The 65,078-nt window shown below is 42.4% G+C and overlaps 1 protein-coding gene, 1 non-coding gene and 4 pseudogenes across 2 annotated transcripts; 3 read left to right on the forward strand and 3 right to left on the reverse strand.

The window, feature by feature from the left end:
- The first annotated feature begins 24,859 nt into the window (after positions 1 to 24,859).
- Positions 24,860 to 51,401, forward strand: znf518b (zinc finger protein 518B). The gene is made up of 2 exons (XM_078214897.1): positions 24,860 to 24,995; positions 45,114 to 51,401. Exon 2 carries the CDS (start codon positions 45,445 to 45,447, stop codon positions 50,737 to 50,739), a length of 5,295 nt encoding a protein of 1,764 aa, XP_078071023.1. The 5' UTR covers positions 24,860 to 24,995; positions 45,114 to 45,444; the 3' UTR covers positions 50,740 to 51,401.
- On the forward strand, positions 28,975 to 30,369 carry LOC144508576 (large ribosomal subunit protein eL33 pseudogene; annotated as a pseudogene).
- LOC144501883 (U2 spliceosomal RNA) lies at positions 36,593 to 36,714 on the forward strand (annotated as a pseudogene).
- On the reverse strand, positions 42,192 to 42,357 carry LOC144501869 (U2 spliceosomal RNA; annotated as a pseudogene).
- Positions 43,860 to 44,058, reverse strand: LOC144501498 (U2 spliceosomal RNA). Its single transcript, XR_013499121.1, has one exon. It is a non-coding gene; the product is annotated as a U2 spliceosomal RNA (small nuclear RNA).
- On the reverse strand, positions 44,837 to 45,042 carry LOC144501505 (U2 spliceosomal RNA; annotated as a pseudogene).
- Positions 51,402 to 65,078: the final 13,677 nt, after the last annotated feature.

A 65,078-nucleotide genomic window follows, 5' to 3' on the forward strand; every position in this document is an offset into this window, starting at 1 on the left:
GGCCAAATTCCCCTTCAATTTGATTTTCAAGTTTGCTGATGACACCACCATAGTGGGTTGGATCTCAAACAATGACGAGACGGAGTACAGGAACGAAATAGAGAATCTGGTGAACTGGTGTGACGACAATAATCTCTCCCTCAATGTCAACAAAATGAAGGAGATAGTCATCGACTTCAGGAAGCGTAGTGGAGGACATGCCCCTGTCTACATCAATGGGGATGAAGTAGAAATGGTCAGGCTTGCAGATGACACCAAGATTGGTGGCATAGTGGACAGTGAAGAAGGTTATCTCAGATTGCAATGGGATCTTGATCAATTGTGCCAGTGGGCTGACGAATGGCAGATGGAGTTTAATTTAGATAAATGCGAGGTGTTAATGGTAGGGCATTGGGGAGAGTTACAGAACAAAGACATCTAGGGGTACAGATTCATAGCTCCTTGAAAGTGGAGTCACAGGTGGACAGAGTGGTGAAGAAGGCACTCAGCATGCTTGGTTTCATTGGTCAGAACACTAAATACAGGAGTTGGGATGTCTTGTTGAAGTCGTACAAGACATTTGTAAGCCCACACTTGGAATACTGTGTATAGTTCTGGTCACCCCATTATCGAAAGAATATTATTAAACTGGAAAGAGTGCAGAAAAGATTTACTAGGATGCTATCAGGACTTGATGGTTTGAGTTACTAGGCCTTATCAGGACTTGATAAGGAGAGGCTGGATAGACTGGGACTTTTTTCTCTGGAGCGTAGGAGGCTGAGGGGTGATCTTATAGAGGTCTATAAAATAACGAGGGACATAGATCAGCTAGATAGTCAATATATTTTCCCAAAGGTAGGGGAGTCTAAAACTAGAGGGCATAGGTTTCAGGTGAGAGGGGAGAAATACAGAAGAGTCCAGAGGGGCAATTTTTTCACACAGAGGGTGGTGAGTGTCTGGAAAAACCTGCCAGAGGTAGTAGTAGAGGCGGGTACAATTTTGTCTTTTAAAAAGCATTTAGACAGTTACATGGGTAAGATGGGTATAGAGGAATATAGGCCATATGCGGGCAATTGGGACCAGCTTAGGGGTTTAAAAAGAAAAGGGCGGCATGGACAAGTTGGGCCGAAGAGCCTGTTTCCATGCTGCAAACCTCTATGACTCTATGACTCTGTCAAAGACCTTCAGGTTTTTAGGTTTCAGATCATCAACAACCTGTCCCGATCCCTCCATGCTGATGGTATAGTTAAGAAAGTCTCTACTTTCTCAGGCGACTAAGAAAATTTGGCACGTCCACTACGACTCTCACCAATGTTTACAGATGCACTATAGAAAGCATTCTTTCTGGTTGTATCACAGCTTGGTATGGCTCCTGCTCTATCCAAGACCGCAATATACCACAAAGGGTCATGAACGAAGCCCAGTCCATCACACAAACAAACCTCCCATCCATTGACACTGTCTATACTTCCCGCTGCCTCGGAAAAGCAGACAACATAATCAAGGACCCCACGCACCCTAGACATACTCTTTTCCATCTTCTTCCGTTAGGAAGAAGATACAAAAGTCTGAGGACACATACCAACCGACTCAAGAACAGCTTCTTCCCTGCTGCCATCAGACTTTTGAATGGATCTACCTCGCATTAAGTTGATCTTTCTCTACACCCTAGCTATGACTGTAACACTACATTCTGCACTCTCTCCTTTCCTTCTCTATGTACGGTATGCTTTGTCTGTCTAGCGCGTAAGAAACAACACTTTTCTCTGTATACTAATACATGTGGCATAAATCAAATCAAATCCAAAACTTACCAATCCTACCCCCCCACAAAGTCATCTATGTTGTTTGTCCAAATGATGAATAACTGGGGTCCCAACAAAGATCCCTGGGGTACACCTTGTAGTATACCATCTCTCGGGAGAGCGAAAAAATAAAGAAAAAAACCATGGAGCCAATAAAGAAAAAAAAACTGGAAATTTCCTCTCCGAGCCTTTCAAAATTCAAAGCAGTCCTGAGGACCAAATGGATCATATCTTATTGCTAAAGCCACTGTATGATACAATCCCCATCTCAGCATTCTGAGGTTAAGCACTTCGCCAAATTAAAAAAAATGCCATCCAGAAATTTCTCTGTAAAATTAAAATAAATCTAGAAAAATGCCTAATTAAACAACACTGCACCAGAAAAATACAGCAAACATAGCAACAAAAAACCCACACACAAAATTCTGTGGTAAAGTAAAAGCTGTTTCTTCTATGTATGGTTTCTTGCTATCATTTTAAACACAAGAAAAAATATTAACCCTGGGCAAAGCCTGCAAAATTGTACTAGGTGTTCATTTAATCAAATCTGGCACCTTAATGAGGCATAAAATAGAAATAATTTGGTATATCAAAGACAGCAAACTTCACTGAAAACAGATCTCAATTCTGTGATCTATCCATGTCGATGCACAATACTCACTCTCCCACAGGACAGTATTGTCGGATATATCTAACCTGTTGATTGGCAACCTTCTAAGCCAAATTGAAGCAGTTGTGACAATTTGGACTCGTAGTTCTGTGCAGAGTCACAGGGACCTCTGTTTCTTGGAGGCTAGCCATAACTATGTCCGTTTGAGATGACATGCATGATATTACCAAGAACAACTAGCAAAAAAAAAAATTCTAATGTTTCCAGCATGTAGAGCATGGAAAAGTGATGTATTTTGCTCATTCTTGTAAGATACCCTGGTTGTGTATTCATATGTACCCAGGGATGGCCTTGGTTTAATCTCTTAAGATTAAGTTGTTTTCTTTCTTTTTACATATAAATGGCTTGTGGGTTTTGCAATGCAGTTAGAAATAATCAAATGGTTGAAGTTGGGCATGTAACATTCTGTCGTAAGATTCACTGGGCAGTTTAGGAGGCTGAACACAGGGAGATCAAACAGGGAATTAAAATAACAGATTACCAGAAGCAAGTGGTCATTCATGCAATTGGTTTGAGATTGTGGAGGTTTAGAAAACCTACCACCTAAAATAATCATTGTATCCTTTTTTGCTACTGCATCATTTCAATGTGGAAAACAATAAAGGGTTTTCTCCTCGTAAGCTGGGATTCTGTCACTTCTTTGATGCATCAGCACAGACAACTCAACATAGGGCCTCAGGAACCAGAATAGATCATATCCCCTTGAGCATGTTCTGCCATTCAAGGGCAACATGACTGACCTGCAACCAAATTCTATATAGCCAACTTTGCTACATCACCTTAACACCTTTACTTAACAAACAGCTTTCAATCTCAAATTTAAAATTAACAAGTGATCCAGCATTAATAACAGCTTGCAGAAGTGTACTCCAAAAACCTACCACCCCTTTGTGCAAAAGAGATTTTAGAATTTTAGACTATGCCCCTTGAATACTAGACTCCTCATTCAGCAAAAAATGTTTCTCAATATTTACCCTATTTGTTTCCCTTCATACCTTAAAATCTTCAATCAAATCACTGTCGCCCTTTTGTGGTCAGTGATGTCTAGCAGCTTTTAAATATGGCACCTAGATATGATTGTGGGTCGTGCACCATCAAGCCTGCCCCACCAGAGAGGGTAGCGCAAAAACCCCGAATGCAATAGTAATTACACCGGGGATGGAAGATATGGTCTGGATTCCCATCATCCTCTGCAGCAGTAAACATTCCCTGTCCCTGCGCCTACTATGGGTCTTGGTCCCAGATGGGAGAATTCTGCCCACTGTTTCTAAACACTCGTACTCTTGTCCTCTAAATGTAAGCTGGCATTCCATTAGTTTTTGGATTATTTTATGTACCTTACCATGGCATTTTAACTACCTATGTGCTTGGAACCCCAGGTCATTTTGGACCTCCACTATTTCAAACTTTTAAATATTTAGAAGATACCTGTTTTATCCTTTTTAAGTCCAAGTGGAGAATCTCAATTTGCCTTCATTGAAATCTACTTGCCACAATTTTGTCCATTCACTTAAACTATCAATATTTCTTTGTAAAGTATACTTCCATTTACACTGCTTACAATGCTACCTATCTTTGTGTCATCTGCAAAATTGGGTATGAGGCTTTCTGCCCCATTCTCTAAGTTGTTAATAAATTCAACTAATAATTGGTGCCCCAATACTGATCCTTGTGGGACACCAACTGCCCATTATCGCTACTCCCTGTCTCCTGCTGCTCAGCCAGGTTCCTAACTAGGTCAATAATTTGCCTTCAGTTTTATGAGCTTTGACTTCACCAAACAGTCTCTTATGAGGTGACTTCTGGAAAACTTCTTTTGTATAGTAGTTAAACTGTGAAGTCGGTCGAATTGGAGCTTCTGTTTGCTTTTTACTGAGATGGACAGAGGTGACATTCCTGAAATATGTAATTATTGCTCTTCTTATGAATGAGCTCAGATGCCATGTGTTCGGGTTTTGACTTGGGGATTGGGTTTTACCGATGGGATTCTTCCAAAGAGTATTTCTGACACTGAATTACTTTAAAGATATCGCAGGACTTGTTGCAGCCTGGGATTTAAAAAAAATATAGCTTACCCTTGCAGGTTCTATCAACTCTGCCTCTGAAGCTGGATTTCCTAAGAAGATTCAGTGAAGCTTTCAGTTGCAGTATGGAAGTTCAAGAATCTGGCTTCAGCTTCCAAGCCTTTCTTTGGAACTTTGCCTGGCAATTTTCCTCTGAGCCTTCACTTCTTCTATCAGCTCAGGATACTTTGTTGTATTTTTTTTTGTCTTCCAGTTCAGTTTGTGTCTGCATTTTAGAGAGGTTCTTGGTTTTTATCCCACTTCTGACATCATGTTGTGGGATGTTGATTTCAGATTTGTTTATCTTAAAGGAGTCTCCATAGTCTTCCATAGGTTAACAGAAAGTCTTTATTAACTGCTAGAACTATTTACACATGTACAGTAAAGGCCACAACTGCACAAGCTGGGCGTTGTCTCTATGCTTGGGTCTACACACGTCTCTGCTCAACAGCACACTGATCTCTGTGGTCTTCTGATCTTATGTGTCTTCTTACCGTGCTGTGTGGGTGGCAATGTACTCAGTCCAACATTAACCTTATATATGCCAAACATTTATAATACACAAAAAACATCCATGGATAATCCCCTATTCACAATCAAATTCATCAAGCATGACTTTTTTGCAAATCCATATGTCTCTTTCAGGTCAGGTGAAATTTTTTTCAGCATGTTTAGTCACTCTTTCCTTAACTATAGATTCCAACAATTTCCTGAAACAGATATTAAGCCAACTGGTCTATAATTTCTTGGTTTTCCTCTCTCATTTTCTTAGATAGTGCATGTATTCATTTTAACCACTTCATGTGGCGCCATGTCACACATTCTTACACTCTTGGGTAAATATCCTGTTGGATTTCTTGGTGACTATCTTATATTGATGGACTCCAGTTATGCTGTTCTGCACATGAGAAAACTTTTTCTCTGTATATAGTCGGTCAAGACCTTTCATAATTTTAAAGACCACTATTAAGACACCTTTTTTCAAGAGAGAAGAGAACCAGCCTGTCAATCCTTTCCCGATATATATAACCACACACTTCTGTGATCATCCTTGTAAATCTTTTCTGCACTCTCTCTGGTGACTCCATATCCTTTTTATAATATGGCAACCAGAAGTGACTGCAGTACTCTAAGTGTAGTCTAACCAAGATTGGATACAAATTTAACATAACTTCCCTATTTTTCAATTCTAACTGTGTTGATATAAAACCTAGAGCTTGGTTTACTTTTTTATGACCATGCTAATCTGGAGCACAACTTTTAGTGATGGACATATTTGTACTCAAAGATTCCCTTTTTCCTCTACTTCATCTAACCTTGCACCTTTTTATTTTTGTTTATTTTATTTATTAGTGTCACAAGTAGGCTTACATTAACACTGCAATAAAGTTACTGTGGAAATCCCCTAGTCGCCACACTCTGGTGTCTCCTTGGGTACACTGAGGGCGAATTTAGTATGGCCAACGCACCTAACCAAATGACATTTGGACTGTGGGAGAAAACCAAAGCACCCGCAGGAAACCCACACAGGCATGGGGACAACGTGCAAACTCCACACTGACAGTGATCCAAGCCGAGAATCCTGGTCCCTGGCGTTGTGAGGCAACAATGCTAACCACTGTGCAACTGTGCCATCTATCTTCAAATAATAGGAGATCCCTATTCTTCCTATGAAAGTGTACCACCTCACATTTATCTGTGTTGACTTCATTTGCCAATTATTTGCCCATTCTACAAGTTTATTAATGTTTTGTAATTTGTTACAGTTGACCTCAGTTTGCCATTTCCCCCATTTGGTGTTATTTCCAAATTTAGAAATTGTGTTAATTTTAATGTCCAATTTGTTAATGTAAATTGTGTACAGCAGTGGTCCCAAGAGTGATCCTTGTGGAACACTGCTTCCCACCTTCTGCCACTCTTACTAATTCCATTTTGTTACCACTCGCTGCTTTCTGTCTTGAATCCAGCTAGCAATCCATTCAACCATTTCTCCTTGACTCCACATTCTCTGACCTTATTCATTTGTCTATAAAAGCTATATTATCAAATGCCTTTTAAAAATCCAAATAAATTTCATCTACTGCATTACCTTGTCTATTCTTTCTGTTATCTACTCAACAAAAATTGAATAAACTTGGTTAAACAAGATTTCTATTTTTGAAATCCATGCTGACTATTTGCTATTATGTTTCTCATTTTTAGATGTTCTTCTATTTCTCCTTTAGTCAGGATTCCATCATTTTCCCGACCATTGATGTTAACCTGACTAATCCTTAATTCCCTGGACGTGTTCTGCCTCTTTTCTTAAAGAAAGGAACCTGACATTACACCTTTTTCTAATTAATTATTAAATATGAATAGTAATGTCTCTGCTATCTCTTCCTTAGTTTCTTTCAAAATACATGCATATAATCATGTGGACCAGGAGCTTTATCCTCTTGGAGTTTGTTTAGTTTATTCAATACGTCCCTTTTTAAAATTTCAATGCATTTATTTCATTTCTCATCTCATCATTCAATGTCATGTCTACTTGTTGTATCTTCTTCATAAATACCAAAGTGAAATAATTATTTCATAATTCTCTCTATTATCACCTGTAGTATTATCCTGCCTATCGTTTAATGATTCTATTCCCACCTCTGACTTTCATTTTTGTGATATGCCTGTAAAATATTTTACTTTTTTGTTTTATTTTCCATGTTAAATTAATTTCATGGTTCTGCTTTGTTTTCCCAATTGTTTGTTGACTTTTCACCTAAGGTCTTTGTATTTTCCTTTATCATACACTTACCTGCTGTCTACATATTTAATATATGCTTCTTTCCTGACTGTCAATTGTTCCTTTATTCAGCAATGGAGTCCTAATAGTGTTTAGGTTGTTCTTTCCTTTCAGCAGAATATAGTTTCCTGTGATGTGTTGAAACCTGTTTAAATGTTTCTCCTGTTGTTCACCAATATAATGGCCCATTTTATTTTCCCAAGTTCTATTCTTAACTTCTTTAAATCAGTTTTTGTCCAATCTGATCATTCAGTATTCATCATATTTATATCCTTCTCTATCATCATCTTTTCTATGAGAATTAATGTCAGTTAAAAATTAAGGGGGTTGTTCTAATAGCCATTAATTTGGTTGCAAGGAATGGAATTAAATATTCCAGGAAAATTGACTTTTAGGAGGGATAGAAATTTTTTTAAAAAGGGATTGCTTTGATAATAGTGGATGGGGTAAAGACAGTAAAGGGAAAGGATCTTAGCTTGGAAAATCAAGATGCAGAATCAGCTTGCATAATGCTAAGCAACAACAAAGAGCAGAAAATACCGTGGGAGTAGTTAATAGGCCTCTTGACTACTTGCAGTGTTGGGCAGAATATAAATGAGAAAATTATCGATGCAAGTAACAAGAATATTATGATATTGATGTGAGGAGCTTTAATCTTCATATGGGCAAACCATATTTGCTGTAACAGTGTTGAGATTGAGTTCATGGAATGCATACAAGCTCATTTTCTAGATCAGTACATCATGGAGCCAATTAAGGAACAGGCTGTTTTGGATCTCATACTGTGCAATAAAGCAGGGGTAATTAATAACCTTGTGATAAAAGAGCTTCTGGAAAGTAGGGACCATAACCTAATAGAATTTTATATGGAATTTGTGAATGATTTAGTTAGATCTGATGCTAGAATCTTAAATCTGCACAAAGCAAACTATTTAGGCATGAGGTGTAAGTTGGTGATAGTAGATTGAGAAAATGGGCTAACAGATAAGATGGTAGATATAATAATTTATAATTTATATGCATCCCCTTATGAAATAAAAATCCCATGAGAAGGGTAGTCCAGGCATGGCTAATAAAATAAGTTAAAGATAATATTAGATTAAAGGAACAGGCTTATAATTCAGAAGGTGAGAACATAAAATTCAGCAAAGGAAGGCAAATAAATCATAGAATAGAAGTATCATCGAATCCCAGCAGTGCAGAAGGAGGCCATTTGGCCCATCAAGTCTGCACCAACAATGATCCCAACCAGTCCCTATCCCCCTAACCCCATATATTTATCCTGACACTAAGGACAATGTAGCATGGCCAATCAACCTAACCTGCACATCTTTGGAGTGTGGGAGGAAACCAGAGCACCCAGAGGAAATCCATGCAGACACAGGGAGAACATTAAAATTCCACACAGTCACCCGAGGATGGAATTGAACCCGGGTCCACAATTTCAAACAAACAAATGAACTTTATTGTGCAAATTCAGAGAAGTAAAAGACTCTACAATATATACCATATACACTAACATTCAGAATTAAATTGAGGTAAATATGAATTAACAAACAAACTATAGTTAAACACACCACACTGTACATTAATAGCAGATGCAATCAAGATTGATTCCATGGATCTCTTAGCAACCCAGCTAGACATCAGTGACCACCATGAGTCACAAACTGTCATTAACTTTCTATCTTCCTCAAAAGGGATTCAAACACTTCACTTTTGAAGATCTAGGCTGCGATTCTCCCATCCCACTGCGTTAATGTTTTGGCGCAGTGGGCCAGGAGATTCTCACATCAGCTGATTTGTGGGGTTTGTGTGCGCGTTTGTGCCCCTTCAGCATCTCCCAGTGCCAGATTTCCAGCGGCATCAGATCTGCGCCGGAAATTGGCGGGGAGGTGCAAAGATCAATTAAATGGTTATTTGCAAAGAATATAAATGTGATTAGCAGGCCCAGGACTGAAGTCTCTGGGCCTGCTAGCATCTCCCTACCACCAGAGTGGTTCACTCCAGCAGGGTTTAGAGTAGCTCCATACTTTTGGGGAACTACCGGCCTGACCCCGCTGGAGTGAAGGGGGAGCAATTGGGGCCCCCCAGAGAGGGGGCAGGGGGTACCCTAGGCATTGGCACCCTGGCAGTGCCAGCCTGTGTCCCCTGGCATGGGGAATTGCCAAGGGGGCAGGGCATATGGGGATGGGGCTTTATGGGAGCAGGGCCTAGGGGGTGATCGGTGGGGAAAGGGAGGAGGGCAGCGATTGGGGTGGGCTGGGGAGTGGTCAGCCAGGGAGGGCGATCAGTCTGCTGGGCGGGTCAGCAATGTGGGGCGGGTCGGGACTGTGGGAGGGGGGTCAGGACTGTGGGTGTGGGGAATTTGGGGGGGCTGGAGGTCAGGGTGGGCCAGGAAGGGGGGGTTCGGGGCTAGCCTGGGAATGGTCGGGGGGGCCAGTAATTGGGCTGGGGGGGATGGTCGGAGGGCCAGCAATGCTGGGGTCGAGGAGCTGGCCAATGATCAAGCTGGCCAGCAATTGGGAGGCCATCAGTGCGGGGCCACAGCGCATGCGCTGATCTCGGCACTGACAGGTCGACGCATGCACAGTAGCACGCTCAACGTGCTGATTTCAGCCTCTCCCCCGGGGATAGGCCCCGCCCCGTAGTTTTTAAAGAAATTCACACTGGTGACCTCTGCAGTGCACAGCGTATGGGAGATTCTTCTGTGAACTCCCACTGAAAAAATCAGCATGAATTACTCCAGTTTTCCCGCAAATTCGACACTTAGAATCTTTTTGGGAGAATTCCCTAGCCCTAGCCTCTGTTTTCTTTCAAAAGATGCTCTGACCTGGACTGCTTCTTCTGACACTGTGTTCCAAAAGATTCACAAAGTTTCACTCTCACCTCTAATTACTGGCACAATTCAAACTCTTCATCCCAGGAAGCAGTGTTGTGAACATCCATTGCACTCCATCTAGGACAATGATGGGGATAGATGCAGTGGACGTTCAGAGACTATTTCCTCGGGTGGATGTAGTAAGGGGCATAACTGTAAGGTTCATGGAAGGAGATATAGGAGGGATGTCCGAGGTAGGTTCTTTACTCAGAGAGTGGTTGGGGTGTGGAATGGACTGCCTGCTGTGATAGTGCAGTTGGACACTTTAGGAACTTTCAAGCGGTTATTGGATAGGCACATGGAGCACACCAGAATGATAGAGAGTGGGATAGCTTGATCTTGGTTTCGGACAAAGCTTGGCACAACATCGAGGGCCGAAGGGCCTGGACTGTGCTGTACTGTTCTATGTTCTATGACAAGTGTATTCTTCCAGGTAAGGAGACCAAAACTATACAAGTACTTCAGCTGTGGTTTCATTAAGGCCTTATACAATTGCAATGAAGATCCTTTGCCCTTATACTTCAATACCCTGTGTAATAAAGGCTAACATACTGTTTGATTTTCTAATTTTCGTACCTACATGTTAACTTTCTGTTATTTGTCTACCAGTATACCCAGGTCCCATTGAATACCAATATTTCCCATTCATGCACCATTTATAAATATGTTGCTTTTCTATTTATTCTACCAAAGTGAATAGTTCCATATTTCTCACAATTAGCTTTACTCAGCTGGCACTGTGCCTGTGTTTCTCTGAACTCCTGTCTTCTGGCTTCACAGAGCTATAAATAGCTCCAAGGGTTTCCTCTTGGAATGCCAGTGCAGCCACAATGGGCCAAATGGCCTCCTTCTACACTGTGATTCTGAGTTTAAATGCCTGGCACAGAGCTGGTGATCTTCCACCACCTTCTCTGGACTCTCACTGCCTGAAGCCTGCTAACAGTTCCCAGACCTTCTTTGTGCAATGCCTACCATACAAGTTCCAAATTGCAACCAACTCCCTCTCCCGCAAACACACAAGTAGACTGAAACCAGAGAACCGTATTGAGCTCCACCCATCTCCATGACAATGCAGCATTTATGAGTTCACTGAATGCATTCAAACTAATTTCACTTTAACTCTCAAAACAAAACATCTCTCTGGACTGCACTTCTTTGCAAATAGTATTGAAATTATATCTCCAGTTCTCCAGCAAAATAAGCCCATCTGCTGTTTTATGGCTCTACCTCGTCTGATCTTACTCAATTAAGCACAAGGCTAACATTCTGAACTGTCATTTCTTGAGGTGTTTTGGCAATCTCTAAAGCCCAGCATTTAAGTTACCTTAACCTTTACAACTTTAAGCTTTCCAGAGCTAAAACATTACCTCTACTATATTAACATAAACTATGAACTAGATACTTGTCACACCTCCCCTCCAAAAGAAAATGAAATGTGTCATCGATGTTCATTAGCTGCAGCCATAATTCATTTTTAAGTCAATTTTCTAGGCTCAAACATTTTAAATTATCTTTTTGAAATTACGAGCGGGATTTTACGGCCTTGCTCGTCCCGAAACTGTAAAATCCTGCCCAAGATCAACAGACCTTCCCATTGTCCGTCCCTTGCCCGCTCCAATTCCGTGGTGGGTGGGACGGTAAAATTCCGGCCAACAAGTTCAAAATGGCTTCTGTTTGTACAACAACTCATTCGTCCTTAGTCACTTTAAGAATATCATTCAAATGTTTTTTTAAGATCGAGCAGGAAGATTTGAAATTCTTGTTTGGTCTGATCTTTAAACAATTTGTAATCTTTTGGCCTGATCAAATCAGATTTTATTAAATACTTTTCAAGCAAAATCAACAGCCTCTTCATTTCAGATCTTGAATTTTCTTACACTTCTGTACAATTCAAAAACTACTTTATTCCAATTATTTTGAGGATGTAACTGGTCTTTTTAACTCAGTTCAATTGCCTGGATTTGTTCTGCTGTATTCGGTATTGTGCTGACAGGCATGGTTAATTCTCGTGCTGCCTCATCACTGACAGGAACATGTATTTCAGTGTTAACTGTCATTAACCCTTTATGATCATTTTGAGTTCTCAGTCCTTTCTGTGACCAAGTTTGATTTGCAAATTCTTCAGATACCTTTACTGCCTGTGTACTGTCCATTACTAGAATTATTCCATCAATATATTTTTTGCATCGGTTTGTTTCTTAACTGGACCACAGATAAGTGAGGAGTTTTTACTCAAATGAACCAGATCTGAACTGTGGCACATTGTCCCAGATTGTGGTTAAAAAAAACTTTGTCATTTCTCAATATAAAATCAATATTTTAATAGATAATTTAGGAACAATTCCAACCACACAAGGCCCCTTCATTAGAGTACAATAAATTGACTTTATGTAATAGGAAAGGCACATCACATCTCATCAATATCCTGTATTAATACATTTGGATCCAGCAACTTTCTGAAGAAAGATCTAAATCTTTTGTTAACAATAGGCTCTGAGCGATCCAAATTCTCTCAGGATGACAATCTTTCTGCGTTCTTTCTTGGACAAAAGTGGAGCGACTTCCCCTTCAAATATAAACCCATCAGAATTATTTGCATCTGAATCTATTTCCAAGGTAAAAACATTAGATGCAATGGGTTTCTCACAATCTTCACTTTCTGGTACAACTTTATCTGAGGACATTCCTGTCACTTGTACCAGTACCACTGATTTAGCACCCATTTTCTTTTCTGGTATAATATTTTCTGAAGACTCCTTAAGTGTTCCTATTACTGCCACTAGTTTGCCATTCAGCATCCAACAACTGGTTTTTACAAGCACTGTCTTATGACAATAAAAGTCTACTGGTTCCTTTACATTATGTTTATTCTCTATACTATCATTTTTATTAGCTAGAACAACTTCTGACTTCTCCCCAAAGCTAGACTCTTTTCTATTCCTCAAGCTTCCCTTTGGGTTTACAAATGGCAATCTACTGCCCCCAGCTGTCTTTGTAATACATTATACTCAGCAGCGACATTGCTGGTTCCCTTAAATTAGAAACTTGCAACTTTCCAGGTGTGAACTGAAAGACATTGAGATGCTATGTTGATCACGTCCCATACTTTGCCCGCCACCTCTTTCAAAATGTCACCATCAATGAGGAGATCCAACATTGGACCAGCTGCAAGAGTTCAGCCTTCTCCAAACTATGACAGTGAGGGTTTGACAGCTAAAACCTCTGAAAGTCAACAAAAGTTCCTGTGTACAAAGTGGTATTTGTCACACACTGCAGTGAAACCTGGATTATGTATCAGTGTTACATAAGAATGCTAGAGAAATTCTATCAGCAATATCTCTGCTGCATCCTCTGGATTAGATGGGAGGATCTTTGAACAAATGTTAGAGTCCTTCTTGAAGCCAGCTCCACAAACATTCAGGCAAAACACCTGCATAATTAACTTTGATGGACTGAACACTGTGTCTGAATGGCTGAAAAGCATCTCCCTTTCCAAATTGTTTTCTCAACACTTAAATGGCCTACATTTCAGGAAAAGACATAAAAACACTATAGCTATCCTTGAAACGTGTCTGCATTGACTTGAATGACTGGGAGGAGCTTGCTACCAATTGATCAAAATGGCAACAGTTTGTCCATCAAGTTGCATCATGCTTTGAGTCACAATGTCCTAATGATAAAAGAGACAGACAACAAAGGAAGCAAATCCTGCACTGTGGGTCCCACTACCTCATGGGACATTCTACTCCATGTGCCCAAGAATCTGATCAGGAATGGGCTGGTTCGCTCACATGAAGACCCATGGCAGAAACTCATGACCCTGCATAGACATTCTCCTTGAATTGAGGGACAGACGCTGCTGTCTCAACATTGTGTCACTGGCAGGCTTGGATATACAACTCTCTATTGTGTTATCTGAGCCACTAATAAAGTGAATGGCAGCACAGGTCCTTGTGGGACTGCACAAGTCTCTTCCACCAATATGTGCATACAAACCCAGTATCCCTAATCTTTCTGTTTGCAACCTAACTAATTTACTAACCAAGTCAATAATTCACCTTCAATTTTTTAAAATGTAATTTTAACTTGCACTGAAACATTATTGGATGTCTTCTGGAAGTCCATATAAATAAATTACATTCATGGAGAATCCCCTGTCTACTACTTTTGTGACTTCCAGGAAAAATATCAATTTGGTTCATGAGACTTGATCTTCCCTTTATAAATCCATGCTAACTCTGTCTATTCAACTATAATTTCAAGTGTTCAGACATTTCCCTTAATTATGGATGTCAATAACTTCTGAATGGATGTGCAAATAACAAGTCCACAATTCAGTTGTTTCCCTCACAGATTTCTTAAGTAACAATATACAATGTTACAATCTAAAGAGATATATCATGAATCCATAGAGTTTTGGAATATTACAGATAAGTACATTCAGGTAGGAGCTGCATTTTTGACGCATATGAAATCTATCCACAGTTAATACAAATATATTATCCAGGTTTTAATGCGTTCAGAATACACCTTCTGGAAAACAAAATAAAATCTCAAGCTTACATATGGTATATGATACATCAAAAGTTTTCGCATAATAATTAGGCAGAGAACAAAAATAGTTACGAACTGTAAGATGCAGTGTTTACAATATTATATTTTTAGTAAAAATGCCTATATATCTAATCCATGTTGCAGTATTTATAGATTAAAAGAGAAAATGCTGGAAATATTCAGCAGGTCTCGGCATTAGTGGAGAAAGAAACTGGGTTCATTCAGGCCCATGAGCTTTCGTTCGGGATGTTTATGTATAGTTCTCAAAGAACAGGTGGCTGTAAAATGTTGCGGGAAGTCTGAACACCTGTCGCTTGAAAGTATTTTAATAAAGGGTTGATTTCATCTTGATTCAACATTTAACAGCAGGGGATGTAAAATTAACAATATTTCGGCCAAATTGAATATAACCCAAAATCAAAAAGAACGGTGAAATAAACTTGTTTCTATTTGGGGAAAGTCCAGAATTCTTCAGTGAGAGTTTTTAAATAAAGCCTAAACTTTTGACGGACAAACGAGATGTTCTTTCCTACTCAGGTATAAATTTAAGAGCAAGTCGGCTATCAATTTAACCATTTGATGTGAATAAAGGTTAAATTTCTTTGTCAAAAATCTTCCGATTTCGCGATTATAATTGTTAAATTTAACTCGCAGCAGATAAAAATACGGGGTATACTGAAAAACTAAATATTGCATTGCATATTTTCAAAGAACAAACTGATTGTATTGCCTACATTAATCCGAGATATAAAAACATCATAATAACTGGATGAAATTAAAGCAGTCTCTCAGTTTGAATGTTGTGATATATAAGGTATATATATTAAATAAAATGATTGCTTTCAATTATGGAATAGTGCCCCAGCGGAAGAAATCTGTTTCTCAATGATCGGGTAGTATTTGTTTAAATTACTAGCTGATAGTCGTGAGGGTTTTGCGGAATCAGCAAAATTTGCACATTCATCAAGTGTGCAATTGGTAAGACAACAGACACTGTGCTGACTGAATTCAATTCCATTTTATGTATAAACATCAGAGTTGGGTTACTTTCTACCAGCAACCCAAGAAACAAAACTACTTTCCGAAAATATGTGACAAAGTGTAAGTCGGATACTTTTAAAGATTTAAAATCTATTTTCCTTATACGTGGAGGCTAATTTTATTCAGATAAACAGGTTTTGAACTTAGGAGACTGTAATTGAAGCGGACCAGGCCTCTCTGGAAACATTAATTCCCGAAGTTCATACCTTAATAAACAAAGAACAATAAAACACATAATGAAATCAAAGCTGTGAGAATCTTAGATTGTCCCGCACGGCTCTTGGTGCTACTGTTGCTTCTATTAACCTTAATCTTTAGGCATACATCTGCGTTGCTGGACATTACATTCATGTCAATGAATCAGATCCGGAGCCCACGGTGCAGGGAAAAGTAACTATTCTCAATGTAATCAGTTGTTTTGGTAAATAAAACATTGCCATTTTGTGAGTCTTATGGCATTAGCATCAGGTATAACCCTCTGAACGTTTCCACAGCTCGCGTGTGGGCGCAGAATATGTCAAAGCTTTCCTTTTGTTTGCGTCAAGTTTTTTTTTCAATAGCTGGTGATATGTTTTGTTTTATTTCTGCAGGAGTAGCAACTGCTCAATTTATAATCATTTGCGTTGATTTGGGTTTATCCCCCAATTGATTTTTCTATATTTAAGCAGCACTATAGCAAAATATAATGAAATCTTTACGTCTTATATAAAAGATGAACAAGAGTAAATAACAAAAGTAAGAGTAGAGTCTGACAAGTTTCTTGTCAAATTTCCGGAGCTATGAAGCAGATAATTAGTAAGGAGTTTTCCAAACAGGGAAATAAGAGAGTGTATCCATCATTCATTAAAATATGAGATAAAAATAAATTACTGCAGATGCTGGAATCTGAAACAAAAACAGAAAACGCTGGAAAATCTCAGCAGATCTGACAGCATCTGTGGGGAGAGAATAGAGCTAACGTTGACCATTGCTCATTAAACTCTAACCGATTGTGCTACCTCTATTCAACTAGTGTACAATCCCGAATTTGGGGGCTAATTTGTTGGAGAGAAACTCAACACACCCTTACTGCGTCTGTTCAATAGTCTTTATGTTCTTGCTTTCTAAATTTCAATTCAGTATTTAAATATTTGAAATCTCATTGAAATGTCAACATAATAATCCTGATATCTTTTGAATTCAAATCTTGGTTTATTCAACCAACGGTTTTTATAATTCAGCGTAAACTGTTGAACATATCACCAATTTATTTGATTCAACTGCAAAAATATTATTGGCAATTATTTATAAATAGCAACAGATACCACATTGACTTTTGTGAATTGATTAGATAAGTAACTGAACAAAAATGGGAAACAAAGGGATGTGGGAAAAGGGCGTACAGAAGGCATTATCACTCATGCTATGAGGAGAATGAACAACACCTCCTAATTAGGCCCAACAACGTATTTGTGTGTTGTAATTCCTAGATAAAGGAAGGTAAGGAAGACTTATATTTATATATTACTTCGACAAGCTTAAGGTATTCTGAAGACACAACATGATACAAAGATAGGTAGGAGAACATTTGTGAGGAGGACACACAAGAGTCTGTAAAGAGATATGGGTAAAGTGAGTGGACAAAAGTGCAGCAGATGGAGCGTACGTGGGAAAATGTGAGGCTGTCCACTATGGCAGGAAGAACTGAGAAGCAAAATGTTATTTAAAGGGAGAAAGACTGCAAAATGCTGTGGTACAGAAGGATCTGGATGTTTCCCTTCCATAAATCACAAAATGTTAGCATGCAGGTACAGCAAGTAATTAGGAAGACAAATGGAATGTTGGACTTTACTGCAAGAAGGATGGAATATAAAAGAACAGGTCAACTGTATGTGGCATTGATGAGATTGCATTGATGAGATTGAACTGGAACACTTTATGCAGTTTTGGTCCCATTACTTAAGGAGAGATATACATGCATTGAAGGCTCCTCTGGGAAGGTTCACCAGGCTGATTCCTGGAATGAATATGTTGTCCTATGGGGATGGGTTCAGCGGGTTGGGCCTGTATTCTTTGGAATTTAGAAGAATGGAAGATGATCTTATTAAAAAATAAGACTCTGAGGTGGTTTGAAAAGATGGATATTGAAAATATTTCACCTCATGGAGGAATCGAGAACTTGGAAACATAGTTTTGAAATTAGAGTCTCCCATTTAAGACAGAAACCAGGAAAAATTTCTTCCCTCAGAGGTTCATTAATCATTGGAATTCACTACCCAATCAGCAGTGGGGACTTGATTATTGAACATATTCAAGGATGAATTAGAAATATAGAAATTAGAAGCAGGAGCAAGCCATTCGGTCGTTCAAGCTTGCTCTGCCATTCATTTTGATCATGACTGGTCATCGAATTCAATATCTTGATCCCCCCTTCCCCCTCCCCCATATCCCTTGAGCCCTTTAGCCCCAAAAGCTATATCTCATTTCTTCTTGAAATCAGACAATGTTTTGGCCTCAACTACTTTCTGTGATATTGAATTCCACACATTCACCACCCTCTGGGTGAAGAAATTTCTTCTCACCTCAGTTCCAAAAGGTTTACCCCTTATCCTCAAACTATGATCCCTAATTCTGGATAATGGTTCCCCACCATTGGGGACATTCTTTCTGAATCTACCCTGTCTAACCATGTTAGAATTTTATAAGTTTCTATGAGCTCCCCTCTTACTCTTCTAAACTCCAATGAATATAATTCTAACCGACTTAGTCCCCCCTCATATGACAGACCTTCCATCCCAGGAATCAGCCAGGTAAAGCTTTGCTGTAGTCCCTCTATAGCAAGGTCATCCTTCCTCAGATAAGGACACCAAAATTGCACACAATACACCAGATGTGGCCTCACCAATGCTCTATACAATTGCAGAAAAACATTCCTATCCCTATATTCAAGTCCTCTTGCTATGAAGGCCAACATACCATTTGCCTCCTTTACTGCCTGCTGTACCTGCACGCTTACTTTCAGCAACTGATGCACGAGAACTCCAAGGTCTCGTTGAGTCTCCACCTCTCTCAATTTACACCCATTCAACTAATAATCTGCCTTCCTATTATTGCTACCAAAGTGGATAGCCTCACATTTATCCACATTATACTGCATCTGCCATGCATATGCTCACACACTCAGCCTGTCTAAATCACGCTGAAGCATCGCTGCATCCTCCTCAATGCTTACCCTCCCACCCAACTTTGTATCTCTGCAAATTTGCAAATCATTAATACATAATGTGAACAGTTGGGGTCCTATCACAGTCACTGACTGTCACTCAGAAAAAGATCCATTTTTGCCAACTCCTTGCTTCCTATCTGCTAACCAGCTTTCTATCCATCTCAAGACATTACCTGCAATCCCATGTGCTTTAAATCATCATAGAAACCCTACAGTGCAGAAGGAGGCCATTCGGCCCATCGAGTCTGCACCGACCACAATCCCACCCAGGCCCTACCCCCACATATTTACCCGCTAATCCCTCTAACCTACACAGGACTCGAAGGTGCAATTTTTTTTTAACCTGGCCAATCAACCTAACCCGCACATCTTTGGACTATGGGAGGAAACCGGAGCATTTACATAGTAGTCTGTTATGTGAGACCTTGTTGGAAGCCTTCTGAAAATCTAAATAAGCCACATCCACTGGTTCTCCTCGGTCAACTCTACTAGTTACATCCTCAAAAAATTCCAATAGATTTGTCAAGCGTGATTTCCCTTTTGTAAATCCATGCCAACTTTGTCTGATTATACTACTGCCTTCCAAATGCCAAGATATGAAATCCTTGATAATAGACTCAAGCAACTTCTCCAGTACTGACATTAGGCTCACTGGTCTATAGTTCCCTGTTTTCTCTCTACCTCCCTTTTTGAATAGTGGGCTTACATTAGCTACCCTCCAATCTGTAGGAACTATTCCAGAGTCCAAAGAATTTAGGAAAATAACCGCCAATGGATCTACTACTTTCAGGACCACTCCCTTAAGTACTCTGGGATGAAGATTATCAGGATCTGGAGATTTATCCACCTTCTATCCCATCAATTTCCCCAAAACCATTTCTCAACTAATGCTGATTTCCTTCAGCTCCTCACAGAAACATATTTCTCTCAGTACCTCTGGCACATTATTCATGTTTTCTTTTGTGAAGATTGAAGCAAAGTACAAATTTAATTCCTCAGCCATTTTTTTATTCCCTGTTATGAATTCTCCCTTTTCTGACTGTAAGAGGCCTACATTCATTTTTGTCAATTTTTTTCTCTTTACATATCCATAGAAACTTTTACAGTCAGTTTTTATGTTCCCCACTAGCTTACTTTCATACTCTATTTTTCCCTTCTTAATCAATCCCTTGGTCCTCTTTGCTGAATTTTAAACTTTTCTCAATCCACAGGCCTATTGCTTTTTCTTGCCAATTTGTATGCTTCTTCCTTGAATCTGATACTATCTCTAATTTCCCTTGTAAGCCATGGTTTGGCCATAATTCCCTTACCACTCGTGCTAAACAGGAATAAATAACTTCTGGAGTTCATCTATTTGTTCTTTAAATGCCTGCCATTGCCTGTCTTTCCTTACAGTAATGTTTCCCAGTCCATCATGGCTAATTCATGCCTCATACCATCATTGTTACCTTTATTGAAATTCATGACCCTGGTCTCAGAATCAACTACATCATTATCCACCTTGACAAAGAATTCTACCATATTATGGTCACTTGTTGCAAAGTGTTCTCTCACAGCTAGATTGCCAACTAATCCTTTTTCATTGCACAACACCCAGTCCAAGATGGCCTGTTCCCTTGTTGCTTCCTCAATGTATTGCTCCAGAAAACCATCCTGCATGCACTCCAGAAATTCCTTCTCTATTGTACTGTGACTGATTTGACTCTCCCAATCTATATGCAGATAAAAGTCGCCCATAATCACAGACTTTCCTTTAACACATGCATCTATCATTTCCTGTCTAATGCATTTCCCAACATTACCACAACAGTTTTGTGGTCTGTATATCACCTCCACCAATGTTTTTTGCCCCTTGTTGCTTCTTAACTCGACCCATACAGATTCCACATCGACTATGCTAATATCTTTCCCCAATATCGTATCAGTATCATTTTTAATCAACAATGCAACTCCACCACCTTTTCCTTTCTTTCTGTCCTTCCTAAACACTGAGTAGCCCTCAATGTTTAGTTCCCATCCTTGCTCACCTTGGAGCCACGTCTCCGTAATACTAACTATATCATACCCCTTTACATTTATCTTTGCAACTAATACATCCATTTTGTTTCAAATGCTCCGAGCGTTCAGGTACAAAACCTTAAGGTGGGCATTTTTAACATTTCTTTTCCCTTTTTTACTCGGTCGTTATCTGACTTGGACCCTTGATTTTTCTGCCTATCACTTTTCTTATTTTCCTTACTGTCTTTTCCTCTTGTTCTTAATTCCCCCTGCTCTAAATCTTTGCAAAGGTTCCCATCCCCCTGCTATACTAGTTTAAACCCTCCCCAACCACTCTAGCACGTATCCCCCCAGGACATCAGTCTTGGTCCTGCCCAGCTGTAATCCGTCCAGTTTGTACAGATCCCACCTCCTCCAGAACCAGTCCCAATGCCCCAGAAAGCTTACTCCATCTTTTCAGCCACATATTCATCTTATGTATCCTGCTGCTTCTACTCTGCATGTGGCACAGGTAGTAATCCTGGGATCACTACCTTTGAGGTCCTATTTTTCAGCTTGCTTCCTAACTCCCTATATTCTGCTTTTAGGAGCTCATCCTTTTTTTAACCTATTCATTTGTACCAATGTGTACTATGATCACTGCCTGTTCACCCTCCCCCTTCAGAATGTCCTGGAGCTGCTCCAAGACATCCTTGACCCTAGCACCAGGGAGGAAACATATCATCCTGGAGTCTCATTTGCGGCCACAGAAATGCTTATCTATTCTCCCAAAAACGGAATCATAGAAACATAGAAAAGCTACAGCACAAACAGGCCCTTTGGCCCACAAGTTGTGCCAAACAATTTCCTTAACTTCTAGGCTCATCTATAACCCTCTATCTTACTAACCTCCATGAACCTATCCAAAAGTCTCTTAAAAGACTCAATCGAATCCGCTTCCACCACCACTACCGGCAGCCGATTCCACGCACCCACCATCCTCTGAGTGAAAAACTTACCCCTAACATCTCCTCTATACCTACTCCCCAGCACCCTAAACCTGTGGCCTCTCGTGACAACCATTTCAGCCCTGGGTAAAAGCCTCTGAGAATCCACTCTATCAATACCTCTTAACATCTTATACACCTCTATCAGGTCACCTCTCATCCTTTGCCTCTCCAAGGAGAATAGACCTAGCTCTCTCAACCTATCCTCATAAGGCATACCACTTAATCCTGGCAACATCCTCGTAAATCTCCTCTGCACCCATTCTATGGCTTCCACATCCTTTCTGTAATGAGGCGACCAGAACTGGGCACAGTACTGCAGGTGGGGTCTGACCAGGGTCCTATACAGCTGCAGCATTGTCTCCCGATTTCTAAACTCAATTCCTCTATTGATGAAGGCCAGTATTCCATACACCTTCTTAACCACAGCCTCTACCTGCGACGCCACTTTGAGCGTCCTATGAACCCAGACCCCAAGATCCCTCTGTTCTTCCACACTGCCAAGCGTCTTACCCGCTCCTCCAGAGACTAAGTCCCACTGGTTAATCCCCTATAATTATTGCATTGCCACACTTTTAATTCCTCCCCTCTGCAGCAGGACCAACCGAGGTGTAACGGATTTGGCTGTTGCTGTTTTCCCTTGAAAGGCCATTCCTCTCAATTGTATCCAAAACGGTATATCTGTTTTGCAAGGGAACAGCCACAGGAGATTCCTGCACTGCCTGCCTAACTCTCTTGATCTGTCTGGTGGTCGCCCATAAGAGAAGTTAGAGAGGTTTTAGTCTTCCAGTGAATTGACAGTTATGGGCATAGGCAGGAAAGTGGAGTTAAGGTCATAGTAATTTCAGCCAAGATCTTACTGCATGGCAGAATAGGCTTGATGGGGGCAAATGGTCTATTTCTGCTCCTATTTCTTACATTTTTAAGTGCTTTGCAGCTGATAAATATGTTTGAAGTGTAATCACATTGTACTCAATGATATGTTTTTAAAATTCATTCTTGGGATGTGAATATCACTGGCTGGGCCGGCATTTGTTGTCCAATCTCTGATAGCCCTTGAGTGAGTTGACTTTGTGAACTTTGGTAGTCCATACAGTGTAGGTACATCCAAGGTGCAATTGGAAAGGAATTCCATGATTTTTACTCAGCGATTAAAAATTAATTAGCCATGATAATAAAAGAACAACAATATGGTTCTAAATCAGCATGTTGTGTTGCTTGGAGGGGAACTTGGAGGGGTGGTGTTCCTATGGGTCTGCTGCTTTTGTCTTACTAGGTAGTAGAAATCTTGGGTTTGAAATGTGCTGTCAAAGGAGGCTTGCTGAATTGCTGCAGTGCATCTTGTAAATGGTACACCAATGTGCACTAGTGGTAAAAGGATTAAATATTTAATGTGGTGGATGAGTTGCTTTGTCCTGGATACTGTTGATCTTCTTGAGCATTGTCAGAACTGCACTCATCCAGGCAAGTGTTCCATCACACTCCCGACTTCTGTTTTGTACATGGTGGACAGACTCTGGGGAGTCAGGAGGTAAGTTGCTCACCACAGAATTCCCAGACTTTGACCTGCTTTTGTAGCCAACATATTTATATGGTTGGTGCAGTTAAGCTTTTGATTAATGGTGATGGTCAGGATTTTCATGTGAGATTCAGTGGTGGTAATGTGATCAAACATCAAGTAGAGATGGTTACATGCTCTCTTGTTGGAGATGGTCACTGTCTGGAATTTATGTAGCATGAATTATTCTTGTCACATATCCAGGCATGCCTGAATATTTTCCAGGTTTTTCTGCAAATGGACATGGATTGCTTCAGTACCCGAGGAGTTATGAATGGTACTGGACACTCTGCAATCACCAGTGGAAATCTCCACTTCTGACCTTATGACCAAGAAAATGACATTGATAAAGCAACTGAAGGTGGTTGAGATAAGGGCAACACCTTAGCTACAATAACGTTAAGCAAAGTGTATCTTGCATGATCTAATTTGTCTCAGTCATGAAAGGACGAGGCAGAGTATTGGAACTGAAGCCTCAAAACCACAATGCTCGGGTGTTGCTGCACCGAAAAGAATAATGGGCTGCCAATCTAAAATCTATGTAATATGGAACATTTTAACTTTATTTCTTCATTGGCGTAAAAATCCTGTAAATAATAAAGAATGTAGAGCAAAACAGGATTGGAAGTAGACACTGGTTCATATTTAGCAGCGCAGCGAGAACAAGCCACTATTCGTGTCTGGATCAACATAAGCTAAAATAATATCCGAACTCAAGTTACTTTGCTGGTATTAAAAAGACTGTTTTATGACATTGTTTTGTGAAACGTCATTAGATTTCACATTGGAATTCATCATCTAAAATAAGGCAGGATAGGTTGGAAATGGAACGACTCAGTAATCTGCTCACGACGAATAGAAGTGATAGACTCAATCCACAAACTCTGTTTCAGACAGCCTTTATTTGGAGATCAACCAGTTGATCTAGAACATGGAGTACAGTTCCTTTCTATAGTACACAAAAAAGTGATTGAGCCAGATTAAATCATGGAGGATACACTTTGTTTAAATTGCTTGTAGCTAAAGTGTTTTGTACGCATTGATTACTGACATAGCCTGGCCTACAAGTTTATACTGTATAGAAAATAAACATACACAGGAAAATGACAGCTGAGTTACGGAAAGAATGCAGAATGGTATCCCTGCGCCCATCAAATAGTGCAACTAGTTGTTGCATTCCTCGCAAGGATGATTTCCTGAGATAGTGCATATTTTGTATTGCACTGCTGCATGTCTGTTTCCAGTTTAGGCGAGTTTTTATTGCGTTGCCCGAGTCAACGCACTCTGCTAGCGGGGGCTGAACTGACCAGCCGCCGCCAGGGACCAGAGGGAGTTGGGGGTTAAAATCCTTCCCGTTACCGTGCCAGGGGAAACGGGAGTTAAAATGGCGCGAGAGGCGGACTGCTTTCTTTGGTTTCTGCTTGAATTGAAGGGAGAGTGATGCGGTGTGTTTTTGCCGGCTGTCTACGGGACGGGGTGAGTAATTTGTGAGGGTCTGGGTAAGGGGCTGGCTGTTCAAAGTAGCAGCAGCTTTATTTCTGCTGCTTCGGCCACCTTCAAGTGACAAGAAGGCTAGTTCTTGGAGAAAGGCTCGTTATTGGAGAAGGCGTTGCTGATTGCTGCTTAAAGTTGTGTTGGCGCCACCACACTGCGCTCTCTCTCTCTCTGTTTCTAAGCCTCAGCAGTAGAAATCTACTTGTTTTTGCAACCGTCACGAAGCAGCCAATCGGATCATCGTGTCCCAGCGCAAAGTTTTGGGTAATTTGAGGAAGCAGCGACCGGAGTGTCTGAATGTGTCAGTGCCCAGTGATCCAAACAACTGATCAATAATTCATCCTCATTTCGCGCCAGTTTGTTATCAATGGTCTATCTCTAAGGCAAATATTCCATGTGGCAGAGCTTCAAGGTCAATGGTCGAGCAAATGCAGTACTGGAAATAAATATCAGAAGATAGTTTTGCAAACTCTGTGTGATTTCAATCGCAGTTGTCCATTGAATGCCCTAAGTTTCCCTCACCTTATTGTTCCTTAGGATTATCAATTATTTTGTACATTTGAAACGAGCTTGAAGATTTGGAACGGAAAGCTATGAGATTGCAGTTCGGCCTCCGGTGTTACCAATCGAGGAGTAATGCAGCTTCTTAAACGCTATTTCACACTTGCGTTCTCTCATTTGTCACTTGAAGATTGCCTTTTGTGAAATAATTTTCGTAAGAGATTTGGGTTGATTTAGGAAGAGCGATGCGTTCAGAATACAGATTGAAATGCCTTTTAAATACGTCTAAAGATTAGACGACAATAATGTTATCAAGCTCGTCGGATGCGACGCGTCAAGGAAACACTAGGATAAAATTGAGTCCATGCATGTATCCTGGATTGAATTTGGGGTACATGTATTCTATTTTAGATATTTCTGATGCCTAATGACACAAAACATTCACAATCACCGAGCTCCGTGTGATTGCTACACATTGAAGAACTATCAGTTTTATTTTGATGAATGAGTGTGATGTATATTGATGTTTTCCGTTGATTGAACTATGTTTGGCTTACTTGTAATTGGTTATTTCTGGAATCAATTCTCTGATTATTATGTGACCAATGCAAATAGCCTTTTAAACTGACCTCCATCATCCACATTCTATTTCATTCTCGGTCCTTCCTGAAGGCAGCTCAATTCCATTGGTAGATCTTGATTGCCCAAATAGTAATTCTTCAGTTGTGAACTCATAGAATCCCTACAGAAGGAGACCATTCAGCCCATCGAGTCAGCACCGAGCACAATCCCATCCAGGCCACACCCCTGCAACCCTACATATTTACCCTGCCAATCCCTCTAACCCACGCATCCTGGGACACTAAGGGGCAATTTAGCATGGCCAGTGCAGCTAACCTGCACATCTTTGGACTGTGGGAGGAAACTGGAGCACCCGGAGGAAATCCACGCACACACGGTGAGAATGTGCAAACTCCACACACAGTCACCCAAGTCGGGAATCGAATCCAGGTCCCTGGAGCTGTGAGGCAGCAGTACTAACCACTGTGCACCGTGACGCCCCAGTGAACTCATCCAGTGAATGTTGAAAAATGTATTGGTCAGTCAGAGAAGGTAAATAGTTTTGGTAAAATCTGCCCTTCTTTGCCACTTACATATACAAATAAGATGCGTATTTTGCTCCTTTTCTCTTTATATCAGTCCAGGAATAATGCAGCTACTTATACACTATTTTAAACTTGCATTCTCTCATTTGTCACTTGAAGATTGCTTTTTGTAAACTGATTTTTAAAAACTGTTTCATCTTTCACAAGCCAACAGGCTTCTACAGTGTAAGGTTAAGCCTGAACTATCACTAAAAATGCTAAATCATTTCTATAACTAACCTTTTACTGTTGGAATTTTAGATCATTGACTCCTCAAACTCTCCAGTTATGAGAGTTACAACAGGCGGCATGGTGGCACAGTGGTTAGCACTGCTGCCTCAGTGCCAGAGACCCGGGTTCGATTCCCGGCTTGGGTCACCGTCTGTGTGAAGTTTGCATGTTCTCCTTATGTCTGCGTTGGTTTCCTCCGGGTGCTCCGGTTTCCATCCACAGTCCAAAAGACGTGCTGGTTAGGTGGATTGGCCATGCTAAATTCTCCCTCAGTGTACCCGAATAGGTGCTGTAATGTGGCGACTATGGGAGTTTCACAGTAACTTTATTGCAGTGTTAATGTAAGCCTACTTGTGACTAATAAATAAATAAACTTTCACTTTTGATTGTGTCAAAACCTTTTGTTATTTTGCTAACTCCTGATAAATCACCTCTTGGTCTTAAGGCCCCTTGAGCCTGCTCAAACATTCAATAGGATCATGGCTTCTCTGCTCCTGTAGCAATTGTCTCACTTATCCTAACAAAATATAGTTTCTAATCTCACCTATAATGTTTACTAATATTGTGGGAAAAAAGTTCACCTGGTCAAACATTTCATTGTTTTTTGTGGGACCAAATTGACTGACAGGTTTCCCTCAATAATGCCTTTAACATATTGTTATCAAACAGCATTTGATTCTGAGTCATGTAAGGAGACTTTGGGGCAAATGCCCAAAGCCTTGGTAAAAGAAGTAGATTCTAAGAAACAGCTTAAACAAAGAAAGAGAGTTGGAGAGATTTTGGGAGGGAATTCCAGAGCTTTGGCACTTGACACCTGAAGGCATGGTGAAGTGATTGAAATCCACAATGCGCAGCGGACTGCAGATACCGTGGAGGGTTGTAGAGCTGCAGGAAATTTCAGAAGGTCCAGGCCATGGAAGGAATTTAAAATAAGGAGAATTTAAAATCAAGGCATTGCTTAGCTGGGAGCTAATGTATATCAGCGAGCACAGGGTAATGGATGAAGAGGTCTTTATCTCAGTTAGGACCCAGGTAATGGAGTTTTGGATCACCTCAAGTTCAGGGGATAAAATAAGGAAGGCTGGCCAGAGTGCCTTGGAAGAGGGCAGCATGGTGGTTAGCACTGCTGCCTCATGGAGCCAGGGATCAAAGTTCAATTCTGGCCTTAGCTGACTGTGTGGAGTTGGCACATTTTCCCTGTGTCTGCGTGGGTTTCCTCTGAGAGCTCTGGTTTCCGTCTACTGTCCAAAGATATGCAAGTTAGGTGGATTGGCCATGCTAAATTGCTCCTTAGTGTCCAAAGATATGTAGGTTAGGTGAATTAGCCATGGTAAGTACATGGGGTTATGGGGATAAAGCAGAGGAGAAGTTTTGGAATGTACTGTCAAATGTGGACATACCAGTAAGTTGAAGTGATCTTTGTGGGCTATGTTCTACTATAGTTACAGTTGGAACTTGCTGTTGCTTGTAGGACACAGCTGTTTTATTCTTTGAATATCTTTGCAAATTCTTTGAATATTTAGCCATTTGTTAACCTGTTGGGGAGCAGCATAGAACTTAATTTTGTTTGTGTGCTGACTTTATTGCTAAAGCGATGGACAAAAAGAATTTCACCTTTTTGCGTGGTACTCAGCTCTCGTTGCTAGAGCGGGCATGTTCCAGATGCTGAATGCAATTGTGTTCCCACTCACAGCTGATCTCTGTAAGTATCATGAATTTAGCAGATTATGGAAAAACTCGAGCAGAGGAATTCTTCTCATTCATGGTCAATGGTATGGTACAGGAGACTGTTTGTGTGTGAAAAAGGTAGTCATACTGGATAACCTATAAAATTGTGAAAAATATCTTTAACCAAAAATTGTAATGCATTGAATGGCTTCGATGACCATATGAATTCAATAAATAAGTACTTTTTTGGTATTACAGCAGTCCTGAAGGGTGGAGATGTAGGATATGCGTATGCTCATTATTTGCTGAGCGATCACTGTTTCACAGATTTCTTAACTGATGGGTTAAGAATTCTAAGCTGAACCCTAGAACAGTAACATTGACAACTTGCATTATTTATATCGCACTCTCGAAGCATGACAAAATGTCCCAAGGCACTTGAAAAAGCAAAAGAACAAAAAGTGCCCACTGCAAAAGAGGAACAGTCAAGTGAGATGTGAGGGCTGGAAGTATCATTGAACAGATTTTAGAAGACGTTTTAAGTTGGGAATCATCGTTAGTGACAGAAAGGCTGGGTTTTAGTGATGCGGCAGAGAAAATAAGGAATATGGAATATGCTGATGTCAGAACAGCATATCTGTCGGAGACCGTCCCCTCAAAAAAAACTAGGTACCATTTAAAAATTGAGAAAACCACAACACTCAAATTTCTTGGTTTAAATTGTAACTTCCACTTATAATCAGAGACTACAAATGAAATTGATCTGTCTCCCACTGTAAAAGAAGCTGTGATTGAATTCCAGTACTAACAATCGAGAACATTATATTACAGTGTCAGAAGGAAGTTTCATTTACTCACCACACCGTTTTATAGTACATGATTTATTTTCTCCTTTGAAGGTAAATTTTATGGTCAGAACATTTATAGAAATAAATATGAGAGTAAAAGCAGCTCAAATGTCTGTACAAGTAAGTACTTTGAGGATTAGTATGATGATATCCTTTACTGTTTGTATTGCTAGTTCTGACTTTTTATGGAAGTTGACCTTTTATGAATGCGCTACTGATTCAGCAATTGAAATATCAAAGTTTGACAGTCATAACTAGGCAGTGCTAGAACCCCCTCAATATAATTTTAACGAACGATGATTTATCATCATTTTACTTCTAAAAATCAGTAACAAATCTGCTGATGTTGCAGTGAACTGAAACTGGCCAAATAAGAACTAGCTGGAGACTGCATTTATTGTAAGGAACAATTGGAAGTTTGTACTGTTCTTACAGCTATGCAGTTAATTGCAGGTGCACTTCACTACTTAAGTTATGTATATATAATGAATCTGAGATAGGCATGTGATAATTAGCTGTCCTAATACTGGCTTAACATGAGAATAGGTTTTACACCCATTCATGATTTGGGTAAGATGTAGAGCCTGTGACTCCCAATTTCATCAAATTGATTATTTTATTTGGGGTTCCAGGCAGGTGACGTAGCTGCCCTGAGCCTGGAAGATTATGATGCAAAGCTGTTTTTACTGGTTGTAACCGAAGCCTTTGAAACCAAAGAGAGCACACTGCTCTCCTGAAGATTGAGGGTGTTTAGTGCCGTGATGAAACATAGTTTTACCTGGGCAAAAGATGTGCAAAGAACAGCACTATCATGCCTGGCGGTAAACCAAACAAGACTCCTGTCATTTGATGTGAAGTGAAATAGGAAATAGAGGCATGGTGTATACCAAGTTCAGCAGTAACCTGCCCGCTAAGACTATTGGGCACAGGATTCATGTGATGCTGTACCCATTAAGGGAATAAAGCGCAGTTGTACATAAATTGACAAAAAGTAAAATGATTTTGAAAAAGGATTCCATTCACACAAACTGGACAGATAATGGTGGAAATTGTGTTAAATGGAATAATACTTTAATTGAAGCTATCCATTTACAACGGAAGAATTTTATTTGGCCTTGGAATTTAGGGTTTATTGTGTTTAAATTCCTGAATCAACCAAAATAATGACACAAATAGAAAAAACCTTTTTTGCTTTATTGGATCTTTGTTGATTACTAACAAATCAGTGTAAATTTGTAGGATGCCAGAGTATCTCAGAGTTAAAGATACTAACATTTAGAAATACCACAAGAGGTAAATAGCTCAAATTTGTTTTTTGTTTAAAGATTTCTAATTGTTAAATTTGGCCCTAGCTACGTACAATCAGATTATTTTGGTGTAAAATTACATCAACGTTCCTGCCGTTTCTAATAGCATGTTTTGAACAGTTGATTATTTTTCAGTTTTCTTATCCATAGTGTTGCAAACGTTTGGTCTAGTATACTCCTTAATTTCAATGAATTGAGACATTAAAAAATTGAGATTAAAAAAATTATATTTTTTTCAGAGGGACTCAATTCCTATCAACATTGGTGTACATCCCCTGAGTAATAATCTGAATCTCACATGCCTTCATTCATCTTCAAGCACCAATCTAACCTTTCTAAAATGTTGACATGATCACAGCTTCAAACGTTCATGCTGATGGTACATTTAACAATCCTAATATTTTAAGAAACCCTGCTGTTCTCTTGTCCTAAATCTCTAACCCTGCCCTTCAAAATTATAAGCATTTCATCAAATCACCTTTTACTTAGCTGTACCATAATGAAAGATGCCCCAATTGAGCGACGTGTAATGAATAAAAAAAAGGTTTAATTAAATTGAAATATGACTTGTCCAGCAGTATTGCTACTCTGAAGTCAATCAAAAAAAAATGCGTATCACACCCATTTTATGAACTGATACGTTTTCTTAGGACATGAAATGTCAAAGTTTTATGCTAACTTTGAATATGTTAAATTTATTGTCTAACTCAAATGTTAGAACATTAAAATGAGGGAGGGACAAGAAAAATCCAATGATACAGCCAGGCAGGCACTCGGTGAAGTGATGCTGATCGCAATACCCAGTCTGATCAAGTGACTTGTACAAGAGCTCTCATAAATTTTTTAAAAAGTTAATTAACTAAAACAATCATAGAAAATATTGTAAAGCCCTACCTTGGCACAGTGACATTTGTCAATATTTCTTTAGGCATGTGTTTAGATTGTTTCACGTGCTCGAATTTGCCATCAGGATCTTTGTATCGGTATATCCTATTTTGGATTAGCTTGAGGTGGAACACCTGACCCTTTGGAATAAGCCATTAGTTCTGGACGGTAGGTTATCTTTAAAAAACCGCAATCTCTCGGGATGTATTTAACTGTTTTTAATCATGAGGATTATCATTATATCTATTTGACTAATCACACTGAAGATCTTATTCTGTTGTCCCTTTTTTTCCCGCCTGGTACCCAGCACAGTCAATGCATAATGTATTCTGAAAACATTGAAGCTCTGCTTTTATGAGGGTGATCTTTCCTGACCATTGCCGTGACTTCAGAAAAGCAATGGAAATCCCGAAAGAGGGTTGCGGGCGATCTGCACGGTTTGATTTAGTTTAGGTCCAGCTCTATCCTTGCTGGGGTCTGAATTGAAGAAGTCCAGTCGGAGATGGCAAAGACATGATGTACCTTTCAAGCATTGGCGAGGATAGATCGCAATAATCCTTGTTATTGCGAATCATTTAAATAAAGTTACGGAACCGCAATATAAATAATGGCCAATTTTGAGAGGCGTGGGTTTCTATTTAAATGACACACGCAGACTTTTGTAAACACCACGATGGGTATAAAATGTTCAGTTTCTACGCCGTCTCTTTACACGTTTTTCTAGCCTTTCATTGCGGTGGGTTATTAGCGGTTCTTTGTGTTGGTTAGAATGGTCGATTATTCAACTTGTCACTTTAAAGAAATCCTGTTTCACTGCTAATAAATTGCAATTTCAAAAGACAAAATTATCACTCATAACCCTGAGCAAGTTGCTAAAGGCTGTTCAATAGGATTACAGGCATTTCGAGATTCTTGTAAATAATTACACGTCTGCGGCTTCTCGTAAAACATGGAATCCTATCTCTAATCTTCTACATAAAATTTTGCGTGAAGACGTGTTGTGAACATTTCTGTGCATTTCGCAGCAAACGCCTCGCAGTCGCCATGCGTTCAAGAGATATCAGTTTCAGTGAAAACACTGGTCGCTGAAAACTAGCCATGGGGAGATCCTGTGGCAAACCCAAAGCTGCCCCTTCGCAGCATTTCGAGTTTATTCGCCCAACCACATAGGGAAATGGTAGAATCTTTTCACCGGCGTCAATGCACCCGATTTCCATCTTAGTTTGAAGGCTTTGGGAGGGAAGAGTTAAGTCACTGTATTTTGGGTGTTATGATGGTTGAAAAAAAAGTCTCTTCGACTTTTCTAATGTAGCTCACAAAATGGAGTGTGGAGTCTTTGCAAAATAGAGGGATGAAGATTAGGTTTTGAACTTTTTAAAAGTTTTTTTTACTATGTTGCTTTGTAAGATTTTAACATGCAGAGAGGAAATGCAAGACAGAGGTAGGTGTGTGTCGAAAGACGGCTGTAGAGTTTGGTTCCAGTCCTGCTCTCTGTGTCTCTCTCGGGGAGGGGGGGGGGGGGGGGGGGTGATGATTACCAGAGTTTGGTTCCAGTCCTTCCCTCTCTCAGGATGAGGACGATTAGAGTTAAGTTTGGGCTCTCTCTCAGGAGGATGAGGATTATTAGAGTAGGGTTTGGTCCCAGTCCGAATCTCTCTGTCTCTCGCGGGATGAGGATTATTAGAGTTTGGTCTCCGTCAGGGGGATGAAGATTATTAGAGTAGAGTTTATTCTCTCTCTGTCAAGGGGATGAAGATTATTAGGGTAGAGTTTGTTCTCTGTCAAGGGATGAAGATTATTAGGGTAGAGTTTGTTCTCTGTCAAGGGATGAAGATTATTAGGGTAGAGTTTGTTCTCTGTCAAGGGATGAAGATTATTAGGGTGGTAGAGTTTGTTCTCTCTACCTGTCAGGGTGATGAGGATTATTATAGTTTGTTCTCTCTGTCAGGGGGGTGAGGATTATCAGAGTAGAGTTTGTTCTGTCAGGGGGATGAGGATTATTAGAGTTTGCTCTCTCTCTCTCTGTCAGGGTGATGAGGATTATTAGAGTTTGCTCTCTCTCTCTCTGTCAGGGTGATGAGGATTATCAGAGTAGAGTTTGTTCTGTCGGGGGATAAGGATTATTAGAGTTTGCTCTCTCTCTCTCTGTCAGGGTGATGAGGATTATCAGAGTAGAGTTTGTTCTGTCGGGGGATGAGGATTATTAGAGTTTGCTCTCTCTCTGTCAGGGTGATGAGGATTATTAGAGTTTGCTCTCTCTCTCTCTCTCTGTCAGGGTGATGAGGATTATCAGAGTAGAGTTTGTTCTGTCAGGAGATGAAGATTGCCAATAGATTTCTATACTCCAGCCGGGCAGCCAATAGGAGCAGCCAGCGGCGGGGCACACTGCTGAGCCGTCAGTGAGCCGCCGCCGATGGAGTCGGCGCTGAGGCGGCCAAATAGTCCCCCGGGGACTACTTGTCCATCAGCGGGATTGAGGGAATTTGACAGTGAAGGATAGCGGGAAGGGAGTGTCGGTTCTTGAAGGAGCTGAGCCAGTTGTAAGTCTCTCTTCGTCTTTTGTTTGGGTCGGTGTTGGTTGGTAAGCCGCGAGTCGAGCTCTCCTTGCTTTATTGGAAGGGTTCAGTTATAAAGAAACGCTGGCCGCACCGATGGTTGTTGTTACAGATTCCGCCACCACCGCGATGTTTTATAATTTGAGGGAAATGAGCGAAGGGCGGACAGTTCCTCAGCCCTGGCTCCCGCCGCCTCCAACCGCGCAGAAGGCGCGAGAGCGAGTAACGGTTGGTGCTGAGGGTCACGGGGTCACAGCCCCTCCCTCTGGGGGAGACACAGCCCCCCCCCTTGGGGGGAAAACAGCTCCTCCCCTGGGGGGGCGGGAGAGATGCAGCCCCTCCCCTGGGGGAGAAGCAACCCCTCGGGGGGGGGGGAAGAGAAAGGAGAGAGACGCAACCCCCCTCCCCGGGCGGGGGGGGAGAAGAAGAGAGACGCAGCCCCTACGCCTGGGGGGGGGTGGGGAGACACCGCCCCTCCCCCTGGCGAGCAGGGAGAGGGAGACACCCCCTCCCCCTGGGGGGAGAGAGACACCCCTCCCCTTGCCCCATCACCCTCATGGGGGGCAGACACAGCCCCTCACCCTGGGTGTGGTCACAGGCCCTCCCCCTTTCCAAAAGGACACAATCTTCCCAGTTTCTGTGGGTCCACTTTCCAAACTCCTTGGAACAATTCTTCTCACACACACAAACTATGATATCTTCCTCGACTCAGAATTCCACACCCCTCCCCATCGTCAACCTGACCCTTGATCAGTGTTTGTCCCATTTCCCACAGTCTCATTCTCTTTTTGTTTTTATCCAATTCAATCCAATCAAAGTCCAATTCAAAGTCTCAGCAAGTGAGACATTCCAGATCCAAGTTGACAAGTCAGGCTCACTACTTCCTGTCTTGGGCTTGATTTACATGATCCAAGCTGATTGGAGCAGGCATTGCACCTTCTCCAAGGCTTGATCTCATTTGCATCTTAGTCAAGATGCCACTTTAAAATATTGCTTCAAATGAAGGCTTAGTGTAACCTCATGACTTCAGCCAAGTGCAGCATGTCGATTTTTTTTTTTGTTTTTATTCCAATTCAATCAAATCAAGTCCAATTCAGAGTCTCAACAAGTTGAGACATTCCCGATCCAAGCTGACAAGACAGGGCTGTCACCTCCTGTCTTGGGCTTGATCTTCACCTCCTGTCTTGGGCTTGATCGACATGATCCAAGCTGATCAAGGCTTGATCTCATCAAGGCCGAGATGCCGCTTTTAAAAACTGCTTCAAATGAAGCTTAAATGTAACCTAATGACTTCAACCAAGCACAGCATGTCGATACTACACTTTTTTTATTTCAAAAATATACTTTCTTCATAAAAGAAATTCTCAAATAAAACACTGCAAAACGACAGATTCAAAAGTTACAAACAGTGCAGAAAAAGAATCATTTTTACTGTACAATACAGTGCTTATTTACAAAACATTGCATTCATTACATTTCATTACTTAAAACTATATACATCAGAGTTTACTGTGTGCCGTTATTTTTCAGGTTGGCACACAGTTACGCAGGCCGAGGGTACTCTGCAGTTACCCGGCCCTCGGTCTGCCTCGGTTGAGACGCTTTACACGGTGGCCTTTCCCCATTGTGCCTTTGCGGCGGCTGCCTCAAGCTTGAGCGCGTCCCTGAACACGTAGTCCTGGACCTTGGAATGTGCCAGTCTGCAACACTCGGTCGAGGACAATTCTTTCAGCTGGAAGATCAGCAATTTTCGGGCGGACCAAAGCACGTCCTTCACCGAGTTGATGATCCTCCAGCAGCAGTTGATATTTGTCTCGGTGTGCGTCCCCGGAAACAGCCTGTAGAGCACAGAGTCCTGTGTCGCCGAGCTGCTCGGGACGAACTGCGACAAATACCACTGCATCTCACGCCAGACCTTCTTTGCAAAGGCACATTCCACAAGAATGCTTCATCACCAGAACTCACAAACAAGCACCAAGACCTGGCTTGGCTGGTGGTGAGAAGGGCACTCTCCGTCAGATCCTTTATGCACGCTCGAGGTCTCGACTTCACCGCACGCTGCCCTCGAAGCGGCTGCGGGGGTGATGAGACAATCGCATACCTCCATGTCGATACTACACTTGATCTTCGGCAAAAGGCCAAGAAGTAATTGTCCATAAACTGCCGCTTGGGTGCCCTCACTTCCTTGGCCACCATCTTTCACGTGCATCTTGCTGCACATCTCAGAACAGTCACCCTGACCAGGCAGTGGATTGCAGTGCAACTGGTATAAATGGGAGCCTAAGCCCCAATGCAACGTCTAGCACCTGCGGAGTCCATCCACCCAACTGTGGTGGCAGCGGCAGCAGCAACTATACAGAGGAGGTGCAGTTGCAGTGAAAATGCAACAGGGGGCAGGGTGTGTGTGTGCCCTGGCCCCAACATCAGCTGGTCATGAGGATCGCTTCTCGGCCTTTTGGCTAAGATCAAGTGTAGTATCTGTTCTTGATCACTTCTCGGCCTTTTGGCTAAGATCAAGTGTATGATCAAAGCCAAGGGCTCGGATTTCGCAAGGAGCTATCGAGTTTCAATGGGGATTGTGGATTGAAGAAGCAGGCGTCGGACGACCAGCAGACGACCGTCTGCAACACTTGAGCTCTGCTGCTACTGGTGGATCTTTATGCTGGTTTCAAGCCTCTGGCTTGGACCTAACGCCGGTACAGTAAGACTCAGTGTTTTCGAGCTATGGCTGCAGCTGCTCTGAAAGCTACAGGCCAAAGGCTGCCCAACACCATCCGGGTGAAGCCTTCGGGAGGAGGCTCGCCTGTGGGCCGCGATTACCTCGTGAAGAAGGTATTGTTCGAGTGCTGCGGATTCCAAGCAGCAGACATCTACGGTGTGGCTGAGTACAGCAAGCCGCTGCACGTGGATGTCAGCTTCAGAAGCCTGTCAGGATGCGTCAAGCTCCTGACAGCGGTGAAGGAGAAAGGCAAAGAGGGGCCCCTCTCTATCCTGACGGCGGAGCCCCTGTTCACCATGCCGTCCCAGCGGAACCGGGTTATCACATTCCATATGTATAACCACTTCGTCCCTGCGGCTGATGTGCTGACGTTCCTCTCCAGGTACATGGAGGTGAAGGGAGAGAGCGTGGACGTCATGGACCAGTACGGAATATGGACCTGTAAAAGGCAGGTGAGAGTCACCCTGAAGACTGACCCCAAGGGAGGCCTTCTGCACCCGCCCTCCAATTTTGCCATCGGAGGGAATCGAGGCTTCCTGTACTACACGGGCCAGCCACGACTGTGCCGCAACTGTGGCAAAACCGGCCATTTTGCCGCAAGCTGCAGCGTCACCGTATGCAGAAACTGCCTGAAGGAGGGGCACTCGACCGACGAGTGCAAAGACAGCAAATGTTGCAACCTGTGTGGGGAGACTGGCCATGTTTACAGAGTCTGCCCCAAGCGGAAGGTCACTTACGCCCAGATCACCGGAGGCGGAGCGAGGAAGGCGAGTGCTCCTGCCGCCTCAGGGAACAAGAAGCCCACCGCAAAAGAAGCTGGCACGGAGAAAGCTTCTGAAGCAAAGGTGGACCCCCCAGTGCAGCAGGATGCTGACACATCCACACCACCACCAGCAGAGGGCGCAGAGGACATGGAGCAGGAGAACGGAGATCCTGAGGGCCCCTGGCAGGTGGTAAAGAAAAGCACCCAGAAAAGGAAATCCTGCGCAGCTAGAGTCTCCAGTGGCGACGCCTCCTCAGACGAGGAAAACAAAGCGGGCAGCCGACGAAGCATCAAACGGCTCCATAGAAAAGCGGCACGGGAACCACAACGGACTAGGACCAACGACCACAAAGCAGCCGGGGACCATCCAGCCGACGGATACAGCAGTGCGGCCGAGGCCCCCCAAACCCCGGACAACAGGAACGAGGACACCGATGACGCCCAAGGCGGAGATCGGCCCGCAAGCCCGGCACCAACCGAGGGTTACACGACAGTCACCCAGTCGTGGTCGGGGACCTGAGGCAGGGTCGGACTGCTACCTCAGCCCTGCAGCCCTGCAGAATTTCGTCAGCGCCACAGGAATGCAGCACCTGGAGGAGGCTGATTGAAGGACACGTAAGAACTGACAAACCATTTAAACATTAAAATGTCTTTAAAGTTTGCATCTTTAAATGTTCGCAGTGTTAAAGATAGTCTGAGATGTGCGGCCAGCTTGTCCTACCTGGCCAAGGTCAAGGCCGACCTGCTGTTCCTGCAGGAGTGTGGAATACCACACCTCAGCAACTACAGGCGCTGGTCGAGTGTGTGGTCCCACGGACCGTCCATCTGATCAGGTGGGAACGACTGCCGTTCATCCGGCCTAGGCATTCTGCTACGGGGGGGCAACTTCACCGTCTCTGAAGTTAAGGAGGTGGTGGGAGGACGCCTCCTCGTAGCAGATGTCACGTACAAAAACTGCCCTCTCAGGCTGATTAATATGTATGCCCCGGCCGTCAAGACCGAGCGGCTGGCACTTTTTGAACAGCTGCCACTGCTACTCACCACCTCCAGGCCAATCATACTGGGTGGGGACTTTAACTGTATCATTGACAAGGCCGGCCGATCCAACAGGGCCGAAAGTAAACTGGACGCTACGTCCAGAGCCCTGCTGGAAACAGTCAAAGATGCCAAGCTGCTCGACGTCTTCAGCGACCAAGCAGACGGAGGGCAGCGTAGATACTCGTGGTCGCAGCCAGACGGGTCTGTCCGCTCCAGGATTGACTTCATGTTTGCATCCCGCGCGCTCACGGCCAGGTCCACCGACGTCAAGCCGGTGTTCTTCTCTGACCACTGCCTCCTGCTGGCAGACTGTCAGCTGGAGGAAAACCAGAAAGTGGGCAGGGGGTCCTGGAAGCTTAATGTAGAACTGTTGACCCCAGAGAACCTCGAGGAACTCAAGAGGGTTTACCACGGTTGGAGAACCGTGAAACCCTTCTTTGAGTCTCCATCGCTCTGGTGGGAAACCATCAAGGGCAACATCAAGAGGTTCTTTACCCGAAAAGGGGTTCAGAAGGCCAGGGAGAGATGGGGGGAAATGTCCCGACTCCAGAAAAGCATGCAGGAGCTACTCCAACTGCAGTCGATGGGGGTTGATGTCAAGGAGGACCTCCGGGAGGTGAAGAGCCAGCAAGCCTCGTTCTTTGCCTCGGAGGCCTCCAAGGTTATCTTCCGGTCCAGGGTCCGCTCCGTGGAGCAGGACGAAACGTGCTCGCGCTTCTTCTTCCAGAAGGTGCACAGAGAAACCTCTGTGATCACAAGCCTGAAGGAAGAAGATGGCTCTGTAGGGTCATCGCAGTCTGACATTCTGAGGATTTGCAAATCCTTCTATGCCGGACTGTATGACCTGAAGCCAACAGACAGCACGGCCTCCCAGTCTTTCCTGTCGTCTATCACGCAAGTCTTGGACGACGGCGAGCGGGAGAGCCTGGACAGACCGGTAGCTCTGGATGAGCTGACAAAGTAAGAAGTCTCACAACACCAGGTTAAAGTCCAACAGGTTTATTTGGCAGCAAATACCATGGTATTTGCTACCAAATAAACCTGTTGGACTTTAACCTGGTGTTGTGAGACTTCTTACTGTGCTTACCCCAGTCCAACGCCGGCATCTCCACATCATGAGCTGACAAAGGCAGTCGAGTCCCTTCAGAAGGGTAAAACTTCCGGTAGCGACGGCTTACCGGTTGAGTTTTACTCGGCGTTGTGGGACTTGACGGGCCCGGACCTCCTGGAAGTATACGAGAGTATGCTTCTGCAAGGCAGCATGTCAGAATCCATGAGGAAAGGCATCATTACTCTCATCTACAAGCAGAAGGGGGAAAGGGAAGAAATTAGAAATTGGAGACCTATTTCACTATTGAATGTGGATTACAAGATTCTGGCCAAGGTCATCGCCAACCGGGTCAAGTCTGCTCTGGGGTCAGTGATCCATCCTGATCAAACCTGTGCTGTACCCGGCAGGAAGATCTCTGATAGCCTCGCGCTACTCAGGGATACGATCGCCTACGTGCAGGACAGGCAGGTGGACACCTGCCTCATCAGTCTAGACCAGGAGAAGGCGTTTGACAGAATATCGCACAGCTACATGATGGATGTGCTCTCCAAAATGGGGCTTGGGGAGGGAATCTGCAATTGGATCCAACTGCTCTACACAGACATCAGTAGCGCAGTTTCAATCAATGGGTGGGAATCAGATATGTTTCAAATCAGGTCTGGAGTCAGGCAGGGCTGTCCTCTCTCCTCCGTCCTTTTTGTGTGTTGCATTGAACCCTTTGCCGAGGCCCACAGAAGCGACCCAGGCATCAAAGGGGTTACAATCCCAGGCAGCGGAGGGACGCAAGTCAAAGCCTCCCTCTACATGGATGACGTGGCTGTTTTCTGCTCGGACCCCTCGTCTGTTCGCAGGCTTCTTCGAGTCTGTGAGCAGTTCGAGCTGGCCTCGGGGGCCAAAGTCAACCAGGGTAAGAGTGAGGCCATGTTCTTTGGGAACTGGCCTGACACATCCTTTGTCCCCTTCACCATTAGGGTAGACTACCTCAAAGTGCTGGGGATATGGTTCGGAGCGGCAGGGGCATGCGCCAAAAACTGGGAGGAGCGCATCGCCAAAGCCAGACAAAAATTGGGATTGTGGGAGCAACGCTCCCTCTCCATCACTGGGAAGAACCTTGTGATCCGATGCGAGGTCCTGTCCGTGTTGTTGTACGTGGCGCAGGTGTGGCCTCTCCCCAAGTCCTGCGCAGCAGCAGTGACCCGGGCCATCTTCAAGTTCATCTGGAGATCAAAGATGGATCGTGTCCGGAGGGAGGCGATGCACAAACCTCCAGAGAACGGAGGGAAAAACGTTCCCAACGCCGCCCTCATCCTGATGGCCACCTTTGTGTGCGGCTGCATCAAGCTGTGTGTAGATCCTCGGTACAGTAACAGCAAGTGCCACCATTTTTTGAGGTTCTACCTGTCCCAAGTGTTGCGGAGGATGGGTCTGGGCACATTGCCGCGGAACGCTCCAAGTAGTTGGACCGTACCGCAGCACCTGTCCTTCGTGGAGAAATTCTTCCGGAAACACACCTTTGACCACATGGCTATCAAGCAGTGGTCAGCACGTAATGTCCTTGAGGCCCTGAGAGAAAAGGAGACGGCAGATCCTGTCGGATGGTTCCCTGAGCGGACTGTCAATGTCATTTGGCAGAATGCCTCATCACCAGAACTCACAAACAAGCACCAAGACCTGGCTTGGCTGGTGGAGAGAAGGGCACTCCCCGTCAGATCCTTTATGCACGCACGAGGTCTCAACCTCACCGCACGCTGCCCTCGAAGCGGCTGCGGGGCTGATGAGACGGTTGCACACCTCCTTGTGGAATGTGCCTTTGCAAAGAAGGTCTGGAACGAGATGCAGTGGTATTTGTCGCGGTTCGTCCCGAGCAGCTCGGTGACGCAGGACTCTGTGCTCTACGGGCTGTTTCCGGGAACGCACACCGAGACAAACATCAACTGCTGCTGGAGGGTCATCAACTCGGTGAAGGACGTGCTTTGGTCCGCCCGAAACTTGCTGATCTTCCAGCTGAAAGAATTGTCCTCGACCGAGTGTTGCAGACTGGCACATTCCAAGGTCCAGGACTACGTGCTCAGGGACGCGCTCAAGCTTGGGGCAGCCGCCGCAAAGGCACAATGGGGAAAGGCCACCGTGTAAAGCGTCTCAACTGAGGCAGACCGAGGGCCGGGTAACTGCAGAATACCCTCGACCTGCGTAACTGTGTGCCAACCTGAAAAATAACAGCACACAGTAAACTCTGACACATGTATATAGTTTTAAGAAATGAAATGTAACGAAATGTAATGTTTTTGTAAATAAGCACTGTATTGTACTGTAAAAATGATTCTTTTTTGCACTGTTTATGACTTTTGGATCTGTCATTTTGCAATGTTTTATTGGAGAGTTTTTTTTTGTGAATAAAGTATATTTTTGAAATAAAAAAAAAAGTGCAGCCACATGCTCTGTTTTTGACATCCTTGTTCCCCAAAGGGATGGCTGCACCATTTCTGGAGGCACTGCAAGACCAGGCCAACATGTGGGGTGGAAAGAGCAAGCCCCTTTCCCACAGCCCTGTCCCAAAAATCCACTTAATATTTGGCACCCAGATAGGGGAAGTATCAGATATTACACTGATAAGAACAGTTGTCCTCAAATTTCACCTCACCAGTCTCTATTCAGTGGGTCATCCTGCATCATCTTTAACATGTTCTTGTCACCAAGCACACCTCCCTCTGCACTCCTATTTCAGTATTCCAAGGATTCTGTTCCCCTCATGACTGCCTGGTCCTCTCCTTAGCCACCCACCAAAAAACCTCCCATTCTAATTGCAGCTTTCCATGAAAGAACAGTCCAAATGTATGCAGATTATGTGGATTGGCCAAGCTAAATTGCCCCTTAGTGTCCCAAGATGTGTTGGTTAAGTGGATTAGCTGTGGTAAAAAGCAGGAGATGCAGCATTGTCCCCTTTTTAACCTACTTTCTCCTCAAATGTCAAAGACCACAAACATGCCTTCCAACTGAAACAGTGATGTGTGCGTATTTCTTTTAATTTAGTATACTGTGTTCACTATTACATGCTGGGGAGATCATACACCGATCAGGTGACAACCTTGTGGAATAACTATGCTCAGTCTGCAAACATGACCCTGAGCTTCATGTTGTCTATTATTTTAATCTCCACCTTGTTTCTGCACTGACAAATGTCATCTGTCTCCTGCAAAATTCCAATGTTGGCTCAAGTTGCAGCAACTCACCTTTCAACTGGGCACTCTACAGCCTTCTGGACTCAACATTGAGTTCACCAATTTTAGACCATAAACTCTATCCCCACTTTGTTTCCTTTCTCTCTACTGATCTTCGTTTGGTTCTTCTCTTGCTTTTAGAAGGTGGCTGTTCCTTATTCTGCTTTTCATATGACCTCTGGACACACCTTTTTGTTTCTTTACTTGTTCCATTACCATTCCCTTTGCACTTGCATCATCAAGTCTTTTGTCATTTAATTTCCCCTACCTTACACACAGACCTTCCCTTTTGTTCTTATCCACCATTCCTTCCTTTGTTTGAAACCAACTTTTCCCAGTTCTGGTAAAAGGTCGCTGTCCTGCAAAGTTAATTCTGTTTCTCTTTGTTTTCTTACATGCAGTTCTCTTAAGCTTCCAGCCATGCTTAAACTTTGTTTTAGATTCATAGATGGAATCATAGATTTCCCACAGTGCAGATAGAGACCATTCGGCCCAATGATCATGCACCGACAACAATCCCCCCCCCAGACCCTATCCCAATAGCCCCACATATTTACCCTTCTAGTCCCCCTGACTAATGGGCATTTTAACATGGCCAATCAACCTAACCTGCACATCTGTGGGCGGGGGGTGCGGGGGGTGGGGGGGGGGAACCCATGGTGTGGAGATGCCGGCGTTGGCCTGGGGTAAGCACAGTAAGAAGTCTCACAACACCAGGTTAAAGTCCAACAGGTTTATTTGGTAGCACAAGCCACAAGCTTTCGGAGGAAACTCACGCAGACATGGGGAGAATGTGCAAACTCCACACAGTTTTAAAAAATCCTATTCAATCAAATCAAGTCCAATTCAGAGTCTCAACAAGTGAGACATTCCCGATCCAAGCTGACAAGACAGGGCTCTCACCTCCTGTCTTGGGCTTGATCTACATGATCCAAGCTGATTGGAGTAGGCATTGGACCTCCTCCAAGGCTTGATCTCATTTGCATCTTAGCCAAAAGGCTGAGATGCTGCTTTTAAAAATTGCTTCAAATGAAGCTAAAATGTAACCTAATGACTTTAACCAAGTACAGCATGTCGATACGACACTTGATCTTAGCCAAAAGGCCGAGAAGCGAACTCCACAGTTACCTGAGGCCGGAATTGAACCCAGATCCCTAGCACTGTGAGGCACAACTGTGCCACCGTGCTGCCCTTTTGTATGTAATTGGCTTATATTTAACTTCAAGGTTCAGCTTTGTGTTTGGATATTGTTATCCTGTAATAACAGATGGAATTGCATTTCATATTTGTGAATGAATGTCTGTGTTCTCATTATTTAGGGAAGAGGGAAAGTGCAGATTTTTGCTTTGGTCAATCTTAAATGCCTAATTTTCATTGGCTGTTTCTCATGTTTACGTTCGCTGATGTTTTAAATCATTTCACATATCAAAGTCCGTACTTCCAGGTTTACGTATTGAATCTTAATTTTTGCCTAAAGGAGAGAGCACGTGGAAGTTTCAGTAGGAATTTAAACATTACGTTACCTGAGCTTTTTTTTAACCAATTTTTAAGGGAATTGGGGGACATGAGATGCCAACTATAAATCTCTATAGTGGCAAATAGACTCAAAGATGGATTTAAGAAATCAGCATCGTTGGTTGGACTTCCTCAGTGTTGTGCTTTCCCAAACAGCTTTTAGCTTGTGAATAATTAGCATTTTGTGGTGAACACCAATTTTACTTATTCATTCTTTATGTATTATGATTCTATGAAACAGCTTTTTTAAAATACTTTTCCAATTCAATCAAATCAAATCCAATTCAGATTCTCAACAAGTTGAGACATTTCAGATCCAGGCTGACAAGACAGGGCGAGCGACCAAACCACCCTGTCCTGGGCCTGATCTACATGAGCCAAGCTGATTGGAGAAGGGGGAGGCTCCTCCTCCAAGACTCGAGCCCATCTGCATCTTAGCCAAAAGGCCGAGACGCCGCTTTAAAAAATTGCTTCATATGAAACATATGAAGCTTCAGTGCAACCTAATGACCTCAACCAAGTGCGGCCGACCATGGGCTGCCGACCATACTACACTTGATCTTAGCCAAAAGGCCGAGAAGCGATGAAACAGCTACTTTAATAATCATACAGTATTTTATAATCTAACTTTATTTTCCATTTTTTCTTGTTTATAGATGGAAGTATTCTAGCACATCTAAGACGGACTATCCTTGCTGTGTTAGAATTCAGGACCTGGCGCAAAGAAGTTGTTCAAGTAGCATTTGCAGAAACGAAGACAGTTTCATTACCGGATGTTCTTCTTTTAAATTGCAGTCAGTGACTTGGATTTTTATTGCGATGGTGAAAATTTATGTAAAAGAACACTGCAGCTGATTACTGTAGATCACGTTTCCAATTGCCTTGAGCAATGTAAAAGAATATGACACAGTAAAGAACGAATGCAGCACAACGCATTTTCAAAATTTCAAAAAATCTGCTGAAATTTAAGAACACTTCACGAAAAAAATGCAGCTTAAATGGTTAAAAGTGCTGTTGCCAAAAATAGAAGATCTTACAGGCAACAAGAGTTTTGCTTATAGCGCTTCAGAAGTTTCAATGAAATGTGGTAATGGAAGAAAGCAGACTGCAAGGAAGACCATAGCAATCAAGAGTTACTTGAGTGCTAAAAAGCAGCAGTCAAAAGAAAATTTAAGATTACATGAAAAGAGAACAGACATCTGTGAACAAATTGGAGGATGTAGACAACAGATAAATGAAATGTTAATGTTTTGTGTTAAGTGTAAAGATGTCCAGCAGTTCACCTTTGCAGAACTTCTGGAACACTGTCAACAAAAGCATCCAGAAGACAATCCTGTGTTTGTCTGTAGCAGGTGTGGTTTCACTGTGGATGATGTGGAACAAATGAATGTACATGCACTTTCACATAAAATGGACAGAACGTTAATCACAGAACTCAGTGACAGCAAGGATGATCTCTCCTTTCCAAGAGAAGTGAAATTACATAAAACTAGGCATTTGAAGCCAGATACCTCGTATTGTAATAAATGCAGGTTTTCAACAAAGGATCCACTTCTATTTCAAAAGCACATCCTGAGACATGAAGAAATTCAGTACAAGTGTGGACGATGTGACCGTGTTTGTTACACTAGGGGAGAATTCCAGCGTCACTCTGTACAGCATACTGGAACATTTCCTTTTAAATGTAGGTATTGTGATTATGGTGCAGTCCGAAAGGATTATGTTGTGAAACATACCAAGGGAGTGCACAGAGACATCATAAAAAATGGTGGATCTGCACTTGTTCTACCAATGAGGAAAGGCCATAAGAAGAAGAATTTCTCCAAACCTAAGAACATCATCAGAGTTAAACCAAACAAAGTTACACAACTTGAGAATTCTGCTAACCTTAGTCTACATGATCACATGGCAAATTCAGCAACTTTGTCTTCTAATCCCAATGGCACTGGTCAGGTGCAAGACTTGGATATTGCTGTTCTTCCAGGAATTGGTATAAATGGTGCCAATGAAAATAAAGGTGTGGATAAATCAATAGTAGGACATGTTAAACATTCAAATTGCTCTCCCATTGATGCAAGAAAGATTCAGCTAAAAGTACTTGCATGTTCTAAACATACTGTTCAGCCTGGTACGCCATTAACACTGGTTGCTCCAGCACAGATGGTTATTCCTTCTAACTGTTTGGCTCAGCTAATAGAAATAAAAACTGTTAATGGGAAACAACAGTTGGTGTTCAAACTAATACCACAAGTTTCAGCAGCAGGTGCATCAGGAATGATTACACTTCCAGCACAAGAAGTGCAACATGTGGATACAGAAATGGCACAGCCTCAAAAAAACAGTGTGTCAAATCATCCTCCTACAATACTGACAAAAGTTGGGGATCATAATGAATTACCCTGTGCAGGTCCTTGGAATGAAGTTGCTGATGGTGATCAGAACAATATGGGAATAAACACTAAAATGCTCTTTTCAAATCCTCATTCTTCAGTTGATGTGGAGCCTATGGGTAGTAACTCTTCCACATTGGAGCATAGAAACAAAGGCAGTCCAAAACAAAACCAGAGTGTCGTTGTAGAACAGCCAAAAGGTAGTGAACCAGTGGAAACTAATCTAATCTGCAATTCACAAAATGAGGCACCCCTTGCATCCTCAGATATTTTGGATGAAGAAACACATGAAGTGACGCATTATCTTCAGCAAGGGACTTTAGGCAGCAAAACCACAGTGATAGATTTAAATGCAGATACCCAAGAGATCCTAAATCAAATTGACAAGGAGTCATTAATGTTTTCTGAATCTAAGGAAACACAAAGAAGTGCAAACTCTTACTTAGCTTGTGAAGTTGCTGCCAGTAAAGGACAGGAAGCTATTGCAAAAGGAGATCAGTTTTATGTTTCGAGAATTAATAATAAAGGTGCAGATGACATTGTTGAAGATGTTACCTCTGTTGAAGCAACTTTTGAGAAATCTTTTGTACAGTTGCCTAAGGCTGTGGCAAGGTTGCCTAATAGAAGAATATATTTGTGTGATTCTCAAGTATTGAAAGGCAAAACTGCTACCAAATTAATTGAATCTTTGCCAAATGAGGGATCTAAAGCTAATACACAGCATTATATCACATCTAGCTGGACACCACTTGATAGTAGTAAGGCTTCACCATGCCAGCTATTCCCCATCTCGTCCAGCAGTGACACCATAGTAGCTTCTAAATCTAGTGATGATCATCAAATTACACTGAACTGTTCATCTATAAAACAAACCAGAATTATACCTAAAAATATGCTTCGTGCAGAATATTTGAAATGTCAGCGTACTAGTATTGTTGACAAGGAACCCAGCAATCCTGAAGCTTGTCGAAGTACATTTGAAAGTCATAGTATGTGCTCTGCTGCGGTACAGACATCTAGCAATGCATCTGCACCTCCTACAGATCAAGATGAAGTGCATCGCGTTGGCAATTCATATCATACACTGGGAAAGTGTGAAAACAGCGGAACAAAACCAGACTTGCCTCATCAGCAATCAAATACATGGAAGCATAAAAAAATGAATGCAAGTGATGATAAAATGATAACTAGGGAGGACCCATCACAAAATATTGAAATTAATACAGACTTTGGTGATTTCAGTAACCACTGTGACCTGGATACTGGCAAGTCCACCAAAGATCTTTCTGTTGATGGACAATGGCCTATAATTTCTTCAGTGTTTTCTCTTAGTTGTGGTAATAATAACGTTCCAGACAGTGTTCGATGGGATAATGAGCATGAAAGCAATTGTACCTCTGCACAAGAAATCCAAAAAACTAAACTATGTTCTCAGATTCAGGAAAATAGTAAAAGCCTCACAATCCCGCATGAGAGAAAAGAACATACAAGTGAGTCATTAAGTCACAAGAATTATTTGTGTGTGCAGATGTCTAAAAACAGAAACCTCAGTACAACATCAGGCCCGTCAGTGGTAAATGGAAACCCATTTCCGTTATCCAGTGATGTTAACTTCCCTGAGTATCTTTCGTTATTGCCACCATTGGCTTCTTCTATGCCACCGACATCACTTGTTGAGATTCAAGGTAGTTCTGCAAATCAGTTGCAACAGCTTGTTGACAATGTCCATGTTATCAAGGATGCACATAATTCGTATTCCAATGAATTTTCTTTAAATCAGATCGGTGCCATTGTATCTTCAGGACTGTCTTCAACAAGCAGTAATAATACAGCAGTTCAATGTTGCCCACAAATAGATAGTTTTGTACAGAAAATTTCAAGTAATCTACCTAGCACGACTGGGAATCCATTAACTAGTACAACACCAAACTACCAAACTAAATCCTCATTCCCAAAACACACTGCTTTTCCAAATTTATCCTCAGCTGTATCCTTTAAAAATAAATCTCTTGCAAATGCTTTACCTTTAGCTATTGATGGAGTCGATGAGTCTTCAGTTTCTCACAACTTCAGCGATGCCACTTTAGTTACATCTGCTCCCTCTGTAATGACATCAAATGCTTTTAAACAGCAAATTTCAACTTTTAATCAATTCCCAGTGGCACTTGCAATGGGTTGCAAATCAAATACTAACAATTTAGGGGAATGTTTCTTTCAACAGAATGTTTGTCCTTCCTCAGAAAAGCTACAAGAAAACACACCTACAACTAGTACATCTTCTTTGAAAGTCTGCCACCAACCTAGTTTGCAAAGCAAAGTCCATTTGTTTCCTTTAAGCTGCAATTCGATTGCCAATCCTAAAAATGTTAACTGTACTGATGCCATTGAGAAACTTAAATGTATACCTACTAGCCTTGGCAAAACTGTGCAGCTCCCAGTAAAGGTAACACCTCCATCTACAGCAAAACTACAGAGTATTTCATTGTCAACTTCATCTGTTGTAGACAACCAAAGCAATCATACTAAAGTTCAATTAAAAGATCCGAATAAAATCAGCAAAATTCATCCTTGTATTCATCAAAGTAGATGCTTTCATACAGCAATAGATGATGCATCTACCCAGACTGAAAAGATTGGAGATCCTCAAGATGCTGCTGAAATTGAGAACATTGTATCAAACTCTCCTTGTGAAAATGGTTCTGGAAAAAACAGTGTGGGACAGGGTATGCCAAATCTACTTTTTCCACACATGCAGTCGAAATCAGAAATTACTTTTCCCGGTCTTTCTACATTTCCTTTCTGTTCCACAAACTGCCAAGTTAATCTAGAGAACACACCACCTCCTCACCTGGGCCAAGACACTGACTGTTCTAAACATGAAACAACTTACAAGGTTGTTCCAAGTGGTATTGTGCTTAGAGTACTGAATGCTGCTGATGATTCCAAACAGAAAGCTTCAATTGTAAGTTATCAATCTGTCAACCAGTCACAAAATCTTAAAGTATTGTGTTCCACACCGGTTCCATGTAGCACGACAAGAAAATCCGAAATGCGAGCATTAGTTACAACAAAGAAGCACAAAGTTTGTACCAAACCTGATTCAATAAATTGTCCTTCTAAGGTAAACTGCCAGGAGAAAAGTAATCAAGATCAACTTTCTGTTTCAGTTGACAGACCAAACACATGTAACACTATTTCAGTTAAGACAGTTGCTCGTCAGAAACCTCGACCCTTAAAGCCCCGTACAGCTGAACCTTTGAAACGCAAAAATACTAGAAAAAAAGAGCCTGATCACACAGAGGACGATGTTGCATTAAAAAAGGTAAGAAGGCAAGACCACCTTATTCCTGTTGTTACCACTGATGGTGAGGTATTAAAGACTGCCCGCAATCTGAGGCTCAAACCATTTAGTGAAAGTCAATTAGTAAAATGCCCTCGTCGCAATCAGCCTGTGGTTGTGTTAAACCATCCAGATGTAGATGTTCAAGAGGTAGCTAATGTAATGCAAACGATAGGAAAGTACAGAGGACATGTACTCAAGGTGGTTTTATCTGAGAGAACTGTTATTTCTCTTAATTTAAAGGAAAAACATCGAAGACAGGAATTTGAAAATAGAGGTACATTACTTGACAAGTGGCATAACTGCAAGGTGGTCAGTCCAGTGAAGGAAAGACATATGTTGAAAATGAAGCTAAAGAAGATTCATAAAAACAATTATCAAATAGTCAAAACTGTTCAGAATGAGCATTTGCAGTTTAAATTTCACTGTTGGTTTTGTGGGCGGATGTTTTGTGATCAAGAAGATTGGATTGCTCATGGACAACGTCACTTAGTGGAAGCCACCCGGGACTGGAATGATGTTGCCACCGTTCAAGAAATTACGGAAAGTTAAGCTGCAGTATTGGATAGACAAAGAAAATTAGATCCAGAATGACAGATCAGGGGGATTTCAGACCTTGAGGCTGAAGATTCAGAGTTGGTTTTGTACACGCGTACTCAGAGGAGTTCAAAATGAACAAGGACTCATTCGTTTTGGTTCACTTTTTTGGTTTGAATTCTGTGTTCCTTTTTGACATGTTTGATTTTTTGCAGTGAAAGATTAGTTGACCACAAACTATAGTCCCTTGAGTAAAGTGTGGAGTGAAGCTGTATTGAAAAGGAAACATTATTGTTATTAAAATTGCACAATTGAAAATCTGAATGTTCTAGTGTGATTGTACTATTTGCAAAGATATATTGGGGGAAGTGAGGTTTTCCGATTGATTTAACTTCCACACTGCTAACTTCTACTCTTGTTTAAAATTTCACATTTTTCACATGAATAAAACTCACAATTGTGAAGCAAGTGCTATATTGTTTTATTAAAACAGCAAAATGTAATCTTATTAACTCATTTAATGTTCTTGTCAAACGATGGAATGTATAGGAATAGATGATGTGTACAGTATTGTATACCAGTAGACTAAACACTACAGTAAATTGTGCTCAGAAAATTGATACTTTTTGCATATTCATTGTTTGATATTTGTCTTAATAAAGAAAATGAGGTGAAATTTTCACAACTATTTTGAAATTTTGTCTTTCATGAGTGCATGCCTCTCACTATTCAATAATATTTGGGTTCAGTAATAATTGTATTTGAGGTTTCTGCCAGCATAAAGGAGATTAGGAAGCTTTCAAAGTAATTTGATGAGAATTTTTTAAATGAGTGGGCTGCCACATTAAATGCTTTTGTAGCAGTTCCTGAACCCTATGAGAAACCTCACACTTCCTCCTTTCTTAATTAATTTGATGCCATTTCCATGATTGTAATTGGAATGGTTATTTATTTGGTACTAACATGGAACCTGACTAATTTGAATATTTGATTATATGAATTTGTTTTCTTCTTACTCCACTAATCATTTCAAATCATATTTTTCTTCTAGCTGCATGCTTTCCAATTTATTTCTTCCATATCTATTAAAACTAGTCTAATAACTGATGGAATCTACCTGTGGATCTAGCCAGTAAAACTTGAATTCTGTTTAAATGGAATTCTGATCCTAGCGTTGAAGTGATGGGCCCATTCATGCAATCCCCACAGTGCAGAAGGACACCACTCAGCCCATCAAGTCTATGCTGACCCTCAGAAAGAGCACTCTACCTAGACCCACTCTCCTGCCCTATCCCTGTAACCCTGCGCATTGATCATTGCCAATCCACCGAATCCATATTTGTTTGGACACTAAGGGACAATTTAACATAGCCAATCCACCTAATCACACCTTTGGACTATGGGAGGAAATCCATGCAGACACAGGGAGAGCATGCAAACTCCATACAGACAATCGCCCGAGTCCCTGGCATTATGAGGCAGCAGCGCTAACCACTGTGGCATCACATAATTTACCAGCTGAAGAGCCAGTGGCAATGTTGCCAAGGCCATTCTGCCCCCAAAACACAATTTAATGTTAATCAGGTACTTGCCAAAGGGGCCCTCGGGGTCTTCAGGGGTAATTTCCCACCTCTGACAGCAGCAGCCAACTAGAAACCAGCAGCTCTCCAGTATTGGCGCTGTCACTGGAATTGGTGACCGCTGCTGGTACTGCAGTAGGCCTAGGCTTGCAGATTGTCACGAGAGCCTTGGAAGACAGGGAGATGAGGTGACATTGCGGGGCCCATTGTGGGGAGCCATAGAGTCATAGAAGTTTACAGCATGGAAACAGGCCCTTTGGCCCAACTTGTCCATGCCGCCCTTTTTTTTAAAAACCCCTAAGCTAATCCCAATTGCCCGCATTTGGCCCATATCCCTCTATACCCATCGTACCCATGTAACTGTCTAAATGTTTTTTAAAAGACAAAATTGTACCCGCCTCCACTACTACCTTGTTCCAGACACTCACCACCCTCTGAAACAATTGCCCCTCTGGACACTTTTGTACCTCTCCCCTCCCACCTTAAACCTATGCCCTCTAATTTTAGACTCCCCTATCTTTGGGAAAAGATATTGACTATCTAGCTGATCTGTGCCCCTCATTATTTTATAGATCTCTATTAGATCACCTCTCAGCCTCCTACGCTCCAGAGAAAAAAGTCCCAGTCTATCCAGCCTCTCCTTATAACTCAATCCATCAAGTCCCGGTAGCGTCCTAGTAAATCTTTTCTGCACTCTTTTCCAGTTTAATAATATCCTTTCTATAATAGGGTGACCAGAGTTGCACACAGTATTCCAAGTGTGGCCTTACCAATGTCTTGTACAACTTCAACAAGACATTCCAACTCTTGTATTCAATGTTCTGACCAATGAAACCAAGCATGCCGAATGCCTTCTTCACCACTCTGTCCACCTGTGACTCCACTTTCAAGGAGCTATGAACATGTACACATGGAGGGTAGTTAGTTTAACAGGCAGAAAAGATCATCACGTGTATGGCCCTTGCTGCTGGTGGGTCTCCCCATTGGGCAAGGACTCTCCAAGTAGGAGGGAAGCACCCTGCAGACTGCAAGCATACTCATCAAGGTTCACCTGGTGAGTTGACCACATGGTGCGGACCCTAGCTGCTGACCAGCTTAACTCTGGGGAGCATTAAATCCTGATTTTGTTTAAAAGTCATTGGCAGGGAATGAATGGAAAAGAGCAAAATGGTGATGGATTTGGATATAGCCCTGTAGAAAAACAGCTCACTCTAAGAAGCATCACCTTTTCATTATCAGTTACTTGCATAATGACCATGAGGTACTTTGAGTGAATGATGGTGACGTGCTCCTTAAATCTAAATGGATGTTTATTTTTTATAGATTCTGCTGCACACATTATTAATAATAAACCTTGCATTGTAGGCTTCCAAATGCATTGTTTTGAATTAAACAAATGGGAAATAGGTTTAAGGTTGTCTTATTTGAATAATCAATTTCAAAAGAACTTGGCTAAGGTATATTATGGTGGAATGAACATTGCTGTTGATAAATTTGCCAAACTAAAAACTTCATTTTGATAACAACATGAACAATGAGTTGACTTTTCCAGACACCCACACAATTCTCAATTTTAGTTTGATATTTTAATGTGTACTTTAATGTGCTGCAGAATGGAATTTTTCATTCTCCTAATTTTAATATTCATTGTTGTTGTCAGGAACAAAGTTAACCTGAGCTATTCCATGTGGAAAAGATTTCCTATGTTCTCACATGGGGTCTGGCTATTTGGTTATTTAATTTTATAGATCAGTTTTTTCTTCGATAAATTTATGAAGCAAACAAAGCATTGACTGCTCCTTCACTCAGCCTTTTAGCATTCTGACCCAACATCAGAAAAGTACACTGTGCTATGTGTGTTGTTATCTGAAGTAGAACATAGAACATAGAACAGTACAGCACAGAACAGGCCCTTCGGCCCACGATGTTGTGCCGAGCTTTATCTGAAACCAAGATCAAGCTATCCCACTCCCTATCATCCTGGTGTGCTCCATGTGCCTATCCAATAACCGCTTAAATGTTCCTAAAGTGTCTGACTCCACTATCACTGCAGGCAGTCCATTCCACACCCCAACCACTCTCTGCGTAAAGAACCTACCTCTGATATCCTTCCTGTATCTCCCACCACGAACCCTATAGTTATGCCCCCTTGTAATAGCTCCATCCAACCGAGGAAATAGTCTTTGAACGTTCACTCTATCTATCCCCTTCATCATTTTATAAACCTCTATTAAGTCTCCCCTCAGCCTCCTCCGTTCCAGAGAGAACAGCCCTAGTTCCCTCAACCTTTCCTCATAAGACCTACCCTCCAAACCAGGCAGCATCCTGGTAAATCTCCTCTGCACTCTTTCCAGCGCTTCCACATCCTTCTTATAGTGAGGTGACCAGAACTGCACACAATATTCCAAATGTGGTCTCACCAAGGTCCTGTACAGTTGCAGCATAACCCCACTCTTAAACTCCAACCCCCTGTTAATAAAAGCTAACACACTATAGGCCTTCTTCACAGCTCTATCCACTTGAGGGGCAACCTTCAGAGATCTGTGGATATGGACCCCAAGATCTCTCTGTTCCTCCACAGTGTTCAGAACCCTACCTTTGACCCTGTAATCCACATTTAAATTAGTCCTACCAAAATGAATCACCTCACATTTATCAGGGTTAAACTCCATTTGCCATTTTTCAGCCCAGCTTTGCATCCTATCTATGTCTCTTTGCAGCCTACAACAGCCCTCCACCTCATCCATTACTCCACCAATCTTGGTGTCATCAGCAAATTTACTGATCCACCCTTCAGCCCCCTTCTCTAAGTCATTAATAAAAATCACAAGGAGCAGAGGACCAAGCACTGATCCCTGCGGCACTCCGCTAGCAACCTGCCTCCAATCCGAAAATTTTCCATCCACCACCACCCTCCGTCTTCGATCAGACAGCCAGTTTCCTATCCAATCGGCCAACTTTCCCTCTATCCCACACCTCCTCACTTTCATCATAAGCCGACCATGGGGGACCTTATCAAACGCCTTACTAAAATCCATGTATATGACATCAACTGCCCTACCTTCATCAACACACTTAGTTACCTCCTCAAAAAATTCTATCAAATTTGTGAGGCACGACTTGCCCTTCACGAATCCGTGCTGACTATCCCGGATTAATCTGCATCTTTCTAAATGGTCGTAAATCCCATCTCTAAGGACCTTTTCCATCAATTTACCAACCACCGAAGTAAGACTAACCGGTCTATAATTACCAGGGTCATTTCTATTCCCTTTCTTAAACAGAGGAACAATATTCGCCATTCTCCAGTCCTCTGGCACCATCCCCGTGGACAGCGAGGACCCAAAGATCAACGCCAAAGGCTCTGCAATCTCATCTCTTGCCTCCCAAAGAATCCTAGGATACATTTCATCAGGCCCAGGGGACTTATCGACCTTCAGTTTATTCAAAACTGCCAGGACATCCTCCCTCCGAACATCTATTTCCTCCAGCCTATTAGCCTGTAACACCTTCTCTTCCTCAAAAACATGGCCCCTCTCCTTGGTGAACACTGAAGAAAAGTATTCATTCATCACCTCGCCTATCTCCACTGATTCCATGCACAGTTCCCACTACTGTCCTTGACCGGCCCTAACCTCACCCTGGTCATTCTTTTATTCCTCACATAAGAGTAAAAAGCCTTGGGGTTTTCCTTGATCCGCCAAGGACTTCTCGTGTCCCCTCCTAGCTCTCCAAGCCCCTTTTTCAGCTCATTCCTTGCTAACTTGTAACCCTCAATCGAGCCATCTGAACCTTGTTTCCTCATCCCTACATAAGCTTCCCTCTTCCTTTTCACAAGACATTCCACCTCTTTCGGGAACCATGGTTCCCTCACTCGGCCATTTCCTCCCTGCCTGACAGGGACATACCTATCAAGGACACCCAGTATTTGTTCCTTGAAAAAGTTCCACTTTTCATTAGTTCCTTTCCCTGACAGTTTCTGTTCCCAACTTATGCCCCCTAATTCTTGCCTAATCGCATCATAATGACCTCTCCCCCAATTGTAAACCTTGCCTGCCGTACGGCCCTATCCCTCTCCATTGCAATAACAAAAGACACCGAATTGTGGTCACTATCTCCAAAGTGCTCTCCCACAACCAAATCTAACACTTGGCCCAGTTCATTTCCCAGTACCAAATCCAATGTGGCCTCACCTCTTGTCGGCCTATCCACAGTGAGCACTGAGCAGACTCAGGATGTTTGTATCCCAGTTGGTGCAGGCAGAGGCAGGCAAGCATAACTCAGTGACTGACTGAGTTCCGGAAAAACTCTGAAGTCATGTGGCTGTGGTGGCTTCAAATGTTGCTGTGTTTCTATTCTTGTCTGCATGTTGTACTGCAAAAACTGGATTATAAAATGCACTACCACACAAAGTTAATTATATTTAAGAATTCAGATGAATATCTCATACATATTGAAGATAATAGGAAAAATAATGTGGAGGCAGTGGGGAGGGGGTGTGGAATTTAATTTGAGTAATTAGATCCAATGTAGTACCAATGCAGACAGATATACTGAAGAACCTTAACTACTGTATTATAATATTCAGTGCTTGTTCTGTCGCTCAAGCAGTTTTAATGGCCAGTTAATTTTTGTAATTGCAATTTGTGAAGCTTAAACAATATTGGAGAATCAACTCAAATCAAGATACATACAACCAATGCAAAGGGATGAGTTGTATTGATAATCCTGTGAGATAGCCAATCAACTTTGCGACTCCCATGTGTCAGAAACAAAAATAAATAGTTTTTAAAAAGAAGGCTTGATGATAAAAACTGAGATTAAAAGCAGGTGCAGTGCAGAAGGGTTAATGTTAAATATATAGCAGACAGTTTATATAATCAGTGATATGAGATCGCATGACAGCAGAGTCCATTGACGGATTGTTCTATGTGAAGCCTCGTGCTTTACTTTGATTTGTATTTTGTTCGAGGAATGTTTAATAAAAGTTAATAGTTCTGCAGAAAATTCTCTGGGAAGTACTGCTCTGAGGGATTAACATTTACTTTAGTTACTCTTTTCCTTTTTATATACTTATAGAAGGTTTTGCTGTTTGTTTTTAAATTTCTTGCTGGTTTTGTCTCATACTCTACCCTTTTAGTTAGGTCATTCTTTAGATGTTTCTAGAAGATTGTGATTCTTTGGTCTACATTATCTTCACAGCATTGTGAGCCCTTTCTTTCAATTTGACGCAAACCTTAAATTCCTTAATTAACCACAGATGGTGCATCCTTCTGATAGAATTGTTCTTTCTCAATGGAATACATCTTTGTTAACATTTATGAAATATCAGCTTAAATGTCTGCCACTGCTTATCTACTGTTTTACCTACTAAACTATTTTCCAAGTCCACTTTAGCCAACTCTGTCTTCAGACCCTTGTAAATGTCTTTATTCAATTTTAAGACACTAGCTTTAGACCTATTGCTCATCCTCAAACTAAATGTGAAATTTTATTATTTTGTGATCACTCTTGCCTCGAGCATACTTTACTATGTGGTCATTAATCCTGTCTCATTACCCATTACCAGGTCTCATATAGCCTGCTCCCTGGTTAATTACAGAACATATTGTTCTAAGAAACAGTCACAAATACACACTATGAATTCACCCTCCAGGCTATCTTTGACAACTTGATTCATCTAATCTATATGAAGAATAAAATCACCAACAATAATTGCAATGTCTTTCTTACAAACTCCCATTATTTCTTGATTTATACTGTATCCTACAGTGCAGCTACTTTTATGGGGCCTATAAACTACTTCTACCAGTGAATTTCTTCCTTTGTTATTTCTTATCTCTGCCCTTACAGGTCCTACAGGTCTTGTTCTTCTGAACCAAGATCATTTCTCACCACTCTACTGATCTCATCCTTTATTAGCAGAGCTACCCACATTTCTATTCCTTTCTTCTTGTCTTTCCAAAATGTCAATTGAATAATCAGGCTCCAGTGTTGGTCACCTTGCAAGTATATCTCTGTAATGGCAATTATATGATGCTCATTTATTTCTATTTCCGCTATCAATTCATCCATCTTGTTATCAATGCTGCAAACATACAGATAAAGAGCTTCCAATTCTGTCTTTGACTTTATTTGCTGGTGCACTGTTATGTTTATATGCTCTGTGTCTTGTTCTCACACTCTGGTTATTGCTACCCGCCTTTCTATCCTGCACAATTGTTTTCTCTTTCTTTTACATTCACTCACGTGAACCCCCTTCCCCACTGTTTAGTTTAAAGCTCACAATTTGGTCTCTTCCACACTGGAGAGACCAAACACTTTACAGAAAACCTCTGTTCAGACTGCAAGCATGACTCTGAGCTTCCTGTCGCTTGTCATTTCCATTCTCCACCTTGGTCTCAATCTGGCCTTTCAGTCCTGAGCCTACTACAACGTGCTAATGAAGCTCGAGGAACAGTACCTCATCTTTCGACTTGACATTTTACAGCCTTCTGGACTCAACACTGCATTCAATAATTTTGGATCATAACCTCTGCCTCCATCTTGTTAGACTTTTTTTACTGGTTTGGTCTTGTCTCACTTCTTCCTTTATCCCTTCATGTTGCATTTGGACTACTCACATCTCATCTAAAACTCCCTGTGTTTCTGTAAGATAACCATTACCACTCTCTGTTGTACCATGAAATCTATTATTTAATCTCTCCTGCTCTATTGCAGACCACCCCTTCGTATGCAGCCACTGGGAATAATTTATCAGAATCCACAGATCATGATACTGGGTTCTTCTTTGGCAGTCCTGTAGCGTTTCCTCTGCCCTCTTAGTGGCCAGTTGCCATTGCAGAGCTTGGAATAGAGCACTTGTTTCAGGAGTCTTGTGTCGGGAATTTAGACAATGTGGCCTGTCCATCGCAGCTGGTCGAGCATGACCAATGCCTCGATGCTGAGGATATTGGCCTGGGAGAAGATGCTCACATTGGTAAGCCGATCCTGCCAGTGGAATTGCAGGATTTTGCAGAGGCTGCAATGGTGATGACTCTCCAGGGATTTGAGATGTCTGCTGTTCATTGTTCATGTTTCTGATGCATACAGGAGGGCGGGTCCACGGCTGCTCTATAGACCTTGAGCTTGATGCTGGATTTGAGGTCTTGAACTTTGAACACTCTGTTCCTCAGTTGGTGCTGGATTTCATCATCAATGAAGTATTAATATTGTTTCCATTCTCTAATTCTCACACACTTTATGCATCACACCTGTGTTATAGAAACATAAAAAATAGGAGCAGGAGGAGGCCATTCAGCCCTTTGAGTCTGCCCTGCCATTCATTATGATCATGGCTGATCATCCAACCGAATAGCCTGATCCCGCCATATCCCCATATCCTTTGATCCCCTTCGCCTCAAGTACCATATCTAACTGCTTCTTGAAAACATGCAATGTTTTGGCCTCAACCACTCTCTGTTGTAGCGAATTCGACAGGCTGACCACTCTCTGAGTGAAGAAATTTCTCCTCATCTCTGTCCTAAATTGTCTACTCTGTATCTTATGACTGTGCCCCCTTGTCTGGACACCCCCACCATTGGGAACATCCTTCTTGCATCTACCCTGTCTAGTTCTGTTAGAATCTTATAGGTTTCTATGAGATCTCCCTTCATTTTTCTGAATTCTGTTGCATGCAGTGTGCACTAGGACCCTGCCAATTCCACTCAACCAATGATTTGATTTGATTTGATTTATTCTTGTCACATGTATTCGTATACAGTGAAAAGTATAGTTTCCTGCACTATACAGAGAAAGCATACCATTCATAGAGAAGGAAATGAGAGAGTGCAGAATGTAGTGTTACAGTCATAGCTAGGGTATAGAGAAAGATCAATTGAATGCGAGGTAGGTCCATTCAAAAGTCTGATGGCAACAGGGAAGAAGCTGTTCTTGAGTCGGTTGGTACGCGACCTCAGACTTTTGTATCTTTTTCCTGACGGAAGAAGGTGGAAGAGAGAATGTCCGGGGTGCGTGGGGTCCTTAATAATGCTGGCTGCTTTGCCGAGGCAGCGGGAAGCGTGGACAGTCAATGGATGGGAAGCTGGTTTGCGTGATGGATTGGGCTACATTCACGACCTTTTGTAGTTTCTTGTGGTCTTGGGTAGAGCAGGAACCATATTAAGCTGTGATACAACCAGAAAGAATGCTTTCCATGGTGCATCTGTAAAGGTTGGTGAGAGTAGTAGCTGACATGTTAAATTTCCTTAGTCTTCTGAGCAAGTAGAGGCGATGGTGGGCTTTCTTAACTATGGTGTTAGCATAGGGGCACCAGGACAGGTTGTTGGTGATCTGGACACCTAAAAGCTTGAAGCTTTCGACCGTTTCTACTTTGTCCCGGTTGATGTTGGCAGGGGCATGTTCTCCACTATGCTTCCTGAAGTCGACGACAATTTCCTTTGTTTTGTTGACATTGAGGGAGAGATTATTGTTGCCGCACCAGTTCACCAGATTCTCTATCTCATTCCTGTACTCTGTCTCGTCATTGTTTGAGATCTGACCCACTACGGTGGTGACGTCAGCAAACTTGAAAATTGAGTTGGAGGGGAATTTGGCCACACAGTCATAGGTGTAAAAAGGAGTATTGTAAGGGGCTGAGGACACAGCCTTGTGAGGCCATGGTGTTTAGGATGATCGTGGAGGAGGTGTTGTTGCCTATCCTTACTGATTATGGTCTGTGGGTTCGGAAGTTCAGGATCCAGTCGCGGAGGGAGGAGCCGAGGCCCAGGCCACGGAATGTGGAGATGAGTTATAAGTTTTACCTAGGTGCTTCAGCAAATTACTGGCAAAAAATTATGAACATGAGTCAGTTCAACCAACACAACTTTATTTCAGACAATTTTAAGATGGAATAGCACACTTTCATTCTAAGAATTCTTACTCTAACAATCTACCTTAACTGCCTGTTTCACTAGAATACGAATACTTCCCAGGTTAGCATGTCATTAGTGAGCAATCTCTTTGGGACTTCCCCCAAACCATATATTCAGTGGGCATCGGCGTGATGTCACGTCAGCGCCACATAAGCGTGAACCTTCACCTCCCAGGGGGGTTTTGGAGGTGAGCGCTCAGTTAGCCAGCACCCTCCGTAGTGTACACTGCTCAGGGGGCATCGGAGAGGAATGGGGGGACACATCTAATTTCAACCGAAGACCAGTGCTGAAATCCCAGAATTGCCATTTTGGGGAGAGGGGTTGAGAGGGGTCACTTGCAGGCTTTACCTTCCCTTCACGTCGGGGCACCATTGCTTTAAAGGAGTTGTGAAGGCTGGTATGCAGGCATTGATTCCCATGCCCTCCTTTCTGGGTTCCTGTTCATATCGCAGCTGAGAGAGTGCCCTTTCTTAATGGGGGTGGGCAAGAGGGCAGGAGAGCAGGATTCCTAGCCTTTGACCTGTTCTGGTAGCCACAGTATTTATATGGCTCGTCCAATTCAGTTTCTGGTCAATGGTAACCCCCAGGATGTTGATCGTGGGGGATTCAGTGATGGTAATGCCATTGAATGCCAAGGGACAATGATTAGTTCCACTCTTGTTGGAAATGGTCAGTGCCTGGCACTTGTGTGGTGCGAATGTTACTTGCCACTTGTCAACCCAAGCTTGGATATTGTCCAGGTCTTGCTGCATTTAGACATTGACTGCTTCAGTATCTGAGGAGCCGCCAATGATACTGAACATTGTGCAGTCTTCAGTGAACATCCCCACTCCTGATCCTATGATGATTGACCTCCAATTACCCCAACCATCTTCCTTTGTGCCAGATATGACTCTAAAGATTGGAGAGGGTTTTCCCTTTGATTCTTATTGACTCCAGTTTTCCTAGGGCTGCTTGATGCTATACTTGGTTAAATGCTGCCTTGATGTTAAGGGCAGTCACTCTCACCTCACCTCTGGATGGAATCAAGCTTCTTGTGTTATTAGAATTGCATTCATCCAGATAAGTGGAGAGTATTCCATTACACTCCTGACTTGTGCCTTGCAGATGGTGGACAGGCTTTGGGGAGTCAGAAGGTGAGTTACTCATCCCAGGATTCCAAGCTCTTTTGTCCATGTTTGAACCAAGGCTGTGATGAGATGAATAGCCGAGTGACCCTGGCGGAACCCAAACTGAGCACCCATGATCAAGATATTGCTGAGTAAGTGCCGCTTGGTAGCATTGTTGATGACCCCTTCCATCACTTTACTGATGATTGAGAGTAGACTGATGGGGCGGTAATTGGCTGGGTTGGATCTGCCCAGTTTCTTGTGTACAGGACATACCTGGGCAATTTTCCACACTGCAGGGTAGATGCCAGTTCTGTAGCTGTACTGGAGCAATTTAGCTAGGGGCGAGTTCTGGAGGACAAGTCTTCAGTACTATTGCAGGAATATTGTCAGGGCCCACAGCATTTGCAGTATCCAGTGCCTCCAGCCATTTCTTAATATCATGTGGAGTGAATCGAATTGGCTGAAGACTGACATATGTAATGCTGAGAATTTCAGGAGGAGGCTGAAATGGATGATCCACTCGACACTTCTGGCTGAAGATTGCCACGAATGCTTCAGCCTTATCTTTTGCACAGAGTTGTTTAATTCACTACCATTCACAGCTGGATGTGGCAGGATTGCAGATCTTAGATTTGATCCGTTGGTTGTGGGATCGCTTAGCTCTGTCGATCATTTGCTGTTTATGCCATTTGGCATGCAAGTAGTCCTGTATTGTAACTTCACTAGATTGACGCCTCATTTTTAGATTGACACCTGCACTCTTCATTGAACCAGGGTTGATTCCATGGCTTGGTGGTAATGGTGGAGTGGGAATATGTCAGGCCATGAGGTTACAGATTTTGATTGAGTACAATTCTGCTGCAGATGGCACACAGTGCCTCATGGATACCTAGTCCGGAACTGCTAGACCTGTTCAAAGTCTATCATATTTAGCATGGTTATAGTGCCACACATTATGGAGGGTATCCTCAATGTGAAGATGGGACTTCGTCTCCACAAGGACTGTGCGGTGGTCACTCCTACTGATACTGTCATGGACAGATGCATCTGCAGCTGGCAGGTTGATGAGGATAAGGTCAAGTATGTTTTTCCCTTGTGTTGGTCCACCCACTACTGCTGCATTCCCAGTCTAGCAGCTATGCCCTCTTGGACCCGGCCATCTTAGTCTGTGGTGGTACTACCGAGCCACTCTTGGTGACTGACATTGAAGTCCCCCACTCAGAGTACATTCTGTTCCCTTGCGACCCTCAGTGCTTCCTCCAAGTGGTGTTCAACATGGAGGAGTACTGATTCATCAGATGAGGGGGGACGGTACGGGATAATCAACAGGAGGTTTCCTCGCCTATGTTTGACTTGATGTCATGAGATTTCGTGGGGTCCAGAGTCGATGTTCAGGACTCCCAGGGCAACTCCATCCTAGCTGTATACCACAGTGCCACCATCTCTGCTGGGTCTCTCCTGCCAGTTGGACAGGACATATCCAGGGATGGTAATAATAGTGGTGTCTGGGGTGTTATCTGTAAGATATGATTCTGTGAGAATGACTACCTCAGGTTGTTGCTTGACTAGTCTGTGAGACAGCTCTCCCAATTTTGGCACTAGTCCCCAGATGTTAGTAAGGAGGGTGCAGGGTCACCAGGGCTGGGTCTGCCATTGTCATTTCTGGTGCCGAGATCGATGCCAGTTGGCCTGACTTGTGTCATTCCTTTTCGACTTTTCTGTGGTGGTTTGATACAACTTGGCTTGCTAGGCCATTTCAGAAGGCATTTAAGAGTCAATCACATAGCTGTGACTCTGGAGTCATGTTTAGGCCAGACCAGGTAAGGACTGCAGGTTTCCTTCCCTAAAGGACATTAGTGAACCAGATGGGTTTTTACAACAATCCACAATGATTTCATGGCCATCGTTAGACTTTTAGTTCCAGATATTTTAATTGAGTTTTTAAATTCCACCACCTGCCTGTGGTGGAATTTGAACCTGGGTCCCGGAGCATTATCCTTGGTCTCTGAATTACTAATTAAGTGGCAATACCACTTTGCCACCACCCCCCCCCTTAACGATGATGTGACCACAGTATGAAGGAAGTGCAACTACCATTAACAAACTGGAGTCATCATTTTTGCAATGCTGTTGATCAGGATATTAATCTCCTACTGGTCATGGGCACTTATCCCATTGTTAGACAGCTTCTCAGTCCTCTTCTTCACTATTGTATTGGAGGCTATGAACCACTTCAGTGAGGAACAGAAAATTCAGAACGCAGTGGTGGTGATAGGGGTTGGAGCCGCTGGGTTCCTCGTCAACCTCCTGGTGCTCTGTTCTCCAAGCCTGATACGTGCAAGTGAAAGCGGGTGATTCCTCTACTGGTGCCACCACTACTGTGAAGCATGCAGAGCCCCGGGAGAAAGAAACCAAATATCAGCCACAAGATGCACATCAAATGCACCCTCATTCCCAATTACTGAATAATGGCATACGTACAAATAAATGGATAGTAATTTGTTAACTACTTAAGAATGAAACTACATCATTCAGAACTAAGAATGGAACATGGGTTTATTGACTCTGAGTTAAGCAACCCCCCAATTTAAAAATTCTAACAGTTGTTTTCAAATCTCTTTTTGGCCTCACCTCTGCCTATCCCTGTAATCTCCTTCAGCCCTTCAAGATATTCTCCTATTTCTGGCCTCAGAAGCATCCACAATTTTAATTGTTGCACCATTGGTGGCAATGATTTTAGCTGCCAAGGT

This window comes from Mustelus asterias, chromosome 1 (genome assembly GCF_964213995.1).
Source record: "Mustelus asterias chromosome 1, sMusAst1.hap1.1, whole genome shotgun sequence".
Lineage (NCBI taxonomy): Eukaryota > Metazoa > Chordata > Chondrichthyes > Carcharhiniformes > Triakidae > Mustelus > Mustelus asterias.

What these genes read in the sequence shown, in the direction of transcription:
- znf518b (XM_078214897.1), top strand. Translation starts at nt 45,445, where the DNA reads ATGCAGCTTAAATGGTTAAAAGTGCTGTTGCCAAAAATAGAAGATCTT.